Genomic DNA, 71,087 nt, shown 5'->3' on the forward strand with positions numbered 1-71,087 from the left:
GCAGCTAGAGAGTGCCGCGTCGACCACTGCGCATGAAGAAATAACCACCTGGAACGTTTGGTTTAGGTTTTGGGTGCATTTTTAATTTTATTGCTTAAATCGCATTGTCTGGACGAGCTGAGCACGTTTTCTGAAATGTGCTTCCCCCGTCACTCTGGTTGGGTGTGCATAGTAAAAAGTGCTCTTGGCAGCTAGAGAGTGCCGCGTTGACCACTGCGCATGAAGAAATGGCCATCTGCAACGTTTGGTTTAGGTTTTAGGTGCATTTTTAATTTTATTGCTTAAATCGCATTTTCTGGACGAGCTGAGCACGTTTTCTGAAATGTGCTCCTCCCGTCACTCTGGTTGGGTGCGCATTGTAAAAAGTGCTCTTGGCAGCTAGAGAGTGCCGCGTTGACCACTGCGCAAGAAGAAACGACCATCTGCAACGTTTGGTTTAGGTTTTAGGTGCATTTTTAATTTTATTGCTTAAATCGCATTTTCTGGACGAGCTGAGCACGTTTTCTGAAATGTGCTCCTCCCGTCACTCTGGTTGGGTGCGCATAGGAAAAAGTGCTCTTAGCAGCTAGAGAGTGCCGCGTTGACCACTGCGCATGAAGAAATGACCATCTGCAACGTTTGGTTTGGGTTCTGGGTGCATTTTTAATTTTATTGCTTAAATCGCATTTTCTCGACGAGCTGAGCACGTTTTCTGAAATGTGCTCCCCCGTCACTCTGGTTGGGTGCGCATAGTAAAAAGTGCTCTTGGCAGCTAGAGAGTGCCGCGTTGACCACTGCGCATGAAGAAATAACCACCTGCAACGTTTGGTTTAGGTTTTAGGTGCATTTTTAATTTTATTGCTTAAATCGCATTTTCTCGACGAGCTGAGAACGTTTTCTAAAATGTGCTCCTCCCGTCACTCTGGTTGGGTGCGCATAGTAAAAAGTGCTCTTGGCAGCTAGAGAGTGCCGCGTTGACCACTGCGCATGAAGAAATAACCACCTGCAACGTTTGGTTTGGGTTTTAGGTGCATTTTTAATTTTATTGCTTAAATCGCATTTTCTCGACGAGCTGAGCACGTTTTCTGAAATGTGCTCCTCCCGTCACTCTGGTTGGGTGCGCATAGTAAAAAGTGCTCTTGGCAGCTAGAGAGTGCCGCGTTGACCACTGCGCATGAAGAAATGACCATCTGCAACGTTTGGTTTAGGTTTTGGGTGCATTTTTAATTTTATTGCTTAAATCGCATTTTCTCGACGAGCTGAGCACGTTTTCTGAAATGTGCTCCTCCCGTCACTCTGGTTGGTTGCGCATAGTAAAAAGTGCTCTTGGCAGCTAGAGAGTGCCGCGTTGACCACTGCGCATGAAGAAATGACCATCTGCAACGTTTGGTTTAGGTTTTGGGTGCAGTTTTAATTTTATTGCTTAAATCGCATTTTCTCGACGAGCTGAGCACGTTTTCTGAAATGTGCTCCTCACGTCACTCTGGTTGGGTGCGCATAGTAAAAAGTGCTCTTGGCAGCTAGAGAGTGCCGCATTGACCACTGCGCATGAAGAAATGACGATCTGCAACGTTTGGTTTAGGTTTTAGGTGCATTTTTTATTTTATTGCTTAAATCGCATTTTCTGGACGAGCTGAGCACGTTTTCTGAAATGTGCTCCTCCCGTCACTCTGGTTGGGTGCGCATAGTAAAAAGTGCTCTTGGCAGCTAGAGAGTGCCGCGTTGAACACTGCCCATGAAGAAATAACCACCTGCAACGTTTGGTTTAGGTTTTGGGTGCATTTTTAATTTTATTGCTTAAATCGCATGTTCTCGTCGAGCTGAGCACGTTTTCTGAAATGTGCTCCTCCCGTTACTCTGGTTGGGTGCGCATAGTAAAAAGTGCTCTTGGCAGCTAGAGAGTGCTGCGTTGACTGCTGCGCATGAAGAAATAACCACCTGCAACGTTTGGTTTAGGTTTTGGGTGCATTTTTAATTTTATTGCTTAAATCGCATTTTCTCGACGAGCTGAGCACGTTTTCTGAAATGTGCTCCTCCCATCACTCTGGTTGGGTGCGCATAGTAAAAAGTGCTCTTGGCAGCTAGAGAGTGCCGCGTTGACTGCTGCGCACGAAGAAATAACCACCTGCAACGTTTGGTTTAGGTTTTAGGTGCATTTTTAATTTTATTGCTTAAAACGCATTTTCTCGACGAGCTGAGCACGTTTTCTGAAATGTGCTCCTCCCGTCACTCTGGTTGGGTGCGCATAGTAAAAAGTGCTCTTGGCAGCTAGAGAGTGCTGCGTTGACCACTGCGCATGAAGAAATGGCCATCTGCAACGTTTGGTTTAGGTTTTAGGTGCATTTTTAATTTTATTGCTTAAATCGCATTTTCTCGACGAGCTGAGCACGTTTTCTGAAATGTGCTCCTCCCTTCACTCTGGTTGGGTGCGCATAGTAAAAAATGCTCTTGGCAGCTAGAGAGTGCCGCGTTGTCCACTGCGCATGAAGAAATAACCACCTGCAACGTTTGGTTTAATGTTTTGGGTGCATTTTTAATTTTATTGCTTAAATCGCATTTTCTCGACGAGCTGAGCACGTTTTCTGAAATGTGCTCCTCCCGTCACTCTGGTTGGGTGTGCATAGTAAAAAGTGCTCTTGGTAGCTAGAGAGTGCCGCGTTGACCACTGCGCATAAAGAAATGACCATCTGCAACGTTTGGTTTCGGTTTTGGGTGCATTTTTAATTTTATTGCTTAAATCGCATTTTCTCGACGAGTTGAGCACGTTTTTTGAAATGTGCTCCTCACGTCACTCTGGTTGGGTGCACATAGTAAAAAGTGCTCTTGGCAGCTAGAGAGTGCCGCGTTGACCAATGCGCATGAAGAAATAACCACCTGCAACGTTTGGTTTAGGTTTTTAGGTGCATTTTTAATTTTATTGCTTAAATCGCATTTTCTCGACGAGCTGAGCACGTTTTCTGAAATGTGCTCCTCCCGTCACTCTGGTTGGGTGCGCATAGTAAAAAGTGCTCTTGGCAGCTAGAGAGTGCCGCGTTGACTGCTGCATATGAAGAAATAACCACCTGCAACGTTTGGTTTAGGTTTTAGGTGCATTTTTAATTTTATTGCTTAAATCGCATTTTCTCGACGAGCTGAGCACGTTTTCTGAAATGTGCTCCTCCCGTCACTCTGGTTGGGTGCGCATAGTAAAAAATGCTCTTGGCAGCTAGAGAGAGCCGCGTTGACCACTGCGCGTGAAGAAATAACCACCTGCAACGTTTGGTTTAGGTTTTGGGTGCATTTTTAATTTTATTGCTTAAATCGCATTTTCTCGACGAGCTGAGCACGTTTTCTGAAATGTGCTCCTCCCGTCACTCTGGTTGGGTGCGCATAGTAAAAAGTGCTCTTGGCAGCTAGAGAGTGCCGCGTTGACCACTGCGCATGAAGAAATGACCATCTGCAACGTTTGGTTTAGGTTTTGGGTGCATTTTTAATTTCATTGCTTAAATCGCATTTTCTCGAAGAGCTGAGCACGTTTTCTGAAATGTGCTCCTCCCGTCACTCTGGTTGGGTGCGCATAGTAAAAAGTGCTCTTCGCAGCTAGAGAGTGCCGCGTTGACCACTGCGCATGAAGAAATAACCACCTGCAACGTTTGGTTTAGGTTTTGGGTGCATTTTTAATTTTATTGCTTAAATCGTATTTTCTCGACGAGCTGAGCACGTTTTCTGAAATGTGCTCCTCCCGTCACTCTGGTTGGGTGCACATAGTAAAAAGTGCTCTTGGCAGCTAGAGAGTGCCGCGTTGAATGCTGCGCATGAAGAAATAACCGCCTGCAACGTTTGGTTTAGGTTTTGGGTGCATTTTCAATTTCACTGCTTAAATCGCATTTTCTCGACGAGCTGAGCACGTTTTCTGAAATGTGCTCCTCCCGTCACTCTGGTTGGGTGCACATAGTAAAAAGTGCTCTTGGCAGCTAGAGAGTGCCGCGTTGACTGCTGCGCATGAAGAAATAACCACCTGCAACGTTTGGTTTAGGTTTTGGGTGCATTTTTAATTTTATTTCTTGAATCGCATTTTCTCGACGAGCTGAGCACGTTTTCTGAAATGCGCTCCTCCCGTCACTCTGGTTGGGTGCGCATAGTAAAAATTGCTCTTGGCAGCTAGAGAGTGCCGCGTTGACCACTGCGCATGAAGAAATGACCATCTGCAGCGTTTGGTTTAGGTTTTGGGTGCATTTTTAATTTTATTGCTTAAATCGCATTTTCTCGACGAGCTGAGCACGTTTTCTGAAATGTGCTCCTCCCGTCACTCTGGTTGGGTGGGCATAGTAAAAAGTGCTCTTGGCAGCTAGAGAGTGCCGCGTTGACCACTGCGCATGAAGAAATAACCACCTGCAACGTTTGGTTTAGGTTTTGGGTGCATTTTTAATTTTATTGCTTAAATCGCATTTTCTCGACGAGCTGAGCACGTTTTCTGAAATGTGCTCCTCCCGTCACTCTGGTTGGGTGCGCATAGTAAAAAGTGCTCTTGGCAGCTAGGGAGTGCCGCGTTGACCACTGCGCATTAAGAAATGACCATCTGCAACGTTTGGTTTAGGTTTTGGGTGCATTTTTATATTTATTGCTTAAATCGCATTTTCTCGACGAGCTGAGCACGTTTTCTGGAATGTGCTCCTCCCGTCACTCTGGTTGGGTGCGCATAGTAAAAAGTGCTCTTGGCAGCTAGAGAGTGCCGCGTTGACCACTGCGCATGAAGAAATAACCACCTGCAACGTTTGGTTCAGGTTTTAGGTGCATTTTTAATTTTATTGCTTAAATCGCATTTTCTCGTTGAGCTGAGCACGTTTTCTGAAATGTGCTCCTCCCGTCACTCTGGTTGGGTGCGCATAGTAAAAAGTGCTCTTGGCAGCTACAGAGTGCCGCGTTGACCACTGCGCATGAAGAAATAACCAACTGCAACGTTTGGTTTAGGTTTTGGGTGAATTTTTAATTTTATTGTTTAAATCGCATTTTCTCGTCGAGCTGAGCACGTTTTCTGAAATGCGCTCCTCCCGTCACTCTTGTTGGGTGTGCATAGTAAAAATTGCTCTTGGCAGCTAGAGAGTGCCGCGTTGACCACTGCGCATGCAGAAATAACCACCTGCAACGTTTGGTTTAGGTTTTAGGTGCATTTTTAATTGTATTGCTTAAATCGCATTTTCTGGACGAGCTGAGCACGTTTTCTGAAATGTGCTCCTCCCGTCACTCTGGTTGGGTGCGCATAGTAAAAAGTGCTCTTGGCAGCTAGAGAGCTCCGCGTTGACCACTGCATATGAAGAAATAACCACCTGCAACGTTTGGTTTAGGTTTTGGGTGCATTTTTAATTTTATTGCTTAAATCGCATTTTCTGGACGAGCTGAGCACGTTTTCTGAAATGTGCTCCTCCAGTCACTCTGGTTGGGTGCGCATAGTAAAAAGTGCTCTTGGCAGCTAGAGAGTGCCGCGTTGACCTATGCGAATAAAGAAATAACCACCTGCAACGTTTGGTTTAGGTTTTAGGTGCATTTTTAATTTTATTGCTTAAATCGCATTTTCTGGACGAGCTGAGCACGTTTTATGAAATGTGCTCCTCCCGTCACTCTGGTTGGGTGCGCATAGTAAAAAGTGCTCTTGGCAGCTAGAGAGTGCCGCGTTGACCACTGCGCATGAAGAAATGACCTTCTGCAACGTTTGTTTTAGGTTTTAGGTGTATTTTTTTATTTTAATGCTTAAATAGCATTTTCTGGACGAGCTGAGCACGTTTTCTGAAATGTGCTCCCCCGTCACTCTGGTTGGGTGCGCATAGTAAAAAGTGCTCTTGGCAGCTAGAGAGTGCCGCGTTGACCACTGCACATGAAGAAATAACCACCTGCAACGTTTGGTTTAGGTTTTGGGTGCATTTTTTAATTTTATTGCTTAAATCGCATGTTCTCATCGAGCTGAGCACGTTTTCTGAAATGCGCTCCTCCCGTCACTCTTGTTGGGTGTGCATAGTAAAAAGTGCTCTTGGCAGCTAGAGAGTGCCGCGTTGACCACTGCGCATGAAGAAATGACCATCTGCAACGTTTGGTTTAGGTTTTGGGTGCATTTTTAATTTTATTGCTTAAATCGCATTTTCTCGACGAGCTGAGAACGTTTTCTGAAATGTGCTCCTCCCGTCACTCTGGTTTGGTGCGCATAGTAAAAAGTGCTCTTGGCAGCTAGAGAGTGCCGCATTGACCACTGCGCATGAAGAAATGACCATCTGCAACGTTTGGTTTAGGTTTTAGGTGCATTTTTTATTTTATTGCTTAAATAGCCTTTTCTGGACGAGCTGAGCACGTTTTCTGAAATGTGCTCCTCCCGTCACTCTGGTTGGGTGCGCATAGTAAAAAGTGCTCTTGGCAGCTAGAGAGTGCCGCGTTGACCACTGCGCATGAAGAAATAACCACCTGCAACGTTTGGTTTAGGTTTTGGGTGCATTTTTAATTTTATTGCTTAAATCGCATTTTCTCGACGAGCTGAGCACGTTTTCTGAAATGTGCTCCTCCCGTCACTCTGGTTAGGTGCGCATAGTAAAAAGTGCTCTTGGCAGCTAGAGAGTGCCGCGTTGACCACTGCGCATGAAGAAATAACCACCTGCAACGTTTGGTTTCGGTTTCTGGTGCATTTTTAATTTTATTGCTTAAATCGCATTTTCTCGACGAGCTGAGCACGTTTTCTGAAATGTGCTCCTCCCGTCACTCTGGTTGGGTGTGCATAGTAAAAAGTGCTCTTGGCAGCTAGAGAGTGCCGCGTTTACCACTGCGCATGAAGAAATAACCACCTGCAACGTTTGGTTTAGGTTTTGGGTGCATTTTTAATTTTATTGCTTAAATCGCATTTTCTCGACGAGCTGAGCACGTTTTCTGAAATGTGCTCCTCCCGTCACTCTGGTTGGGTGCGCATAGTAAAAAGTGCTCTTGGCAGCTAGAGAGTGCCGCGTTGACCACTGCGCATGAAGAAATAACCACCTGCAACGTTTGGTTTAGGTTTTGGGTGCATTTTTAATTTTATTGCTTAAATCGCATGTTCTCGTCGAGCTGAGCACGTTTTCTGAAATGCGCTCCTCCCGTCACTCTTGTTGGGTGTGCATATTAAAAAGTGCTCTTGGCAGCTAGAGAGTGCCGCGTTGACCACTGCGCATGAAGAAATGACCATCTGCAACGTTTGGTTTAGGTTTTGGGTGCATTTTTAATTTTATTGCTTAAATCGCATTTACTCGACGAGCTGAGCACGTTTTCTGAAATGTGCTCCTCCCGTCACTCTGGTTGGGTGTGCATAGTAAAAAGTGCTCTTGGCAGCTAGAGAGTGCCGCGTTGACCACTGCGCATGAAGAAATGGCCATCTGCAACGTTTGGTTTAGGTTTTAGGTGCATTTTTAATGTTATTGCTTAAATCGCATTTTCTGGACGAGCTGAGCACGTTTTCTGAAATGTGCTCCTCCCGTCACTCTGGTTGGGTGCGCATAGTAAAAAGTGCTCTTGGCAGCTAGAGAGTGCCGCGTTGACTGCTGCGCATGAAGAAATAACCACCTGCAACTTTTGGTTTAGGTTTTAGGTGCATTTTTAATTTTATTGCTTAAATCGCATTTTGTCGACGAGCTGAGCACGTTTTCTGAAATGCGCTCCTCCCGTCACTCTGGTTGGGTGCGCATAGTAAAAAGTGCTCTTGGCAGCTAGAGAGTGCGGCGTTGACCACTGCGCATGAAGAAATAACCAACTGCAACGTTTGGTTTAGGTTTTGGGTGCATTTTTAATTTTATTGCTTAAATCGCATTGTCTGGACGAGCTGAGCACGTTTTCTGAAATGTGCTCCTCCCGTCACTCTGGTTGGGTGTGCATAGTAAAAAGTGCTCTTGGCAGCTAGAGAGTGCCGCGTTGACCACTGCGCATGAAGAAACGACCATCTGCAACGTTTGGTTTAGGTTTTAGGTGCATTTTTAATTTTATTGCTTAAATCGCAATTTCTGGACGAGTTGAGCACGTTTTCTGAAATGTGCTCCTCCCGTCACTCTGGTTGGGTGCGCATAGGAAAAAGTGCTCTTGGCAGCTAGAGAGTGCCGCGTTGACCACTGCGCATGAAGAAATGACCATCTGCAACGTTTGGTTTGGGTTCTGGGTGCATTTTTAATTTTATTGCTTAAATCGCATTTTCTCGACGAGGTGAGCACGTTTTCTGAAATGTGCTCCTCCCGTCACTCTGGTTGCGTGCGCATAGTAAAAAGTGCTCTTGGCAGCTAGAAAGTGCCGCGTTGACCACTGCGCATGAAGAAATGACCATCTGCAACGTTTGGTTTAGGTTTTGGGTGCATTTTTAATTTTATTGCTTAATTCGCATTTTCTCGACGAGCTGAGCACGTTTTCTGAAAAGTGCTCCTCCCGTCACTCTGGTTGGGTGCGCATAGTAAAAAGTGCTCTTGGCAGCTAGAGAGTGCCGCGTTGACCACTGCGCATGAAGAAATAACCACCTGCAACTGTCAGGCAGGGGACAAGGCGAAGGACTCGGATGCAGAGTCGAATCTATCTTGGATTTATTCCAGCAAGCACTCAGAGCAAAAGTACAAAACAAAGCGCCTCTTGCGAGGGAAAACACGGGGCAAAAAGTACAAACAAAAGGCGTCGCACTGTGGCGAGTCAAAAGGCTAAAAGTACAAATCAAAACGCCTCTTTCGAGGGAAAACGTGTAGCAAAAAGTACCAACAAAAGGAGTCGCTCTGGAACGAGACAAAAAGGCGCTGGAGACCCAGGCACAACCAAAAGCGTCGCTCGGCGGCGAGACAAAGAGGAGAGTTCTTTCAGAGAGTTCGGACATCAAGGAATCGCTGGTGGTCGGGACGAGGCAAGACACACTGGCACAAGACAAGGGGAAGACACGGACTAAATACACACAAACGGGCGGGAACACAGGTGATGACAATTAGTATCGATTACGCGGGTGCACACAATCGGGATCAGGGAAGACAAGACAACCAACACCGAGGAAGGAAACACGAACTGAAACGGAAGGAATGACAAAATAAAACCGGAAGTAAAGTTACGACAATTGACGAGATAAAAAACTGAAAAAATAAACGCGACCGCATGACAGAACCCCCCCCCCCTAGGGCCGGATCCCAGACGGCCCAGGAGCCCCAGGGTGAGCCGCATAGAAGTCCTCAAAAAGTCCCGGGTCCAAAATATAACTAGGCGGCACCCATTGCCGCTCCTCCGGTCCATAACCCTCCCAGTCCACCAGGTACTGCCAGCCCCGGCCTCTTCTGCGCACATCCAATAGTTCTTTGACGGTGTAGGCCGTCCCACCGTCCACAGTCCGCGGAGGCGGAGGGGGCGCCGGATCCGGCACCAACGGGCTGTCCACCACCGGCTTGACCTTCCCAACGTGAAAGGTGGGGTGGACTGCAAGGGACCTGGGCAAGCGTAGACGCACCGCGGCCGGGTGCACGACCTTGGCGATGGGGAACGGACCCACGAAGCGAGGCGCCAGTTTCCTGGAGTCCCCTCGGTGGGGAAGATCCTTGGTGGATAGCCAGACACGTTGACCTCTCTGGTACACGGGCGCCGGACGTCTCCTCCGGTCAGCCATCCGCTTTACCCGGTCCCCCTGTCGGACCAGCGTGGCCCGAGCCGCCGACCAGACGCGATGACAGCGGCGTACCAAGGCGTGGGCCGAAGACACTGTCACCTCCGGCTCACTGTCAGGGAAGACAGGGGGCTGGTAGCCAAACACACACTTGAAGGGGGACATACCTGTAGCCGTGGTGGGCAGGGAGTTGTGGGCATACTCCACCCAGGAGAGGTTCTTGCTCCACGAGGAGGGGTTCTGGGAGACCAGGCAGCGGAGACTTGTCTCCAACTGTTGATTAATGCGTTCTGTCTGTCCGTTTGCCTCCGGGTGATAGCCTGACGTGAGACTCACGGTTGCCCCTATGAGCTTGCAAAACTCCCGCCAAAACCTGGATACGAATTGGGGCCCTCTATCGGAAACTATGTCTTTCGGGAACCCATGAACCCGGAATATGTGGTCCATCATCACGATGGCCGTTCGTTTAGCGGACGGGAGCTTGGGCAAGGCGATAAAATGAGCCATCTTTGAAAATCTATCCACCACTGTGAGTATGGTGGTTCGCCCATGCGAGGTCGGAAGCCCGGTGACGAAGTCCATAGATATCTCCGCCCACGGGCGCGAAGGAATGGGTAGGGGATGCAGCAACCCCATGCGGGCGCCGTGGGCGTTCTTATTCCGGGCGCAGACGGGACAGGCGGCAACGTATTCCTTGACGTCTGCCCTCATGGAGGGCCACCAGAATCGCTGCTGGATTACGAACAGCGTTCGGCGCATGCCCGGATGGCAGGAGAGTCTGGAGGTGTGAGCCCAATGGATGACTTGGGATCGTAATTGAGCTGGGACAAATAGTCGGTTCTCAGGGCAACCACTAGGGGGTGGTTCGTTACCATTGGCCTGCTGTACCCGGCCTTCGATAGGCCAGGTCACGGCTCTAACCAGGCAATGAGAAGGCAGGATAGTCTCAGGCTTCTTAATTTCTGGGTCCGAGTTGAAAACACGGGAGAGGGCGTCAGGCTTGGTGTTCTTGGTTCCCGGTCTGTAGGACAAAGTGAAGTTAAAACGATTGAAAAAAAGTGACCAGCGGGCTTGGCGTGAATTCAGTCTCTTAGCTGACTTAATGTATTCTAAATTTTTATGGTCTGTCCAGACCAAAAAAGGCTGCTGTGCTCCCTCTAACCAATGTCTCCATTCTTCTAATGCCAGCTTGACTGCCAACAGTTCGCGATCCCCCACGTCATAATTCTGCTCGGCGGGCGTCAGCCGTCGAGACAGGAACGCGCACGGATGGAGCTTGTTGTCGCTCTTGGCCCTCTGCGAAAGGATGGCACCTACTCCTTGATTGGAGGCGTCCACCTCCACCACAAACTGCCGCGACGGATCAGGGAGCGTGAGGATGGGGGCGGTGCTGAAACGGTTCTTTAGCTCCTGGAAGGCCGCCTCCGCCTCTGCTGACCAGCGGAAGGGGACTTTAGGAGACGTGAGCGCGTGCAAGGGAGCCGCTGTGGCACTGAAGCCCTTAATGAATCGCCGATAAAAATTGGCAAAGCCCAGGAACTGTTGCACCTTCTTGCGTGAGTCAGGGGTAGGCCATTCCGTTACCGCGCTTACTTTCGCCGGGTCCATCTCTACTTTGCCCGGGGCTACGATGAAGCCGAGAAAGGAAACGGTGCTCTTGTGAAATTCACTTTTCTCGGCCTTTACGTATAGTTGGTGTTCCAGGAGTCGTTGCAACACCGTCTCGACGTGAACCCTATGGGTCTTCAGATCTGGGGAGTAAATCAAAATATCGTCCAAATATACGTACACAAACCGGTCCAAACAGTCTCTCAAAACATCGTTTATCATGGCCTGAAACACAGCGGGAGCATTGGTGAGGCCAAATGGCATGACGCGGTATTCAAAATGTCCTCGATGCGTGTTGAACCCTGTCTTCCATTCGTCCCCTTCCCGGATGCGCACCAGATGGTAGGCGTTGCGCAGATCTAACTTGGTGAACACCCGGGCTTGCTGTAATTGGTCGAACACGGTCGACATCAGTGGGAGCGGATACCGATTCTTGATGGTGATCTGATTGAGGGGACTATAATCAATGCAGGGACGTAGGGTGCCGTCCTTCTTGCCCACGAAAAAGAACCCCGCCCCCGCAGGGGACGACGACGGTCGAATCAGCCCTGCTTGCAAGGAGGAGTCTATATATTCATTCAAGGCTTGCTTCTCAGGTCCCGAGAGAGAATACAGCCTCCCCTTGGGTATCGTTGATCCCGGCAGCAGGTCAATGGCGCAATCATACGGACGGTGGGGGGGCAGAGAGGTAGCCTTGGCCTTGCTGAATACCTCGGCCCATTGGTGGTAACACGCAGGGACCCCGGTTAAGTCTGGGGTTGGCGCGTCTGGGGCAGAAGGCACCGGGCGCGGGTTAGACTGGATACAGGAATCATGACAGTCGGACCCCCATCCCGTTATTTCCCCTGATCCCCAGTCTATAGCGGGGTTGTGGCGTTGAAGCCATGGATACCCGAGAACGAGAGGGTTCATTGGGGAGGTCACGACATGTAGACGTATGTTCTCCTGGTGGGGGCCAATTGACAACGAGACTGGTTCGGTTATGTGAGTTATCTCAAAGAGTGCCTGTCCATTGAGTGCCTTAGCTTTCACGGGAGTGTTCAGTAGCTCAGTCTTTACCCCGCACCGGCGAGCAAATGCCCAGTCTATCAAGCTTTCGTCTGCCCCTGAGTCTATTAATACTTCGAGTTCTATTTCTTTTCCCAACTGGGTGATCCTGCCCTTGGGGAGCACTCGCCCCGGGGACCGAGCCGCCGAGAAGGCGCTTACCTTCAGGGTCCTCCTCACTGGACAGGAGACAAGGAGGTGTCCGAGCTCGCCGCAGTAGTAGCATCTTCCCTCTCGGCGCCGCCGTAACTTCTCCTCCTCTGTTAACTTGGCTCGGCCCAACTGCATCGGTTCTGGCTCCTGGCGCTGCCGATCCCCGTACAGCCTGGAGTGGTGAGCGTCTGGACCGGCTACTGGGACGAAGGCGGGAGCGTTGCTGCGTCGGTGCTTTCTCCACTCTTGCAGCCGGTTGTCCGTGCGGATAGCCAGAGCGATGAGGGCGTCGAGGTCGGTGGGAAGGTCTAAGGGGATTAGCTGATCCTGGATGGGTCCGGACAGACCCCGGAGGAAGATGTCATATAGTGCCGCCGCGTTCCACCCGCTCGCCGCGGCCAGCGTGCGGAACCGGATGGCGTAGTCTCCGACGGTGTCTTGTCCCTGGACTATTTGACAGAGTTGGCGAGCCTTGTCTCGGTCAGCGGAAATGGGATCGAACACCGTTCGCAGGGCCTGGATGAAAGCGGGGAGAGAGTGACAGGAGATGGAATCCCTGGCCCATTCCGCGGTGGCCCACGTGCGGGCCCTTCCCGTCAGGTAGGATACCATGTAGGCCACCTTGGAGCGCTCGGTGGGGAATTCTGCTGGGGAACTCTCAAAGTTCATCTCGCATTCTGTAATAAAAGCCCGGCTAAGGCCGGGTTCTGCGGAGTAGCGCTCTGGAGGAGCCAGTCTGGCACTGCCAGTCATGGGAACTCTTGCATGGGAAGGAACGGGGGAAGCGACGGGTGTACTGGAGGTCGCTGCTGGTCCCGCGTTCAAGAGCGAGAGCACTTCCTGCATTTGCTGACCCAGCTTTGTTACTTGGGTGGCGACCGCTCCTCTGAAATTTTCTTGATTCCTAGCGAGTCCTCGGATCTCTTCTCCCAAGTCGCCCACCTCCCTCTGGTGCTGGGCGAGGAGTGAGGCATGGGAGCGCACTGCGGCGCACAGGTGCTCCGACTCTGCCGAGTCCATGTCTGGCCAGTGTGTACTGTCAGGCAGGGGACAAGGCGAAGGACTCGGATGCAGAGTCGAATCTATCTTGGATTTATTCCAGCAAGCACTCAGAGCAAAAGTACAAAACAAAGCGCCTCTTGCGAGGGAAAACACGGGGCAAAAAGTACAAACAAAAGGCGTCGCACTGTGGCGAGTCAAAAGGCTAAAAGTACAAATCAAAACGCCTCTTTCGAGGGAAAACGTGTAGCAAAAAGTACCAACAAAAGGAGTCGCTCTGGAACGAGACAAAAAGGCGCTGGAGACCCAGGCACAACCAAAAGCGTCGCTCGGCGGCGAGACAAAGAGGAGAGTTCTTTCAGAGAGTTCGGACATCAAGGAATCGCTGGTGGTCGGGACGAGGCAAGACACACTGGCACAAGACAAGGGGAAGACACGGACTAAATACACACAAACGGGCGGGGACACAGGTGATGACAATTAGTATCGATTACTCGGGTGCACACAATCGGGATCAGGGAAGACAAGACAACCAACACCGAGGAAGGAAACACGAACTGAAACGGAAGGAATGACAAAATAAAACCGGAAGTAAAGTTACGACAATTGACGAGACAAAAAACTGAAAAAATAAACGCGACCGCATGACAGCAACGTTTGGTTTAGGTTTTAGGTGCATTTTTAATTTTATTGCTTAAATCGCATTTTCTCGACGAGCTCAGCACGTTTTCTGAAATGTGCTCCTCCCGTCACTCTGGTTGGGTGGGCATAGTAAAAAGTGCTCTTGACAGCTAGAGAGTGCCGCGTTGACTGCTGCGCATGAAGAAATAACCACCTGCAACGTTTGGTTTAGGTTTTGGGTGCATTTTTAATTTTATTGCGTAAATCGCATTTTCTCGACGAGCTGAGCACGTTTTCTGAAATGTGCTCCTCCCGTCACTCTAGTTGGGTGTGCATAGTAAAAAGTGCTCTTGGCAGCTAGAGAGTGCCGCGTTGACCACTGCGCATGAAGAAATAACCACCTGCAACGTTTGGTTTAGGTTTTAGGTGCATTTTTAATTGTACGGCTTAAATCGCATTTTCTCGACGAGCTGAGCACGTTTCCTGAAATGCGCTCCTCCCGTCACTCTGGTTGGGTGTGCATAGTAAAAAGTGCTCTTGGCAGCTAGAGAGTGCCGCGTTGACCACTGCGCATGAAGAAATGACCATCTGCAACGTTTGCTTTAGGTTTTGGGTGCATTTTTAATTTTATTGCTTAAATCGCATTTTCTCGACGAGCTGAGCACGTTTTCTGGAATGTGCTCCTCCCGTCACTCTGGTTCGGTGTGTATAGTAAAAAGTGCTCTTGGCAGCTAGAGAGTGCCGCGTTGACCACTGCGCATGAACAAATGACCATCTGCAGCGTTTGGTTTAGGTTTTAGGTGCATTTTTAATTTTATTGCTTAAATCGCATTTTCTCGACGAGCTGAGCACGTTTTCTGAAATGTGCTCCTCCCGTCACTCTGGTTGGGTGCGGATAGTAAAAAGTGCTCTTGGCAGCTAGAGAGTGCCGCGTTGACCACTGCGCATGAAGAAATAACCACCTGCAACGTTTGGTTTAGGTTTTTAGGTGCATTTTTAATTTTATTGCTTAAATCGCATTTTCTCGACGAGCTGAGCACGTTTTCTGAAATGTGCTCCTCCCGTCACTCTGGTTGGGTGCGCATAGTAAAAAGTGCTCTTGGAAGCTAGAGAGTGCCGCGTTAACTGCTGCACATGAAGAAATGACCATCTGCAACGTTTGCTTTAGGTTTTGGGTGCATTTTTAATTTTATTGCTTAAATCGCATTTTCTCGACGAGCTGAGCACGTTTCCTGAAATGCGCTCCTCCCGTCACTCTGGTTGGGTGCGCATAGTAAAAAATGCTCTTGGCAGCTAGAGAGTGCCGCGTTGACCACTGCGCATGAAGAAATAACCACCTGCAACGTTTGGTTTAATGTTTTGGGTGCATTTTTAATTTTATTGCTTAAATCGCATTTTCTCGACGAGCTGAGCACGTTTTCTGAAATGTGCTCCTCCCGTCACTCTGGTTGGGTGTGCATAGTAAAAAGTGCTCTTGGCAGCTAGAGAGTGCCGCGTTGACCACTGCGCATGAAGAAATGACCATCTGCAACGTTTGGTTTCGGTTTTGGGTGCATTTTTAATTTTATTGCTTAAATCGCATTTTCTCGACGAGTTGAGCACGTTTTCTGAAATGTGCTCCTCACGTCACTCTGGTTGGGTGCACATAGTAAAAAGTGCTCTTGGCAGCTAGAGAGTGCCGCGTTGACCAATGCGCATGAAGAAATAACCACCTGCAACGTTTGGTTTAGGTTTTTAGGTGCATTTTTAATTTTATTGCTTAAATCGCATTTTCTCGACGAGCTGAGCACGTTTTCTGAAATGTGCTCCTCCCGTCACTCTGGTTGGGTGCGCATAGTAAAAAGTGCTCTTGGAAGCTAGAGAGTGCCGCGTTGACTGCTGCATATGAAGAAATAACCACCTGCAACGTTTGGTTTAGGTTTTAGGTGCATTTTTAATTTTATTGCTTAAATCGCATTTTCTCGACGAGCTGAGCACGTTTTCTGAAATGTGCTCCTCCCGTCACTCTGGTTGGGTGCGCATAGTAAAAAGTGCTCTTGGCAGCTAGAGAGTGCCGCGTTGACTGCTGCGCATGAAGAAATAACCACCTGCAACGTTTGGTTTAGGTTTTAGGTCCTTTTTTAATTTTATTGCTTAAATCGCATTTTCTCGACGAGCTGAGCACGTTTTCTGAAATGTGCTCCTCCCGTCACTCTGGTTGGGTGCGCATAGTAAAAAGTGCTCTTGGCAGCTAGAGAGTGCCGCGTTGACCACTGCGCATGAAGAAATAACCACCTGCAACGTTTGGTTTAGGTTTTGGGTGCATTTTTAATTTTATTGCTTAAATCGCATTTTCTCGTCGAGCTGAGCACGTTTTCTAAAATGCGCTCCTCCCGTCACTCTGGTTGGGTGTGCATAGTAAAAAGTGCTCTTGGCAGCTAGAGAGTGCCGCGTTGACCACTGCGCATGAAGAAATGACCATCTGCAACGTTTGGTTTAGGTTTTAGGTGCATTTTTAATTTTATTGCTTAAATCGCATTTTCTGGACGAGCTGAGCACGTTTTCTGAAATGTGCTCCTCCCGTCACTCTGGTTGGGTGCGCATAGTAAAAAGTGCTCTTGGCAGCTAGAGAGTGCCGCGTTGACCACTGCGCATGAAGAAATAACCACCTGCAACGTTTGGTTTAGGTTTTGGTTGCATTTTTAATTTTATTGCTTAAATCGCATTTTCTCGACGAGCTGAGCACGTTTTCTGAAATGTGCTCCTCCCGTCACTCTGGTTGGGTGCGCATAGTAAAAAGTGCTCTTGGCAGCTAGAGAGTGCCGCGTTGACCACTGCGCATGAAGAAATTACCACCTGCAACGTTTGGTTTAGGTTTTGGGTGCATTTTTAATTTTATTGCTTAAATCGCATTTTCTCGTCGAGCTGAGCACGTTTTCTGAAATGCGCTCCTCCCGTCTTTTGGTTGGGTGTGCATCGTAAAAAGTGCTCTTGGCAGCTAGAGAGTGCCGCGTTGACCACTGCGCATGAAGAAATAACCACCTGCAACGTTTGGTTTAGGTTTTGGGTGCATTTTTAATTTTATTGCTTAAATCGCATTTTCTCGTCGAGCTGAGCACGTTTTCTGAAATGCGCTCCTCCCGTCACTCTGGTTGGGTGTGCATAGTAAAAAGTGCTCTTGGCAGCTAGAGAGTGCCGCGTTGACCACTGCGCATGAAGAAATAACCACCTGCAACGTTTGGTTTAGGTTTTGGGTGCATTTTTAATTTTATTGCTTAAATCGCATTTTCTCAACGAGCTGAGCACGTTTTCTGAAATATGCTCCTCCCGTCACTCTGGTTGGGTGCGCATAGTAAAAAGTGCTCTTGGCAGCTAGAGAGTGCCGCGTTGACCACTGCGCATGAAGAAATGACCATCTGCAACGTTTGGTTTAGGTTTTGGGTGCATTTTTAATTTTATTGCTTAAATCGCATTTTCTCGACGAGCTGAGCACGTTTTCTGGAATGTGCTCCTCCCGTCACTCTGGTTGGGTGCGCATAGTAAAAAGTGCTCTTGGCAGCTAGAGAGTGCCGCGTTGACCACTGCGCATAAAGAAATAACCACCTGCAACGTTTGGTTTAGGTTTTGGGTGCATTTTTAATTTTATTGCTTAAATTGCATTTACTCGACGAGCTGAGCACGTTTTCTGAAATGTGCTCCTCCCGTCACTCTGGTTGGGTGCGCATAGTAAAAAGTGCTCTTGGCAGCTAGAGAGTGCCGCGTTGACTGCTGCGCACGAAGAAATAACCACCTGCAACGTTTGGTTTAGGTTTTAGGTGCATTTTTAATTTTATTGCTTAAATCGCATTTTCTGGACGAGCTGAGCACGTTTTCTGAAATGTGCTCCTCCCGTCACTCTGGTTGGGTGCGCATAGTAAAAAGTGTTCTTGGCAGCTAGAGAGTGGCGCGTTGACTGCTGCGCACGAAGAAATAACCACCTGCAACGTTTGGTTTAGGTTTTGGGTGCATTTTTAATTTTATTGCTTAAATTGCATTTTCTCGACGAGCAGAGCACGTTTTCTGAAATGTGCTCCTCCCGTCACTCTGGTTGGGTGCGCATAGTAAAAAGTGCTCTTGGCAGCTAGAGAGTGCCGCGTTGACCACTGCGCATGAAGAAATAACCACCTGCAACGTTTGGTTTAGGTTTTGGGTGCATTTTTAATTTTATTGCTTAAATCGCATTTTCTGGACGAGCTGAGCACGTTTTCTGAAATGTGCTCCTCCCGTCACTCTGGTTGGGTGTGCATAGTAAAAAGTGCTCTTGGCAGCTAGAGAGTGCCGCGTTGACCACTGCGCATGAAGAAATGACCATCTGCAACGTTTGGTTTACGTTTTAGGTGCATTTTTAATTTTATTGCTTAAATAGCATTTTCTGGACGAGCTGAGCACGTTTTATGAAATGTGCTCCTCCCGTCACTCTGGTTGGGTGCGCTTAGTAAAAAGTGCTCTTGGCAGCTAGAGAGTGCCGCGTTTACCACTGCGCATGAAGAAATAACCACCTGCAACGTTTGGTTTAGGTTTTGGGTGCATTTTTAATTTTATTGCTTAAATCGCATTTTCTCGACGAGCTGAGCACGTTTTCTGAAATGTGCTCCTCCCGTCACTCTGGTTGGGTGCGCATAGTAAAAAGTGCTCTTGGCAGCTAGAGAGTGCCGCGTTGACCACTGCGCATGAAGAAATAACCACTTGCAACGTTTGGTTTAGGTTTTAGGTGCATTTTTAATTGTACGGCTTAAATGGCATTTTCTCGACGAGCTGAGCACATTTTCTGAAATGTGCTCCTCCCGTCACTCTGGGTGGGTGCGCATAGTAAAAAGTGCTCTTGGCAGCTAGAGAGTGCCGCGTTGACCACTGCACATGAAGAAATAACCACCTGCAACGTTTGGTTTAGGTTTTAGGTGCATTTTTAATTGTATTGCTTAAATCGCATTTTCTCGACGAGCTGAGCACGTTTTCTGAAATGTGCTCCTCCCGTCACTCTGGTTGGGTGCGCATAGTAAAAAGTGCTCTTGGCAGCTAGAGAGTGCCGCGTTGACCACTGCGCATGAAGAAATAACCACCTGCAACGTTTGGTTTAGGTTTTGGGTGCATTTTTAATTTTATTGCTTAAATCGCATTTTCTCGACGAGCTGAGCACGTTTCCTGAAATGCGCTCCTCCCGTCACTCTGGTTGGGTGTGCATAGTAAAAAGTGCTCTTGGCAGCTAGAGAGTGCCGCGTTGACCACTGCACACGAAGAAATGACCATCTGCAACGTTTGCTTTAGGTTTTGGGTGCATTTTTAATTTTATTGCTTAAATCGCATTTTCTCGACGAGCTGAGCACGTTTTCTGGAATGTGCTCCTCCCGTCACTCTGGTTGGGTGTGTATAGTAAAAAGTGCTTTTGGCAGCTAGAGAGTGCCGCGTTGACCACTGCGCATGAAGAAATGACCATATGCAGCGTTTGGTTTAGGTTTTAGGTGCATTTTTAATTTTATTGCTTAAATCGCATTTTCTCGACGAGCTGAGCACGTTTTCTGAAATGTGCTCCTCCCGTCACTCTGGTTGGGTGCGCATAGTAAAAAGTGCTCTTGGCAGCTAGAGAGTGCCGCGTTGACCACTGCGCATGAAGAAATAACCACCTGCAACGTTTGGTTTAGGTTTTGGGTGCATTTTTAATTTTATTGCTTAAATCGCATTTTCTCGACGAGCTGAGCACGTTTTCTGGAATGTGCTCCTCCCGTCACTCTGGTTGGGTGCGCATAGTAAAAAGTGCTCTTGGCAGCTAGAGAGTGCCGCGTTGACCACTGCGCATAAAGAAATAACCACCTGCAACGTTTGGTTTAGGTTTTGGGTGCATTTTTAATTTTATTGCTTAAATTGCATTTACTCGACGAGCTGAGCACGTTTTCTGAAATGTGCTCCTCCCGTCACTCTGGTTGGGTGCGCATAGTAAAAAGTGCTCTTGGCAGCTAGAGAGTGCCGCGTTGACCACTGCGCATGAAGAAATGACCATCTGCAACGTTTGGTTTAGGTTTTAGGTGCATTTTTAATTTTATTGCTTAAATCGCATTTTCTGGACGAGCTGAGCACGTTTTCTGAAATGTGCTCCTCCCGTCACTCTGGTTGGGTGCGCATAGTAAAAAGTGTTCTTGGCAGCTAGAGAGTGGCGCGTTGACTGCTGCGCACGAAGAAATAACCACCTGCAACGTTTGGTTTAGGTTTTGGGTGCATTTTTAATTTTATTGCTTAAATCGCATTTTCTCGACGAGCAGAGCACGTTTTCTGAAATGTGCTCCTCCCGTCACTCTGGTTGGGTGCGCATAGTAAAAAGTGCTCTTGGCAGCTAGAGAGTGCCGCGTTGACCACTGCGCATGAAGAAATAACCACCTGCAACGTTTGGTTTACGTTTTAGGTGCATTTTTAATTTTATTGCTTAAATCGCATTTTCTGGACGAGCTGAGCACGTTTTCTGAAATGTGCTCCTCCCGTCACTCTGGTTGGGTGTGCATAGTAAAAAGTGCTCTTGGCAGCTAGAGAGTGCCGCGTTGACCACTGCGCATGAAGAAATGACCATCTGCAACGTTTGGTTTACGTTTTAGGTGCATTTTTAATTTTATTGCTTAAATAGCATTTTCTGGACGAGCTGAGCACGTTTTATGAAATGTGCTCCTCCCGTCACTCTGGTTGGGTGCGCTTAGTAAAAAGTGCTCTTGGCAGCTAGAGAGTGCCGCGTTTACCACTGCGCATGAACAAATAACCACCTGCAACGTTTGGTTTAGGTTTTGGGTGCATTTTTAATTTTATTGCTTAAATCGCATTTTCTCGACGAGCTGAGCACGTTTTCTGAAATGTGCTCCTCCCGTCACTCTGGTTGGGTGCGCATAGTAAAAAGTGCTCTTGGCAGCTAGAGAGTGCCGCGTTGACCACTGCGCATGAAGAAATAACCACTTGCAACGTTTGGTTTAGGTTTTAGGTGCATTTTTAATTGTACGGCTTAAATGGCATTTTCTCGACGAGCTGAGCACATTTTCTGAAATGTGCTCCTCCCGTCACTCTGGTTGGGTGCGCATAGTAAAAAGTGCTCTTGGCAGCTAGAGAGTGCCGCGTTGACCACTGCGCATGAAGAAATAACCACCTGCAACGTTTGGTTTAGGTTTTGGGTGCATTTTTAATTTTATTGCTTAAATCCCATTTTCTCGACGAGCTGAGCACGTTTTCTGGAATGCGCTCCTCCCGTCACTCTGGTTGGGTGCGCATAGTAAAAAGTGCTCTTGGCAGCTAGAGAGTGCCGCGTTGACCACTGCGCATGAAGAAACGACCATCTGCAACGTTTGGTTTAGGTTTTAGGTGCATTTTTAATTTTATTGCTTAACTCGCATTTTCTCGACGCGCTGAGCACGTTTTCTGAAATGTGCTCCTCCCGTCACTCTGGTTGGGTGTGCATAGTAAAAAGTGCTCTTGGCAGCTAGAGAGTGCCGTGTTGACTGCTGCGCATGAAGAAATAACCACCTGCAACGTTTGGTATAGATTTTAGGTGCATTTTTAATTTAATTGCTTAAATCGCATTTTCTCGACGAGCTGAGCACGTTTTCTTAAATGTGCTCCTCCCGTCACTCTGGGTGGGTGCGCATAGTAAAAAGTGCTCTTGGCAGCTAGAGAGTGCCGCGTTGACCACTGCACATGAAGAAATAACCACCTGCAACGTTTGGTTTAGGTTTTAGGTGCATTTTTAATTGTATTGCTTAAATCGCATTTTCTCGACGAGCTGAGCACGTTTTCTGAAATGTGCTCCTCCCGTCACTCTGGTTGGGTGCGCATAGTAAAAAGTGCTCTTGGCAGCTAGAGAGTGCCGCGTTGACCACTGCGCATGAAGAAATAACCACCTGCAACGTTTGGTTTAGGTTTTGGGTGCATTTTTAATTTTATTGCTTAAATCGCATTTTCTCGACGAGCTGAGCACGTTTCCTGAAATGCGCTCCTCCCGTCACTCTGGTTGGGTGTGCATAGTAAAAAGTGCTCTTGGCAGCTAGAGAGTGCCGCGTTGACCACTGCACACGAAGAAATGACCATCTGCAACGTTTGCTTTAGGTTTTGGGTGCATTTTTAATTTTATTGCTTAAATCGCATTTTCTCGACGAGCTGAGCACGTTTTCTGGAATGTGCTCCTCCCGTCACTCTGGTTGGGTGTGTATAGTAAAAAGTGCTTTTGGCAGCTAGAGAGTGCCGCGTTGACCACTGCGCATGAAGAAATGACCATATGCAGCGTTTGGTTTAGGTTTTAGGTGCATTTTTAATTTTATTGCTTAAATCGCATTTTCTCGACGAGCTGAGCACGTTTTCTGAAATGTGCTCCTCCCGTCACTCTGGTTGGGTGCGCATAGTAAAAAGTGCTCTTGGCAGCTAGAGAGTGCCGCGTTGACCACTGCGCATGAAGAAATAACCACCTGCAACGTTTGGTTTAGGTTTTGGGTGCATTTTTAATTTTATTGCTTAAATCGCATTTTCTCGACGAGCTGAGCACGTTTTCTGAAATGCGCTCCTCCCGTCACTCTGGTTGGGTGCGCATAGTAAAAAGTGCTCTTGGCAGCTAGAGAGTGCCGCGTTGACCACTGCACATTAAGAAATAACCACCTGCAACGTTTGGTTTAGGTTTTGGGTGCATTTTTAATTTTATTGCTTAAATCGCATTGTCTGGACGAGCTGAGCACGTTTTCTGAAATGTGCTCCTCCCGTCACTCTGGTTGGGTGTGCATAGTAAAAAGTGCTCTTGGCAGCTAGAGAGTGCCGCGTTGACCACTGCGCATGAAGAAATGACCATCTGCAACGTTTGGTTTAGGTTTTAGGTGCATTTTTAATTTTATTGCTTAAATCGCATTTTCTGGACGAGCTGCGCACGTTTTCTGAAATGTGCTCCTCCCGTCACTCTGGTTGGGTGCGCATAGTAAAAAGTGCTCTTGGCAGCTAGAGAGTGCCGCGTTGACCACTGCGCATGAAGAAATAACCACCTGCAACGTTTGGTTTAGGTTTTGGGTGCATTTTTAATTTTATTGCTTAAATCGCATTTACTCGACGAGCTGAGCACGTTTTCTGAAATGTGCTCCTCCCGTCACTCTGGTTGGGTGCGCATAGTAAAAAGTGGTCTTGGCAGCTAGAGAGTGCCGCGTTGACCACTGCGCATGAAGAAATAACCACCTGCAACGTTTGGTTTAGGTTTTGGGTGCATTTTTAATTTTATTGCTTAAATCGCATTTTCTCGACGAGCTGAGCACGTTTCCTAAAATGCGCTCCTCCCGTCACTCTGGTTGGGTGTGCATAGTAAAAAGTGCTCTTGGCAGCTAGAGAGTGCCGCGTTGACCACTGCACACGAAGAAATGACCATCTGCAACGTTTGCTTTAGGTTTTGGGTGCATTTTTAATTTTATTGCTTAAATCGCATTTTCTCGACGAGCTGAGCACGTTTTCTGAAATGTGCTCCTCCCGTCACTCTGGTTGGGTGTGCATAGTAAAAAGTGCTCTTGGCAGCTAGAGAGTGCCGCGTTGACCACTGCGCATGAAGAAATGACCATCTGCAACGTTTGGTTTCGGTTTTGGGTGCATTTTTTATTTTATTGCTTAAATCGCATTTTCTCGACGAGTTGAGCACGTTTTCTGAAATGTGCTCCTCACGTCACTCTGGTTGGGTGCGCATAGTAAAAAGTGCTCTTGGCAGCTAGAGAGTGCCGCGTTGACCACTGCGCATGAAGAAATAATCACCTGCAACGTTTGGTTTAGGTTTTGGGTGCATTTTTAATTTTATTGCTTAAATCGCATTTTCTCGACGAGCTGAGCACGTTTTCTGAAATGTGCTCCTCCCGTCACTCTGGTTGGGTGCGCATAGTAAAAAGTGCTCTTGGCAGCTAGAGAGTGCCGCGTTGACTGCTGCGCATGAAGAAATAACCACCTGCAACGTTTGGTTTAGGTTTTGGGTGCATTTTTAATTTTATTGCTTAAATCGCATTTTCTCGACGAGCTGAGCACGTTTTCTGAAATGTGCTCCTCCCGTCACTCTGGTTGGGTGCGCATAGTAAAAAGTGCTCTTGGCAGCTAGAGAGTGCCGCGTTGACCACTGCGCATGAAGAAATAACCACCTGCAACGTTTGGTTTAGGTTTTGGGTGCATTTTTAATTTTATTGCTTAAATCGCATGTTCTCGTCGAGCTGAGCACGTTTTCTGAAATGTGCTCCTCCCGTCACTCTGGTTGGGTGCGCATAGTAAAAAGTGCTCTTGGCAGCTAGAGAGTGCCGCGTTGACTGCTGCGCATGAAGAAATAACCACCTGCAACGTTTGGTTTAGGTTTTGGGTGCATTTTTAATTTTATTGCTTAAATCGCATTTTCTCGACGAGCTGAGCACCTTTTCTGAAATGTGCTCCTCCCGTCACTCTGGTTGGGTGTGCATAGTAAAAAGTGCTCTTGGCAGCTAGAGAGTGCCGCGTTGACCACTGCGCATGAAGAAATGACCATCTGCAACGTTTGGTTTAGGTTTTAGGTGCATTTTTAATTTTATTGCTTAAATCGCATTTTCTGGACGAGCTGAGCACGTTTTCTGAAATGTGCTCCTCCCGTCACTCTGGTTGGGTGCGCATAGTAAAAAGTGCTCTTGGCAGCTAGAGAGTGCCGCGTTGACCACTGCGCATGAAGAAATAACCACCTGCAACGTTTGGTTTAGGTTTTGGGTGCATTTTTAATTTTATTGCTTAAATCGCATTTTCTCGTCGAGCTGAGCACGTTTTCTGAAATGCGCTCCTCCCGTCACTCTGGTTGGGTGTGCATAGTAAAAAGTGCTCTTGGCAGCTAGAGAGTGCCGCGTTGACCACTGCGCATGAAGAAATGACCTTCTGCAACGTTTGTTTTAGGTTTTAGGTGTATTTTTTTATTTTAATGCTTAAATAGCATTTTCTGGACGAGCTGAGCACGTTTTCTGAAATGTGCTCCCCCGTCACTCTGGTTGGGTGCGCATAGTAAAAAGTGCTCTTGGCAGCTAGAGAGTGCCGCGTTGACTGCTGCGCATGAAGAAATAACCACCTGCAACGTTTGGTTTAGGTTTTGGGTGCATTTTTAATTTTATTGCTTAAATCGCATTTTCTCGACGAGCTGAGCACCTTTTCTGAAATGTGCTCCTCCCGTCACTCTGGTTGGGTGCGCATAGTAAAAAGTGCTCTTGGCAGCTAGAGAGTGCCGCGTTGACCACTGCGCATGAAGAAATTACCACCTGCAACGTTTGGTTTAGATTTTGGGTGCATTTTTAATTTTATTGCTTAAATCGCATTTTCTCGTCGAGCTGAGCACGTTTTCTGAAATGCGCTCCTCCCGTCTCTCTGGTTGGGTGCGCATCGTAAAAAGTGCTCTTGGCAGCTAGAGAGTGCCGCGTTGACCACTGCGCATGAAGAAATAACCACCTGCAACGTTTGGTTTAGGTTTTGGGTGCATTTTTAATTTTATTGCTTAAATCGCATTTTCTCGTCGAGCTGAGCACGTTTTCTGAAATGCGCTCCTCCCGTCACTCTGGTTGGGTGTGCATAGTAAAAAGTGCTCTTGGCAGCTAGAGAGTGCCGCGTTGACCACTGCGCATGAAGAAATAACCACCTGCAACGTTTGGTTTAGGTTTTGGGTGCATTTTTAATTTTATTGCTTAAATCGCATTTTCTCAACGAGCTGAGCACGTTTTCTGAAATATGCTCCTCCCGTCACTCTGGTCGGGTGCGCATAGTAAAAAGTGCTCTTGGCAGCTAGAGAGTGCCGCGTTGACTGCTGCGCATGAAGAAATAACCACCTGCAACGTTTGGTTTAGGTTTTGGGTGCATTTTTAATTTTATTGCTTAAATCGCATTTTCTCGACGAGCTGAGCACGTTTTCTGGAATGTGCTCCTCCCGTCACTCTAGTTGGGTGTGTATAGTATAAAGTGCTCTTGGCAGCTAGAGAGTGCCGCGTTGACCACTGCGCATGAAGAAATAACCACCTGCAACGTTTGGTTTAGGTTTTGGGTGCATTTTTAATTTTATTGCTTAAATCGCATTTTCTCGTCGAGCTGAGCACGTTTTCTGAAATGCGCTCCTCCAGTCACTCTGGTTGGGTGTGCATAGTAAAAAGTGCTCTTGGCAGCTAGAGAGTGCCGCGTTGACCACTGCGCATGAAGAAATGACCATCTGCAACGTTTGGTTTAGGTTTTGGGTGCATTTTTAATTTTATTGCTTAAATCGCATTTTCTCGACGAGCTGAGCACGTTTTCTGAAATGTGCTCCTCCCGTCACTCTGGTTGGGTGCGCATAGTAAAAAGTGCTCTTGGCAGCTAGAGAGTGCCGCGTTGACCACTGCGCATGAAGAAATAACCACCTGCAACGTTTGGTTTAGGTTTTGGGTGCATTTTTAATTTTATTGCTTAAATCGCATTTTCTCGACGAGCTGAGCACGTTTTCTGAAATGTGCTCCTCCCGTCACTCTGGTTGGGTGCGCATAGTAAAAAGTGCTCTTGGCAGCTAGAGAGTGCCGCGTTGACTGCTGCGCACGAAGAAATAACCACCTGCAACGTTTAGTTTAGGTTTTAGGTGCATTTTTAATTTTATTGCTTAAATCGCATTTTCTCGACGAGCTGAGCACGTTTTCTGAAATGTGCTCCTCCCGTCGCTCTGGTTGGGTGCGCATAGTAAAAAGTGCTCTTGGCAGCTAGAGAGTGCCGCGTTGACCACTGCGCATGAAGAAATAACCACCTGCAACGTTTGGTTTAGGTTTTAGGTGCATTTTTAATTTTATTGCTTAAATCGCATTTTCTCGACGAGCTGAGCACGTTTTCTGAAATGTGCTCCTCCCGTCACTCTGGTTGGGTGCGCATAGTAAAAAATGCTCTTGGCAGCTAGAGAGTGCCGCGTTGACCACTGCGCATGAAGAAATAACCACCTGCAACGTTTGGTTTAATGTTTTGGGTGCATTTTTAATTGTATTGCTTAAATCGCATTTTCTCGACGAGCTGAGAACGTTTTCTGAAATGTGCTCCTCCCGTCACTCTGGTTGGGTGTGCATAGTAAAAAGTGCTCTTGGCAGCTAGAGAGTGCCGTGTTGACTGCTGCGCATGAAGAAATAACCACCTGCAACGTTTGGTATAGATTTTAGGTGCATTTTTAATTTAATTGCTTAAATCGCATTTTCTCGACGAGCTGAGCACGTTTTCTTAAATGTGCTTCTCCCGTCACTCTGGGTGGGTGCGCATAGTAAAAAGTGCTCTTGGCAGCTAGAGAGTGCCGCGTTGACCACTGCACATGAAGAAATAACCACCTGCAACGTTTGGTTTAGGTTTTAGGTGCATTTTTAATTGTATTGCTTAAATCGCATTTTCTCGGCGAGCTGAGCACGTTTTCTGAAATGTGCTCCTCCCGTCACTCTGGTTGGGTGCGCATAGTAAAAAGTGCTCTTGGCAGCTAGAGAGTGCCGCGTTGACCACTGCGCATGAAGAAATAACCACCTGCAACGTTTGGTTTAGGTTTTGGGTGCATTTTTAATTTTATTGCTTAAATCGCATTTTCTCGACGAGCTGAGCACGTTTCCTGAAATGCGCTCCTCCCGTCACTCTGGTTGGGTGTGCATAGTAAAAAGTGCTCTTGGCAGCTAGAGAGTGCCGCGTTGACCACTGCACATGAAGAAATGACCATCTGCAACGTTTGCTTTAGGTTTTGGGTGCATTTTTAATTTTATTGCTTAAATCGCATTTTCTCGACGAGCTGAGCACGTTTTCTGGAATGTGCTCCTCCCGTCACTCTGGTTGGGTGTGTATAGTAAAAAGTGCTTTTGGCAGCTAGAGAGTGCCGCGTTGACCACTGCGCATGAAGAAATGACCATCTGCAGCGTTTGGTTTAGGTTTTAGGTGCATTTTTAATTTTATTGCTTAAATCGCATTTTCTCGACGAGCTGAGCACGTTTTCTGAAATGTGCTCCTCCCGTCACTCTGGTTGGGTGCGCATAGTAAAAAGTGCTCTTGGCAGCTAGAGAGTGCCGCGTTGACCACTGCGCATGAAGAAATAACCACCTGCAACGTTTGGTTTAGGTTTTGGGTGCATTTTTAATTTTATTGCTTAAATCGCATTTTCTGGACGAGCTGCGCACGTTTTCTGAAATGTGCTCCTCCCGTCACTCTGGTTGGGTGCGCATAGTAAAAAGTGCTCTTGGCAGCTAGAGAGTGCCGCGTTGACCACTGCGCATGAAGAAATAACCACCTGCAACGTTTGGTTTAGGTTTTGGGTGCATTTTTAATTGTATTGCTTAAATCGCATTTACTCGACGAGCTGAGCACGTTTTCTGAAATGTGCTCCTCCCGTCACTCTGGTTGGGTGCGCATAGTAAAAAGTGCTCTTGGCAGCTAGAGAGTGCCGCGTTGACCACTGCGCACGAAGAAATAACCACCTGCAACGTTTGGTTTAGGTTTTAGGTGCATTTTTAATTTTATTGCTTAAATCGCATTTTCTCGACGAGCTGAGCACGTTTTCTGAAATGTGCTCCTCCCGTCACTCTGGTTGGGTGCGCATAGTAAAAAGTGCTCTTGGAAGCTAGAGAGTGCCGCGTTGACTGCTGCGCATGAAGTAATGACCATCTGCAACGTTTGCTTTAGGTTTTAGGTGCATTTTTAATTTTATTGCTTAAATCGCATTTTCTCGATGAGCTGAGCACGTTTTCTGAAATGTGCTCCTCCCGTCACTCTGGTTGGGTGCGCATAGTAAAAAATGCTCTTGGCAGCGAGAGAGTGCCGCGTTGACCACTGCGCATGAAGAAATAACCACCTGCAACGTTTGGTTTAATGTTTTGGGTACATTTTTAATTTTATTGCTTAAATCGCATTTTCTCGACGAGCTGAGCACGTTTTCTGAAATGTGCTCCTCACGTCACTCTGGTTGGGTGCGCATAGTAAAAAGTGCTCTTGGCAGCTAGAGAGTGCCGCGTTGACCACTGCGCATGAAGAAATATCCACCTGCAACGTTTGGTTTAGGTTTTAGGTGCATTTTTTATTTTATTGCTTAAATCGCATTTTCTCGACGAGCTGAGCACGTTTTCTGAAATGTGCTCCTCCCGTCACTCTGGTTGGGTGTGCATAGTAAAAAGTGCTCTTGGCAGCTAGAGAGTGCCGCGTTGACTGCTGCATATGAAGAAATAACCACCTGCAACGTTTGGTTTAGGTTTTGAGTGCATTTTTAATTTTATTGCTTAAATCGCATTTTCTCGACGAGCAGAGCACGTTTTCTGAAATGTGCTCCTCCCGTCACTCTGGTTGGGTGCGCATAGTAAAAAGTGCTCTTGGCAGCTAGAGAGTGCCGCGTTGACCACTGCGCATGAAGAAATAACCACCTGCAACGTCTGGTTTAGGTTTTGGGTGCATTTTTAATTTTATTGCTTAAATCGCATTTTCTCGACGAGCTGAGCACGTTTTCTGAAATGTGCTCCTCCCGTCACTCTGGTTGGGTGCGCATAGTAAAAAGTGCTCTTGGCAGCTAGAGAGTGCCGCGTTGACTGCTGCGCATGAAGAAATAACCACCTGCAACGTTTGGTTTAGGTTTTAGGTGCATTTTTAATTTTATTGCTTAAATCGCATTTTCTCGACGAGCTGAGCACGTTTTCTGAAATGTGCTCCTCCCGTCACTCTGGTTGGGTGCGCATAGTAAAAAGTGCTCTTGGCAGCTAGAGAGTGCCGCGTTGACCACTGCGCATGAAGAAATGACCATCTGCAACGTTTGGTTTAGGTTTTGGGTGCATTTTTAATTTTATTGCTTAAATCGCATTTTCTCGACGAGCTGAGCACGTTTTCTGGAATGTGCTCCTCCCGTCACTCTGGTTGGGTGCGCATAGTAAAAAGTGCTCTTGGCAGCTAGAGAGTGCCGCGTTGACAACTGCGCATAAAGAAATAACCACCTGCAACGTTTGGTTTAGGTTTTGGGTGCATTTTTAATTTTATTGCTTAAATTGCATTTACTCGACGAGCTGAGCACGTTTTCTGAAATGTGCTCCTCCCGTCACTCTGGTTGGGTGCGCATAGTAAAAAGTGCTCTTGGCAGCTAGAGAGTGCCGCGTTGACTGCTGCGCACGAAGAAATAACCACCTGCAACGTTTGGTTTAGGTTTTAGGTGCATTTTTAATTTTATTGCTTAAATCGCATTTTCTCGACGAGCTGAGCACGTTTTCTGAAATGTGCTCCTCCCGTCACTCTGGTTGGGTGCGCATAGTAAAAAGTGCTCTTGGCAGCTAGAGAGTGCCGCGTTGACCACTGCGCATGAAGAAATAACCACCTGCAACGTTTGGTTTAGGTTTTGGGTGCATTTTTAATTTTATTGCTTAAATCGCATTTTCTCGACGAGCTGAGCACGTTTTCTGAAATGAGCTCCTCCCGTCACTCTGGTTGGGTGCGCATAGTAAAAAGTGCTCTTGGCAGCTAGAGAGTGCCGCGTTGACCACTGCGCATGAAGAAATTACCACCTGCAACGTTTGGTTTAGGTTTTGGGTGCATTTTTAATTTTATTGCTTAAATCGCATTTTCTTGTCGAGCTGAGCACGTTTTCTGAAATGCGCTCCTCCCGTCTCTCTGGTTGGGTGTGCATCGTAAAAAGTGCTCTTGGCAGCTAGAGAGTGCTGCGTTGACCACTGCGCATGAAGAAATAACCACCTGCAACGTTTGGTTTAGGTTTTGGGTGCATTTTTAATTTTATTGCTTAAATCGCATTTTCTCAACGAGCTGAGCACGTTTTCTGAAATGTGCTCCTCCCGTCACTCTGGTTGGGTGCGCATAGTAAAAAGTGCTCTTGGCAGCTAGAGAGTGCCGCGTTGACCACTGCGCATGAAGAAATAACCACCTGCAACGTTTGGTTTAGGTTTTGGGTGCATTTTTAATTTTATTGCTTAAATCGCATTTTCTCGACGAGCTGAGCACGTTTTCTGAAATGTGCTCCTCCCGTCACTCTGGTTGGGTGCGCATAGTAAAAAGTGCTCTTGGCAGCTAGAGAGTGCCGCGTTGACCACTGCGCATGAAGAAATAACCATCTGCAACGTTTGGTTTAGGTTTAAGGTGCATTTTTAATTTTATTGCTTAAATCGCATTTTCTCGACGAGCTGAGCACGTTTTCTGAAATGTGCTCCTCCCGTCACTCTGGTTGGGTGCGCATAGTAAAAAGTGCTCTTGGCAGCTAGAGAGTGCCGCGTTGACCACTGCGCATGAAGAAATAACCACCTGCAACGTTTGGTTTAGGTTTTGGGTGCATTTTTAATTTTATTGCTTAAATCGCATTTTCTCGTCGAGCTGAGCACGTTTTCTGAAATGCGCTCCTCCCGTCACTCTGGTTGGGTGCGCATAGTAAAAAGTGCTCTTGGCAGCTAGAGAGTGCCGCGTTGACCACTGCGCATGAAGAAATAACCACCTGCAACGTTTGGTTTAGGTTTTGGGTGCATTTTTAATTTTATTGCTTAAATCGCATTGTCTGGACGAGCTGAGAACGTTTTCTGAAATGTGCTCCTCCCGTCACTCTGGTTGGGTGCGCATAGTAAAAAGTGCTATTGGCAGCTAGAGAGTGCCGCGTTGACCACTGCGCATGAAGAAATGACCATCTGCAACGTTTGGTTTAGGTTTTAGGTGCATTTTTAATTTTATTGCTTAAATCGTATTTTCTGGACGAGCTGAGCACGTTTTCTGAAATGTGCTAATCCCGTCACTCTGGTTGGGTGCGCATAGTAAAAAGTGGTCTTGGCAGCTAGAGAGTGCCGCGTTGACCACTGCGCATGAAGAAATAACCACCTGCAACGTTTGGTTTAGGTTTTGGGTGCATTTTTAATTTTATTGCTTAAATTGCATTTACTCGACGAGCTGAGCACGTTTTCTGACATGTGCTCCTCCCGTCACTCTGGTTGGGTGCGCATAGTAAAAAGTGCTCTTGGCAGCTAGAGAGTGCCGCGTTGACTGCTGCGCACGAAGAAATAACCACCTGCAACGTTTAGTTTAGGTTTTAGGTGCATTTTTAATTTTATTGCTTAAATCGCATTTTCTCGACGAGCTGAGCACGTTTTCTGAAATGTGCTCCTCCCGTCGCTCTGGTTGGGTGCGCATAGTAAAAAGTGCTCTTGGCAGCTAGAGAGTGCCGCGTTGACCACTGCGCATGAAGAAATAACCACCTGCAACGTTTGGTTTAGGTTTTAGGTGCATTTTTAATTTTATTGCTTAAATCGCATTTTCTCGACGAGCTGAGCACGTTTTCTGAAATGTGCTCCTCCCGTCACTCTGGTTGGGTGCGCATAGTAAAAAATGCTCTTGGCAGCTAGAGAGTGCCGCGTTGACCACTGCGCATGAAGAAATAACCACCGGCAACGTTTGGTTTAATGTTTTGGGTGCATTTTTAATTGTATTGCTTAAATCGCATTTTCTCGACGAGCTGAGCACGTTTTCTGAAATGTGCTCCTCCCGTCACTCTGGTTTGGTGTGCATAGTAAAAAGTGCTCTTGGCAGCTAGAGAGTGCCGTGTTGACTGCTGCGCATGAAGAAATAACCACCTGCAACGTTTGGTATAGATTTTAGGTGCATTTTTAATTTAATTGCTTAAATCGCATTTTCTCGACGAGCTGAGCACGTTTTCTTAAATGTGCTCCTCCCGTCACTCTGGGTGGGTGCGCATAGTAAAAAGTGCTCTTGGCAGCTAGAGAGTGCCGCGTTGACCACTGCACATGAAGAAATAACCACCTGCAATGTTTGGTTTAGGTTTTAGGTGCATTTTTAATTGTATTGCTTAAATCGCATTTTCTCGGCGAGCTGAGCACGTTTTCTGAAATGTGCTCCTCTCGTCACTCTGGTTGGGTGCGCATAGTAAAAAGTGCTCTTGGCAGCTAGAGAGTGCCGCGTTGACCACTGCGCATGAAGAAATAACCACCTGCAACGTTTGGTTTAGGTTTTGGGTGCATTTTTAATTTTATTGCTTAAATCGCATTTTCTCGACGAGCTGAGCACGTTTCCTGAAATGCGCTCCTCCCGTCACTCTGGTTGGGTGTGCATAGTAAAAAGTGCTCTTGGCAGCTAGAGAGTGCCGCGTTGACCACTGCACATGAAGAAATGACCATCTGCAACGTTTGGTTTAGGTTTTGGGTGCATTTTTAATTTTATTGCTTAATTCGCATTTTCTCGACGAGCTGAGCACGTTTTCTGAAAAGTGCTCCTCCCGTCACTCTGGTTGGGTGCGCATAGTAAAAAGTGCTCTTGGCAGCTAGAGAGTGCCGCGTTCACCACTGCGCATGAAGAAATAACCACCTGCAACGTTTGGTTTAGGTTTTGGGTGCATTTTTAATTTTATTGCTTAAATCGCATTTTCTCGACGAGCTGAGCACGTTTTCTGAAATGTGCTCCTCCCGTCACTCTGGTTGGGTGCACATAGTAAAAAGTGCTCTTGGCAGCTAGAGACTGCCGCGTTGACTGCTGCGCATGAAGAAATAACCACCTGCAACGTTTGGTTTAGGTTTTGGGTGCATTTTTAATTTTATTGCTTAAATCGCATTTTCTCGACGAGCTGAGCACGTTTTCTGAAATGTGCTCCTCCCGTCACTCTGGTTGGGTGCGCATAGTAAAAAGTGCTCTTGGCAGCTAGAGAGTGCCGCGTTGACCACTGCGCATGAAGAAATAACCACCTGCAACGTTTGGTTTAGGTTTTGGGTGCATTTTTAATTTTATTGCTTAAATCGCATGTTCTCGTCGAGCTGAGCACGTTTTCTGAAATGTGCTCCTCCCGTCACTCTGGTTGGGTGCGCATAGTAAAAAGTGCTCTTGGCAGCTAGAGAGTGCCGCGTTGACTGCTGCGCATGAAGAAATAACCACCTGCAATGTTTGGTTTAGGTTTTGGGTGCATTTTTAATTTTATTGCTTAAATCGCATTTTCTCGACGAGCTGAGCACCTTTTCTGAAATGTGCTCCTCCCGTCACTCTGGTTGGGTGTGCATAGTAAAAAGTGCTCTTGGCAGCTAGAGAGTGCCGCGTTGACCACTGCGCATGAAGAAATGACCATCTGCAACGTTTGGTTTAGGTTTTAGGTGCATTTTTAATTTTATTGCTTAAATCGCATTTTCTGGACGAGCTAAGCACGTTTTCTGAAATGTGCTCCTCCCGTCACTCTGGTTGGGTGCGCATAGTAAAAAGTGCTCTTGGAAGCTAGAGAGTGCCGCGTTGACCACTGCGCATGAAGAAATAACCACCTGCAACATTTGGTTTAGGTTTTGGGTGCATTTTTAATTTTATTGCTTAAATCGCATTTTCTCGACGAGCTGAGCACGTTTTCTGAAATGTGCTCCTCCCGTCACTCTGGTTGGGTGCGCATAGTAAAAAGTGCTCTTGGCAGCTAGAGAGTGCCGCGTTGACCACTGCGCATGAAGAAATAACCACCTGCAACGTTTGGTTTAGGTTTTGGGTGCATTTTTAATTTTATTGCTTAAATCGCATTTTCTCGTCGAGCTGAGCACGTTTTCTGAAATGCGCTCCTCCCGTCACTCTGGTTGGGTGTGCATAGTAAAAAGTGCTCTTGGCAGCTAGAGAGTGCCGCGTTGACCACTGCGCATGAAGAAATGACCATCTGCAACGTTTGGTTTAGGTTTTTAGGTGCATTTTTAATTTTATTGCTTAAATCGCATTTTCTCGACGAGCTGAGCACGTTTTCTGAAATGTGCTCCTCCCGTCACTCTGGTTGGGTGCGCATAGTAAAAAGTGCTCTTGGCAGCTAGAGAGTGCCGCGTTGACCACTGCGCATGAAAAAATAACCACCTGCAACGTTTGGTTTAGGTTTTAGGTGCATTTTTAATTTTATTGCTTAAATCGCATTTTCTCGACGAGCTGAGCACGTTTTCTGAAATGTGCTCCTCCCGTCACTCTGGTTGGGTGCGCATAGTAAAAAGTGCTCTTGGCAGCTAGAGAGTGCCGCGTTGACCACTGCGCATGAAGAAATAACCACCTGCAACGTTTGGTTTAGGTTTTGGGTGCATTTTTAATTTTATTGCTTAAATCGCATGTTCTCGTCGAGCTGAGCACGTTTTCTGAAATGCGCTCCTCCCGTCACTCTTGTTGGGTGTGCATATTAAAAAGTGCTCTTGGCAGCTAGAGAGTGCCGCGTTGACCACTGCGCATGAAGAAATGACCATCTGCAACGTTTGGTTTAGGTTTTGGGTGCATTTTTAATTTTATTGCTTAAATCGCATTTTCTCGACGAGCTGAGCACGTTTTCTGAAATGTGCTCCTCCCGTCACTCTTGTTGGGTGCGCATAGTAAAAAGTGCTCTTGGCAGCTGGAGAGTGCCGCGTTGACCACTGCGCATGAAGAAATAACCACCTGCAACGTTTGGTTTAGGTTTTAGGTGCATTTTTAATTTTATTGCTTAAATCGCATTTTCTCGACGAGCTGAGCACGTTTTCTGAAATGTGCTCCTCCCGTCACTCTGGTTGGGTGCGCATAGTAAAAAGTGCTCTTGGCAGCTAGAGAGTGCCGCGTTGACCACTGCGCATGTAGAAATAACCACCTGCAACGTTTGGTTTAGGTTTTAGGTGCATTTTTAATTTTATTGCTTAAATCGCATTTTCTCGACGAGCTGAGCACGTTTTCTGAAATGTGCTCCTCCCGTCACTCTGGTTGGGTGCGCATAATAAAAAGTGTTCTTGGCAGCTAGAGAGTGCCGCGTTGACTGCTGCGCACGAAGAAATAACCACCTGCAACGTTTGGTTTAGGTTTTGGGTGCATTTTTAATTTTATTGCTTAAATCGCATTTTCTCGACGAGCTGAGCACGTTTTCTGAAATGCGCTCCTCCCGTCACTCTGGTTGGGTGCGCATAGTAAAAAGTGCTCTTGGCAGCTAGAGAGTGCCGCGTTGACCACTGCGCATGAAGAAATAACCACCTGCAACGTTTGGTTTAGGTTTTGGGTGCATTTTTAATTTTATTGCTTAAATCGCATTTTCTGGACGAGCTGAGCCCGTTTTCTGAAATGTGCTCCTCCCGTCACTCTGGTTGGGTGTGCATAGTAAAAAGTGCTCTTGGCCGCTAGAGAGTGCCGCGTTGACTGCTGCGCACGAAGAAATAACCACCTGCAACGTTTGGTTTAGGTTTTAGTTGCATTTTTAATTTTATTGCTTAAATCGCATTTTCTCGACGAGCTGAGCACTTTTTCTGAAATGTGCTCCTCCCGTCACTCTGGTTGGGTGCGCATAGTAAAAAGTGCTCTTGGCAGCTAGAGAGTGCCGCGTTGACCACTGCGCATGAAGAAATAACCACCTGCAACGTTTGGTTTAGGTTTTGGGTGCATTTTTAATTTTATTGCTTAAATCGCATGTTCTCGTCGAGCTGAGCACGTTTTCTGAAATGCGCTCCTCCCGTCACTCTTGTTGGGTGTGCATATTAAAAAGTGCTCTTCGCAGCTAGAGAGTGCCGCGTTGACTGCTGCGCATGAAGAAATAACCACCTGCAACTTTTGGTTTAGGTTTTAGGTGCATTTTTAATTTTATTGCTTAAATCGCATTTTCTCGACGAGCTGAGCACGTTTTCTGAAATGCGCTCCTCCCGTCACTCTGGTTGGGTGCGCATAGTAAAAAGTGCTCTTGGCAGCTAGAGAGTGCCGCGTTGACCACTGCGCATGAAGAAATAACCACCTGCAACGTTTGGTTTAGGTTTTGGGTGCATTTTTAATTTTATTGCTTAAATCGCATTGTCTGGACGAGCTGAACACGTTTTCTGAAATGTGCTCCTCCCGTCACTCTGGTTGGGTGCGCATAGTAAAAAGTGCTCTTGGCAGCTAGAGAGTGCCGCGTTGACCACTGCGCATGAAGAAATAACCACCTGCAACGTTTGGTTTAGGTTTTGGGTGCATTTTTAATTTTATTGCTTAAATCGCATTTTCTCGTCGAGCTGAGCACGTTTTCTGAAATGCGCTCCTCCCGTCTCTCTGGTTGGGTGTGCATCGTAAAAAGTGCTCTTGGCAGCGAGAGAGTGCCGCGTTGACCACTGCGCATGAAGAAATAACCACCTGCAACGTTTGGTTTAGGTTTTAGGTGCATTTTTAATTTTATTGCTTAAATCGCATTTTCTCGACGAGCTGAGCACGTTTTCTGAAATGTGCTCCTCCTGTCACTCTGGTTGGGTGCGCATAGTAAAAAGTGCTCTTGGCAGCTAGAGAGTGCCGCGTTGACCACTGCGCATGAAGAAATAACCACCTGCAACGTTTGGTTTAGGTTTTGGGTGCATTTTTAATTTTATTGCTTAAATCGCATTTTCTCGACGAGCTGAGCACGTTTTCTGAAATGCGCTCCTCCCGTCACTCTGGTTGGGTGTGCATAGTAAAAAGTGCTCTTGGCAGCTAGAGTGTGCCTCGTTGACCACTGCGCATGAAGAAATGACCATCTGCAACGTTTGGTTTAGGTTTAAGGTGCATTTTTAATTTTATTGCTTAAATCGCATTTTCTCGACGAGCTGAGCACGTTTTCTGAAATGTGCTCCTCCAGTCACTCTGGTTGGGTGCGCATAGTAAAAAGTGCTCTTGGCAGCTAGAGAGTGCCACGTTGACCACTGCGCATGAAGAAATAACCACCTGCAACGTTTGATTTAGGTTTTGGGTGCATTTTTAATTTGATTGCTTAAATCGCATTTTCTCGTCGAGCTGAGCACGTTTTCTGAAATGCGCTCCTCCCGTCACTCTGGTTGGGTGTGCATAGTAAAAAGTGCTCTTGGCAGCTAGAGAGTGCCGCGTTGACCACTGCGCATGAAGAAATGACCATCTGCAACGTTTGGTTTAGGTTTTGGGTGCATTTTTAATTTTATTGCTTAAATCGCATTTTCTAGACGAGCTGAGCACGTTTTCTGAAATGTGCTCCTCCCGTCACTCTGGTTGGGTGCGCATAGTAAAAAGTGCTCTTGGCAGCTAGAGAGTGCCGCGTTGACCACTGCATATGAAGAAATAACCACCTGCAACGTTTGGTATAGGTTTTAGGTGCATTTTTAATTTTATTGCTTAAATCGCATTTTCTCGACGAGCTGAGCACGTTTTCTGAAATGTGCTCCTCCCGTCACTCTGGTTGGGTGCGCATAGTAAAAAGTGCTCTTGGCAGCTAAAGAGTGCCGCATTGACCACTGCGCATGAAGAAATAACCACCTGCAACGTTTGGTTTAGGTTTTAGGTGCATTTTTAATTTTATTGCTTAAATCGCATTTTCTCGACGAGCTGAGCACGTTTTCTGAAATGTGCTCCTCCCGTCACTCTGGTTGGGTGTGCATAGTAAAAAATGCTCTTGGCAGCTAGAGAGTGCCGCGTTGACCACTGCGCATGAAGAAATAACCACCTGCAACGTTTGGTTTAATGTTTTGGGTGCATTTTTAATTTTATTGCTTAAATCGCATTTTCTCGACGAGCTGAGCACGTTTTCTGAAATGTGCTCCTCCCGTGACTCTGGTTGGGTGTGCATAGTAAAAAGTGCTCTTGGCAGCTAGAGAGTGCCGCGTTGACCACTGCGCATGAAGAAATGACCATCTGCAACGTTTGGTTTCGGTTTTTGGTGCATTTTTAATTTTATTGCTTAAATCGCATTTTCTCGACGAGCTGAGCACGTTTTCTGAAATGTGCTCCTCCCGTCACTCTGGTTGGGTGTGCATAGTAAAAAGTGCTCTTGGCAGCTAGAGAGTGCCGCGTTGACCACTGCGCATGAAGAAATGACCATCTGCAACGTTTGGTTTAGGTTTTGGGTGCATTTTTAATTTTATTGCTTAAATCGCATTTTCTCGACGAGCTGAGCACGTTTTCTGAAATGTGCTCCTCCCGTCACTCTGGTTGGGTGCGCATAGTAAAAAGTGCTCTTGGCAGCTAGAGAGTGCCACGTTGACCACTGCGCATGAAGAAATAACCACCTGCAACGTTTGATTTAGGTTTTGGGTGCATTTTTAATTTGATTGCTTAAATCGCATTTTCTCGTCGAGCTGAGCACGTTTTCTGAAATGCGCTCCTCCCGTCACTCTGGTTGGGTGTGCATAGTAAAAAGTGCTCTTGGCAGCTAGAGAGTGCCGCGTTGACCACTGCGCATGAAGAAATGACCATCTGCAACGTTTGGTTTAGGTTTTGGGTGCATTTTTAATTTTATTGCTTAAATCGCATTTTCTAGACGAGCTGAGCACGTTTTCTGAAATGTGCTCCTCCCGTCACTCTGGTTGGGTGCGCATAGTAAAAAGTGCTCTTGGCAGCTAGAGAGTGCCGCGTTGACCACTGCATATGAAGAAATAACCACCTGCAACGTTTGGTATAGGTTTTAGGTGCATTTTTAATTTTATTGCTTAAATCGCATTTTCTCGACGAGCTGAGCACGTTTTCTGAAATGTGCTCCTCCCGTCACTCTGGTTGGGTGCGCATAGTAAAAAGTGCTCTTGGCAGCTAAAGAGTGCCGCGTTGACCACTGCGCATGAAGAAATAACCACCTGCAACGTTTGGTTTAGGTTTTAGGTGCATTTTTAATTTTATTGCTTAAATCGCATTTTCTCGACGAGCTGAGCACGTTTTCTGAAATGTGCTCCTCCCGTCACTCTGGTTGGGTGTGCATAGTAAAAAATGCTCTTGGCAGCTAGAGAGTGCCGCGTTGACCACTGCGCATGAAGAAATAACCACCTGCAACGTTTGGTTTAATGTTTTGGGTGCATTTTTAATTTTATTGCTTAAATCGCATTTTCTCGACGAGCTGAGCACGTTTTCTGAAATGTGCTCCTCCCGTCACTCTGGTTGGGTGTGCATAGTAAAAAGTGCTCTTGGCAGCTAGAGAGTGCCGCGTTGACCACTGCGCATGAAGAAATGACCATCTGCAACGTTTGGTTTCGGTTTTTGGTGCATTTTTAATTTTATTGCTTAAATCGCATTTTCTCGACGAGCTGAGCACGTTTTCTGAAATGTGCTCCTCCCGTCACTCTGGTTGGGTGTGCATAGTAAAAAGTGCTCTTGGCAGCTAGAGAGTGCCGCGTTGACCACTGCGCATGAAGAAATGACCATCTGCAACGTTTGGTTTAGGTTTTAGGTGCATTTTTAATTTTATTGCTTAAATAGCATTTTCTGGACGAGCTGAGCACGTTTTATGAAATGTGCTCCTCCTGTCACTCTGGTTGGGTGCGCATAGTAAAAAGTGCTCTTGGCAGCTAGAGAGTGCCGCGTTTACCACTGCGCATGAAGAAATAACCACCTGCAACGTTTGGTTTAGGTTTTGGGTGCATTTTTAATTTTATTGCTTAAATCGCATTTTCTCGACGAGCTGAGCACGTTTTCTGAAATGCGCTCCTCCCGTCACTCTGGTTGGGTGCGCATAGTAAAAAGTGCTCTTGGCAGCTAGAGAGTGCCGCGTTGACCACTGCACATTAAGAAATAACCACCTGCAACGTTTGGTTTAGGTTTTGGGTGCAATTTTAATTTTATTGCTTAAATCGCATTGTCTGGACGAGCTGAGCACGTTTTCTGAAATGTGCTCCTCCCGTCACTCTGGTTGGGTGTGCATAGTAAAAAGTGCTCTTGGCAGCTAGAGAGTGCCGCGTTGACCACTGCGCATGAAGAAATATCCACCTGCAACGTTTGGTTTAGGTTTTAGGTGCATTTTTTATTTTATTGCTTAAATCGCATTTTCTCGACGAGCTGAGCACGTTTTCTGAAATGTGCTCCTCCCGTCACTCTGGTTGGTTGCGCATAGTAAAAAGTGCTCTTGGCAGCTAGAGAGTGCCGCGTTGACTGCTGCATATGAAGAAATAACCACCTGCAACGTTTGGTTTAAGTTTTGGGTGCATTATTAATTTTATTGCTTAAATCGCATTTTCTCGACGAGCTGAGCACCTTTTCTGAAATGTGCTCCTCCCGTCACTCTGGTTGGGTGCGCATAGTAAAAAGTGCTCTTGGCAGCTAGAGAGTGCCGCGTTGACCACTGCGCATGAAGAAATAACCACCTGCAACGTTTGGTTTAGGTTTTGGGTGCATTTTTAATTTTATTGCTTAAATCGCATTTTCTCGACGAGCTGAGCACGTTTTCTGAAATGTGCTCCTCCCGTCACTCTGGTTGGGTGCGCATAGTAAAAAGTGCTCTTGGCAGCTAGAGAGTGCCGCGTTGACCACTGCGCATGAAGAAATAACCACCTGCAACGTTTGGTTTAGGTTTTAGGTGCATTTTTAATTTTATTGCTTAAATCGCATTTTCTCGACGAGCTGAGCACGTTTTCTGAAATGTGCTCCTCCCGTCACTCTGGTTGGGTGCGCATAGTAAAAAGTGTTCTTGGCAGCTATAGAGTGGCGCGTTGACTGCTGCGCACGAAGAAATAACCACCTGCAACGTTTGGTTTAGGTTTTGGGTGCATTTTTAATTTTATTGCTTAAATTGCATTTTCTCGACGAGCTGAGCACGTTTTCTGAAATGTGCTCCTCCCGTCACTCTGGTTGGGTGCGCATAGTAAAAAGTGCTCTTGGCAGCTAGAGAGTGCCGCGTTGACCACTGCGCATGAAGAAATAACCACCTGCAACGTTTGGTTTAGGTTTTGGGTGCATTTTTAATTTTATTGCTTAAATCGCATTTTCTGGACGAGCTGAGCACGTTTTCTGAAATGTGCTCCTCCCGTCACTCTGGTTGGGTGTGCATAGTAAAAAGTTCTCTTGGCAGCGAGAGAGTGCCGCGTTGACCACTGCGCATCAAGAAATAACCACCTGCAACGTTTGGTTTAGGTTTTAGATGCATTTTTAATGTTATTGCTTAAATCGCATTTTCTCGACGAGCTGAGCACGTTTTCTTAAATGTGCTCCTCACGTCACTCTGGTTGGATGCGCATAGTAAAAAGTGCTCTTGGCAGCTAGAGAGTGCCGCGTTGACCACTGCGCATGAAGAAATATCCACCTGCAACGTTTGGTTTAGGTTTTAGGTGCATTTTTTATTTTATTGCTTAAATCGCATTTTCTCGACGAGCTGAGCACGTTTTCTGAAATGTGCTCCTCCCGTCACTCTGGTTGGGTGCGCATAGTAAAAAGTGCTCTTGGCAGCTAGAGAGTGCCGCGTTGACTGCTGCATATGAAGAAATAACCACCTGCAACGTTTGGTTTAGGTTTTGGGTGCATTTTTAATTTTATTGCTTAAATCGCATTTTCTCGACGAGCTTAGCACGTTTCTGAAATGTGCTCCTCCCGTCACTCTGGTTGGGTGTGCATAGTAAAAAGTGCTCTTGGCAGCTAGAGAGTGCCGCGTTGACCACTGCGCATGAAGAAATAACCACCTGCAACGTTTGGTTTAGGTTTTGGGTGCATTTTTAATTTTATTGCTTAAATCGCATTTTCTCGACGAGCTGAGCACGTTTTCTGAAATGCGCTCCTCCCGTCAGTCTGGTTGGGTGTGCATAGTAAAAAGTGCTCTTGGCAGCTAGAGAGTGCCGCGTTGACCATTGCACATGAAGAAATGACCATCTGCAACGTTTGGTTTAGGTTTTGGGTGCATTTTTAATTTTATTGCTTAAATCGCATTTTCCCGACGAGCTGAGCACGTTTTCTGGAATGTGCTCCTCCCGTCACTCTGGTTGGGTGTGTATAGTAAAAAGTGCTCTTGGCAGCTAGAGATTGCCGCGTTGACCACTGCGCATGAAGAAATGACCATCTGCAGCGTTTGGTTTAGGTTTTAGGTGCATTTTTAATTTTATTGCTTAAATCGCATTTTCTCGACGAGCTGAGCACGTTTTCTGAAATGTGCTCCTCCCGTCACTCTGGTTGGGTGCCCATAGTAAAAAGTGCTCTTGGCAGCTAGAGAGTGCCGCGTTGACCACTGCGCATGAAGAAATAACCACCTGCAACGTTTGGTTTAGGTTTTAGGTGCATTTTTAATTTTATTGCTTAAATCGCATTTTCTCGACGAGCTGAGCAGGTTTTCTGAAATGTGCTCCTCCCGTCACTCTGGTTGGGTGCGCATAGTAAAAAGTGCTCTTGGCAGCTAGAGAGTGCCGCGTTGACCACTGCGCATGAAGAAATAACCACCTGCAACGTTTGGTTTAGGTTTTAGGTGCATTTTTAATTGGATTGCTTAAATCGCATTTTCTCGACGAGCTGAGCACGTTTTCTGAAATGTGCTCCTCCCGTCACTCTGGTTGGGTGCGCATAGTAAAAAGTGCTCTTGGCAGCTAGAGAGTGCCGCGTTGACCACTGCGCATGAAGAAATAACCACCTGCAACGTTTGGTTTAGGTTTTGGGTGCATTTTTAATTTTATTGCTTAAATCGCATTTTCTCGACGAGCTGAGCACATTTTCTGAAATGCGCTCCTCCCGTCACTCTGGTTGGGTGTGCATAGTAAAAAGTGCTCTTGGCAGCTAGAGAGTGCCGCGTTGACCACTGCACATGAAGAAATGACCATCTGCAACGTTTGGTTTAGGTTTTGGGTGCATTTTTTAATTTTATTGCTTAAATCGCATTTTATCGACGAGCTGAGCACGTTTTCTGGAATGTGCTCCTCCCGTCACTCTGGTTGGGTGTGTATAGTAAAAAGTGCTCTTGGCAGCTAGAGAGTGCCGCGTTGACCACTGCGCATGAAGAAATAACCACCTGCAACTTTTGGTTTAGGTTTTAGGTGCATTTTTAATTTTATTGCTTAAATCGCATTTTCTCGACGAGCTGAGCACGTTTTCTGAAATGCGCTCCTCCCGTCACTCTGGTTGGGTGCGCATAGTAAAAAGTGCTCTTGGCAGCTAGAGAGTGCCGCGTTGACCACTGCGCATGAAGAAATGACCATCTGCAACGTTTGGTTTAGGTTTTGGGTGCATTTTTAATTTTATTGCTTAAATCGCATTTTCTCGACGAGCTGAGCACGTTTTCTGAAATGTGCTCCTCCCGTCACTCTGGTTGGGTGCGCATAGTAAAAAATGCTCTTGGCAGCTAGAGAGTGCCGCGTTGACCACTGCGCATGAATAAATAACCACCTGCAACGTTTGGTTTAGGTTTTGGGTGCATTTTTAATTTTATTGCTTAAATCGCATTTTCTCAACGAGCTGAGCACGTATTCTGAAATGTGCTCCTCCCGTCACTCTGGCTGGGTGCGCATAGTAAAAAGTGCTCTTGGCAGCTAGAGAGTGCCGCGTTCACTGCTGCGCACGAAGAAATAACCACCTGCAACGTTTAGTTTAGGTTTTAGGTGCATTTTTAATTTTATTGCTTAAATCGCATTTTCTCGACGAGCTGAGCACGTTTTCTGAAATGTGCGCCTCCCGTCACTCTGGTTGGGTGCGCATAGTAAAAAGTGCTCTTGGCAGCTAGAGAGTGCCGCGTTGACCACTGCGCATGAAGAAATAACCACCTGCAACATTTGGTTTAGGTTTTAGGTGCATTTTTAATTTTATTGCTTAAATCGCATTTTCTCGACGAGCTGAGCACGTTTTCTGAAATGTGCTCCTCCCGTCACTCTGGTTGGGTGCGCATAGTAAAAAATGCTCTTGGCAGCTAGAGAGTGCCGCGTTGAAGACTGCGCATGAAGAAATAACCACCTGCAACGTTTGGTTTAATGTTTTTGGTGCATTTTTAATTGTATTGCTTAAATCGCATTTTCTCGACGAGCTGAGCACGTTTTCTGAAATGTGCTCCTCCCGTCACTCTGGTTGGGTGTTCATAGTAAAAAGTGCTCTTGGCAGCTAGAGAGTGCCGCGTTGACCACTGCGCATGAAGAAATGACCATCTGCAACGTTTGATTTCGGTTTTGGGTGCATTTTTAATTTTATTGCTTAAATCGCATTTTCTCGACGAGTTGAGCACGTTTTCTGAAATGTGCTCCTCCCGTCACTCTGGTTGGGTGCGCATAGTAAAAAATGCTCTTGGCAGCTAGAGAGTGCCGCGTTGACCACTGCGCATGAAGAAATAACCACCTGCAACGTTTGGTTTAGGTTTTGGGTGCATTTTTAATTTTATTGCTTAAATCGCATTTTCTCGACGAGCTGAGCACGTTTTCTGAAATGTGCTCCTCCCGTCACTCTGGTTGGGTTTGCATAGTAAAAAGTGCTCTTGGCAGCTAGAGAGTGCCGCGTTGACCACTGCGCATGAAGAAATGACCATCTGCAACGTTTGGTTTCGGTTTTGGGTGCATTTTTAATTTTATTGCTTAAATCGCATTTTCTCGACGAGCTGAGCACGTTTTCTGGAATGTGCTCCTCCCGTCACTCTGGTTGGGTGTGCATAGTAAAAAGTGCTCTTGGCAGCTAGAGAGTGCCGCGTTTACCACTGCGCATGAAGAAATAACCACCTGCAACGTTTGGTTTAGGTTTTGGGTGCATTTTTAATTTTATTGCTTAAATCGCATTTTCTCGACGAGCTGAGCACGTTTTCTGAAATGTGCTCCTCCCGTCACTCTGGTTGGGTGTGCATAGTAAAAAGTGCTCTTGGCAGCTAGAGAGTGCCGCGTTGACCACTGCGCATGAAGAAATGACCATCTGCAACGTTTGGTTTCGGTTTTGGGTGCATTTTTAATTTTATTGCTTAAATCGCATTTTCTCGACGAGCTGAGCACGTTTTCTGGAATGTGCTCCTCCCGTCACTCTGGTTGGGTGTGCATAGTAAAAAGTGCTCTTGGCAGCTAGAGAGTGCCGCGTTTACCACTGCGCATGAAGAAATAACCACCTGCAACGTTTGGTTTAGGTTTTGGGTGCATTTTTAATTTTATTGCTTAAATCGCATTTTCTCGACGAGCTGAGCACGTTTTCTGAAATGTGCTCCTCCCGTCACTCTGGTTGGGTGCGCATAGTAAAAAGTGCTCTTGGAAGCTAGAGAGTGCCGCGTTGACCACTGCGCATGAAGAAATAACCACCTGCAACGTTTGGTTTAGGTTTTGGGTGCATTTTTAATTTTATTGCTTAAATCGCATGTTCTCGTCGAGCTGAGCACGTTTTCTGAAATGCGCTCCTCCCGTCACTCTTGTTGGGTGTGCATATTAAAAAGTGCTCTTGGCAGCTAGAGAGTGCCGCGTTGACCACTGCGCATGAAGAAATGACCATCTGCAACGTTTGGTTTAGGTTTTGGGTGCATTTTTAATTTTATTGCTTAACTCGCATTTTCTCGACGCGCTGAGCACGTTTTCTGAAATGTGCTCCTCCCGTCACTCTGGTTGGGTGTGCATAGTAAAAAGTGCTCTTGGCAGTTGGAGAGTGCCGCGTTGACCACTGCGCATGAAGAAATAACCACCTGCAACGTTTGGTTTAGGTTTTAGGTGCATTTTTAATTTTATTGCTTAAATCGCATTTTCTCGACGAGCTGAGCACGTTTTCTGAAATGTGCTCCTCCCGTCACTCTGGTTGGGTGCGCATAGTAAAAAGTGCTCTTGGCAGCTAGAGAGTGCCGCGTTGACTGCTGCGCATGAAGAAACAACCACCTGCAACATTTGGTTTAGGTTTTAGGTGCATTTTTAATTTTATTGCTTAAATCGCATTTTCTCGACGAGCTGAGCACGTTTTCTGAAATGCGCTCCTCCCGTCACTCTGGTTGGGTGCGCATAGTAAAAAGTGCTCTTGGCAGCTAGAGAGTGCCGCGTTGACCACTGCGCATGAAGAAATAACCACCTGGAACGTTTGGTTTAGGTTTTGGGTGCATTTTTAATTTTATTGCTTAAATCGCATTGTCTGGACGAGCTGAGCACGTTTTCTGAAATGTGCTCCCCCCGTCACTCTGGTTGGGTGTGCATAGTAAAAAGTGCTCTTGGCAGCTAGAGAGTGCCGCGTTGACCACTGCGCATGAAGAAATTGCCATCTGCAACGTTTGGTTTAGGTTTTAGGTGCATTTTTAATTTTATTGCTTAAATCGCATTTTCTGGACGAGCTAAGCACGTTTTCTGAAATGTGCTCCTCCCGTCACTCTGGTTGGGTGCGCATAGTAAAAAGTGCTCTTGGCAGCTAGAGAGTGCCGCGTTGACCACTGCGCATGAAGAAATAACCACCTGCAACGTTTGGTTTAGGTTTTGGGTGCATTTTTAATTTTATTGCTTAAATCGCATTTACTCGACGAGCTGAGCACGTTTTCTGAAATGTGCTCCTCCCGTCACTCTGGTTGGATGCGCATAGTAAAAAGTGCTCTTGGCAGCTAGAGAGTGCCGCGTTGACTGCTGCGCACGAAGAAATAACCACCTGCAACGTTTGGTTTCGGTTTTGGGTGCATTTTTATATTTATTGCTTAAATCGCATTTTCTCGACGAGCTGAGCACGTTTTCTGGAATGTGCTCCTCCCGTCACTCTGGTTGGGTACGCATAGTAAAAAGTGTTCTTGGCAGCTAGAGAGTGCCGCGTTGACCACTGCGCATGAAGAAATAACCACCTGCAACGTTTGGTTTAGGTTTTAGGTGCATTTTTAATTTTATTGCTTAAATCGCATTTTCTCGTTGAGCTGAGCACGTTTTCTGAAATGTGCTCCTCCCGTCACTCTGGTTGGGTGCGCATAGTAAAAAGTGCTCTTGGCAGCTAGAGAGTGCCGCGTTGACCACTGCGCATGAAGAAATAACCACCTGCAACGTTTGGTTTAGGTTTTGGGTGCATTTTTAATTTTATTGCTTAAATCGCATGTTCTCATCGAGCTGAGCACGTTTTCTGAAATGCGCTCCTCCCGTCACTCTTGTTGGGTGTGCATAGTAAAAAGTGCTCTTGGCAGCTAGAGAGTGCCGCGTTGACCACTGCGCATGAAGAAATTACCATCTGCAACGTTTGGTTTAGGTTTTGGGTGCATTTTTAATTTTATTGCTTAAATCGCATTTTCTCGACGAGCTGAGCACGTTTTCTGAAATGTGCTCCTCCCGTTACTCTGGCTGGGTGCGCGTAGTAAAAATTGCTCTTGGCAGCTAGAGAGTGCCGCGTTGACCACTGCGCATGAAGAAATAACCACCTGCAACGTTTGGTTTAGGTTTTAGGTGCATTTTTAATTTTATTGCTTAAATCGCATTTTCTGGACGAGCTGAGCACGTTTTCTGAAATGTGCTCCTCCCGTCACTCTGGTTGGGTGCGCATAGTAAAAAGTGCTCTTGGCAGCTAGAGAGCTCCGCGTTGACCACTGCATATGAAGAAATAACCACTTGCAACGTTTGGTTTAGGTTTTAGGTGCATTTTTAATTTTATTGCTTAAATCGCATTTTCTGGACGAGCTGAGCACGTTTTCTGAAATGTGCTCCTCCCGTCACTCTGGTTGGGTGTGCATAGTAAAAAGTGCTCTTGGCAGTTGGAGAGTGCCGCGTTGACCACTGCGCATGAAGAAATAACCACCTGCAACGTTTGGTTTAGGTTTTAGGTGCATTTTTAATTTTATTGCTTAAATCGCATTTTCTCGACGAGCTGAGCACGTTTTCTGAAATGTGCTCCTCCCGTCACTCTGGTTGGGTGCGCATAGTAAAAAGTGCTCTTGGCAGCTAGAGAGTGCCGCGTTGACCACTGCGCATGAAGAAATAACCACCTGCAACGTTTGGTTTAGGTTTTAGGTGCATTTTTAATTTTATTGCTTAAATCGCATTTTCTCGACGAGCTGAGCACGTTTTCTGAAATGTGCTCCTCCCGTCACTCTGGTTGGGTGCGCATAGTTAAAAGTGCTCTTGGCAGCTAGAGAGTGCCGCGTTGACCACTGCGCATGAAGAAATAACCACCTGCAACGTTTGGTTTAGGTTTTAGGTGCATTTTTAATTTTATTGCTTAAATCGCATTTTCTCGACGAGGTGAGCACGTTTTCTGAAATGTGCTCCTCCCGTCACTCTGGGTGGGTGCGCATAGTAAAAAGTGCTCTTGGCAGCTACAGAGTGCCGCGTTGACCACTGCGCATGAAGAAATAACCACCTGCAACGTTTGGTTTAGGTTTTAGGTGCATTTTTAATTTTATTGCTTAAATCGCATTTTCTCGACGAGCTGAGCACGTTTTCTGAAATGTGCTCCTCCCGTCACTCTGGTTGGGTGCGCATAGTAAAAAGTGCTCTTGGCAGCTAGAGAGTGCCACGTTGACCACTGCGCATGAAGAAACAACCACCTGCAACGTTTGGTTTAGGTTGTAGGTGCATTTTTAATTGTACGGCTTAAATGGCATTTTCTCGACGAGCTGAGCACATTTTCTGAAATGTGCTCCTCCCGTCACTCTGGTTGGGTGCGCATAGTAAAAAGTGCTCTTGGCAGCTAGAGAGTGCCGCGTTGACCACTGCGCATGAAGAAATAACCACCTGCAACGTTTGGTTTGGGTTTTAGGTGCATTTTTAATTTTATTGCTTAAATCGCATTTTCTCGACGAGCTGAGCACGTTTTCTGAAATGTGCTCCTCCCGTCACTCTGGTTGGGTGCGCATAGTAAAAAGTGCTCTTGGCAGCTAGAGAGTGCCGCGTTGACCACTGCGCATGAAGAAATGACCATCTGCAACGTTTGGTTTAGGTTTTGGGTGCATTTTTAATTTTATTGCTTAATTCGCAATTTCTCGACGAGCTGAGCACGTTTTCTGAAAAGTGCTCCTCCCGTCACTCTGGTTGGGTGCGCATAGTAAAAAGTGCTCTTGGCAGCTAGAGAGTGCCGCGTTGACCACTGCGCATGAAGAAATAACCACCTGCAACGTTTGGTTTAGGTTTTGGGTGCATTTTTAATTTTATTGCTTAAATCGCATTTTCTCGACGAGCTGAGCACGTTTTCTGAAATGTGCTCCTCCCGTCACTCTGGTTGGGTGCGCATAGTAAAAAGTGCTCTTGGCAGCTAGAGAGTGCCGCATTGACCACTGCGCATGAAGAAATGACCATCTGCAACGTTTGGTTTAGGTTTTATGTGCATTTTTTATTTTATTGCTTAAATAGCCTTTTCTGGACGAGCTGAGCACGTTTTCTGAAATGTGCTCCTCCCGTCACTCTGGTTGGGTGCGCATAGTAAAAAGTGCTCTTGGCAGCTAGAGAGTGCCGCGTTGACCACTGCGCATGAATAAATAACCACCTGCAACGTTTGGTTTAGGTTTTGGGTGCATTTTTAATTTTATTGCTTAAATCGCATTTTCTCGACGAGCTGAGCACGTTTTCTGAAATGTGCTCCTCCCGTTACTCTGGTTGGGTGCGCATAGTAAAAAGTGCTCTTGGCAGCTAGAGAGTGCCGCGTTGACCAATGCGCATGAAGAAATAACCACCTGCAACGTTTGGTTTAGGTTTTGGGTGCATTTTTAATTTTATTGCTTAAATCGCATTTTCTCGACGAGCTGAGCACGTTTTCTGAAATGTGCTCCTCCCGTCACTCTGGTTGGGTGCGCAAAGTAAAAAGTGCTCTTGGCAGCTAGAGAGTGCCGCGTTGACCAATGCGCATGAAGAAATAACCACCTGCAACGTTTGGTTTAGGTTTTAGGTGCATTTCAAATTGTATTGCTTGAATCGCATTTTCTCGACGAGCTGAGCACGTTTTCTGAAATGTGCTCCTCCCGTCACTCTGGTTGGGTGCACATAGTAAAAAGTGCTCTTGGCAGCCAGAGAGTGCCGCTTTGACTGCTGCGCATGAAGAAATAACCACCTGCAACGTTTGGTTTAGGTTTTGGGTGCATTTTTAATTTTATTGCTTAAATCGCATTTTCTCGACGAGCTGAGCACGTTTTCTGAAATGTGCTCCTCCCGTCACTCTGGTTGGGTGCGCATAGTAAAAAGTGCTCTTGGCAGCTAGAGAGTGCCGCGTTAACCACTGCGCATGAAGAAATAACCACCTGCAACGTTTTGTTTAGGTTTTAGGTGCATTTTTAATTTTATTGCGTAAATCGCATTTTCTCGACGAGCTGAGCACGTTTTCTGAAATGTGCTCCTCCCGTCACTCTGGTTGGGTGTGCATAGTAAAAAGTGCTCTTGGCAGCTAGAGAGTGCCGCGTTGACCACTGCGCATGAAGAAATAACCACCTGCAACGTTTGGTTTAGGTTTTAGGTGCATTTTTAATTTTATTGCTTAAATCGCATTTTCTCGACGAGCTGACCACGTTTTCTGAAATGTGCTCCTCCCGTCACTCTGGTTGGGTGCGCATAGTAAAAAGTGCTCTTGGCAGCTAGAGAGTGCCGCGTTGACCGCTGTGCATGAAGAAATAACCACCTGCAACGTTTGGTTTAGGTTTTGGGTGCATTTTTAATTTTATTGCTTAAATCGCATTTTCTCGACGAGCTGAGCACGTTTTCTGAAATGTGCTCCTCCCGTCACTCTGGTTGGGTGCGCATAGTAAAAAGTGCTCTTGGCAGCTAGAGAGTGCCGCGTTGACCACTGCGCATGAAGAAATAACCACCTGCAACGTTTGGTTTAGGTTTTAGGTGCATTTTTAATTTCATTGCTTAAATCGCATTTTCTCGACGAGCTGAGCACGTTTTCTGAAATGTGCTCCTCCCGTCACTCTGGTTGGGTGCGCATAGTAAAAAGTGTTCTTGGCAGCTAGAGAGTGCCACGTTGACTGCTGCGCATGAAGAAATAACCACCTGCAACGTTTGGTTTAGGTTTTGGGTGCATTTTTAATTTTATTGCTTAAATCGCATTTTCTCGACGAGCTGAGCACGTTTTCTGAAATGTGGTCCTCCCGTCACTCTGGTTGGGTGCGCATAGTAAAAAGTGCTCTTGGGAGCTAGAGAGTGCCACGTTGACCACTGCGCATGAAGAAACAACCACCTGCAACGTTTGGTTTAGGTTTTAGGTGCATTTTTAATTGTACGGCTTAAATGGCATTTTCTCGACGAGCTGAGCACGTTTTCTGAAATGTGCTCCTCCCGTCACTCTGGTTGGGTGCGCATAGTAAAAAGTGCTCTTGGCAGCTAGAGAGTGCCGCGTTGACCACTGCGCATGAAGAAATAACAACCTGCAACGTTTGGTTTGGGTTTTAGGTGCATTTTTAATTTTATTGCTTAAATCGCATTTTCTCGACGAGCTGAGCACGTTTTCTGAAATGTGCTCCTCCCGTCACTCTGGTTGGGTGTGCATAGTAAAAAGTGCTCTTGGCAGCTAGAGAGTGCCGCGTTGACCACTGCGCATGAAGAAATGACCATCTGCAACGTTTGGTTTAGGTTTTGGGTGCATTTTTAATTTTATTGCTTAATTCGCATTTTCTCGACGAGCTGAGCACGTTTTCTGAAAAGTGCTCCTCCCGTCACTCTGGTTGGGTGCGCATAGTAAAAAGTGCTCTTGGTAGCTAGAGAGTGCCGCGTTGACCACTGCGCATGAAGAAATAACCACCTGCAACGTTTGGTTTAGGTTTTGGGTGCATTTTTAATTTCATTGCTTAAATCGCATTTTCTCGACGAGCTGAGCACGTTTTCTGAAATGTGCTCCTCCCGTCACTCTGGTTGGGTGCGCATAGTAAAAAGTGCTCTTGGCAGCTAGAGAGTGCCGCGTTGACTGCTGCGCATGAAGAAATAACCACCTGCAACGTTTGGTTTAGGTTTTGGGTGCATTTTTAATTTTATTGCTTAAATCGCATTTTCTCGACGAGCTGAGCACGTTTTCTGAAATGTGCTCCTCCCGTCACTCTGGTTGGGTGCGCATAGTAAAAAGTGCTCTTGGCAGCTAGAGAGTGCCGCGTTGACCACTGCGCATGAAGAAATGACCATCTGCAACGTTTGGTTTAGGTTTTGGGTGCATTTTTAATTTTATTGCTTAAATCGCATTTTCTCGACGAGCTGAGCACGTTTTCTGAAATGTGCTCCTCCCGTCACTCTGGTTGGGTGCGCATAGTAAAAAGTGCTCTTGGCAGCTAGAGAGTGCCGCGTTGACTGCTGCGCATGAAGAAATAACCACCTGCAACGTTTGGTTTAGGTTTTGGGTGCATTTTTAATTTTATTGCTTAAATCGCATTTTCTCGACGAGCTGAGCACGTTTTCTGAAATGTGCTCCTCCCGTCACTCTGGTTGGGTGTGCATAGTAAAAAGTGCTCTTGGCAGCTAGAGAGTGCCGCGTTGACCACTGCGCATGAAGAAATGACCATCTGCAACGTTTGGTTTAGGTTTTGGGTGCAGTTTTAATTTTATTGCTTAAATCGCATTTTCTCGACGAGCTGAGCACGTTTTCTGAAATGTGGTCCTCCCGTCACTCTGGTTTGGTGCGCATAGTAAAAAGTGCTCTTGGCAGCTAGAGAGTGCCGCATTGACCACTGCGCATGAAGAAATGACCATCTGCAACGTTTGGTTTAGGTTTTATGTGCATTTTTTATTTTATTGCTTAAATAGCCTTTTCTGGACGAGCTGAGCACGTTTTCTGAAATGTGCTCCTCCCGTCACTCTGGTTGGGTGCGCATAGTAAAAAGTGCTCTTGGCAGCTAGAGAGTTCCGCGTTTACCACTGCGCATGAAGAAATAACCACCTGCAACGTTTGGTTTAGGTTTTGGGTGCATTTTTAATTTTATTGCTTAAATCGCATTTTCTCGACGAGCTGAGCACGTTTTCTGAAATGTGCTCCTCCCGTCACTCTGGTTGGGTGCGCAAAGTAAAAAGTGCTCTTGGCAGCTAGAGAGTGCCGCGTTGACCAATGCGCATGAAGAAATAACCACCTGCAACGTTTGGTTTAGGTTTTGGGTGCATTTTTAATTTTATTGCTTAAATCGCATTTTCTCGACGAGCTGAGCACGTTTTCTGAAATGTGCTCCTCCCGTCACTCTGGTTGGGTGCGCAAAGGAAAAAGTGCTCTTGGCAGCTAGAGAGTGCCGCGTTGACCAATGCGCATGAAGAAATAAGCACCTGCAACGTTTGGTTTAGGTTTTAGGTGCATTTTAAATTTTATTGCTTGAATCGCATTTTCTCGACGAGCTGAGCACGTTTTCTGAAATGTGCTCCTCCCGTCACTCTGGTTGGGTGCGCATAGTAAAAAGTGCTCTTGGCAGCTAGAGAGTGCCACGTTGACCACTGCGCATGAAGAAACAACCACCTGCAACGTTTGGTTTAGGTTTTAGGTGCATTTTTAATTGTACGGCTTAAATGGCATTTTCTCGACGAGCTGAGCACATTTTCTGAAATGTGCTCCTCCCGTCACTCTGGTTGGGTGCGCATAGTAAAAAGTGCTCTTGGCAGCTAGAGAGTGCCGCGTTGACCACTGCGCATGAAGAAATAACCACCTGCAACGTTTGGTTTGGGTTTTAGGTGCATTTTTAATTTTATTGCTTAAATCGCATTTTCTCGACGAGCTGAGCACGTTTTCTGAAATGTGCTCCTCCCGTCACTCTGGTTGGGTGCGCATAGTAAAAAGTGCTCTTGGCAGCTAGAGAGTGCCGCGTTGACCACTGCGCATGAAGAAATGACCATCTGCAACGTTTGGTTTAGGTTTTGGGTGCATTTTTAATTTTATTGCTTAATTCGCATTTTCTCGACGAGCTGAGCACGTTTTCTGAAAAGTGCTCCTCCCGTCACTCTGGTTCAGTGCGCATAGTAAAAAGTGCTCTTGGCAGCTAGAGAGTGCCGCGTTGACCACTGCGCATGAAGAAATAACCACCTGCAACGTTTGGTTTAGGTTTTGGGTGCAGTTTTAATTTTATTGCTTAAATCGCATTTTCTCGACGAGCTGAGCACGTTTTCTGAAATGTGCTCCTCCCGTCACTCTGGTTTGGTGCGCATAGTAAAAAGTGCTCTTGGCAGCTAGAGAGTGCCGCGTTGACCACTGCGCATGAAGAAATAACCACCTGCAACGTTTGGTTTAGGTTTTAGGTGCATTTTTAATTTTATTGCTTAAATCGCATTTTCTCGACGAGCTGAGCACGTTTTCTGAAATGTGCTCCTCCCGTCACTCTGGTTGGGTGCGCATAGTAAAAAGTGTTCTTGGCAGCTAGAGAGTGCCGCGTTGACTGCTGCGCACGAAGAAATAACCACCTGCAACGTTTGGTTTAGGTTTTGGGTGCATTTTTAATTTTATTGCTTAAATCGCATTTTCTCGACGAGCTGTGCACGTTTTCTGAAATGTGCTCCTCCCGTCACTCTGGTTGGGTGCGCATAGTAAAAAGTGCTCTTGGCAGCTAGAGAGTGCCGCGTTGACCACTGCGCATGAAGAAATAACCACCTGCAACGTTTGGTTTAGGTTTTGGGTGCATTTTTAATTTTATTGCTTAAATCGCATTTTCTGGACGAGCTGAGCACGTTTTCTGAAATGTGCTCCTCCCGTCACTCTGGTTGGGTGTGCATAGTAAAAAGTGCTCTTGGCAGCTAGAGAGTGCCGCGTTGACCACTGCGCATGAAGAAATGACCATCTGCAACGTTTGGTTTAGGTTTTAGGTGCATTTTTAATTTTATTGCTTAAATAGCATTTTCTGGACGAGCTGAGAACGTTTTATGAAATGTGCTCCTCCCGTCACTCTGGTTGGGTGCGCATAGTAAAAAGTGCTCTTGGCAGCTAGAGAGTGCCGCGTTTACCACTGCGCATGAAGAAATAACCACCTGCAACGTTTGGTTTAGGTTTTGGGTGCATTTTTAATTTTATTGCTTAAATCGCATTTTCTCGACGAGCAGAGCACGTTTTCTGAAATGTGCTCCTCCCGTCACTCTGGTTGGGTGCGCATAGTAAAAAGTGCTCTTGGCAGCTAGAGAGTGCCGCCTTGACCACTGCGCATGAAGAAATAACCACCTGCAACGTTTGGTTTAGGTTTTGGGTGCATTTTTAATTTTATTGCTTAAATCGCATGTTCTCGTCGAGCTGAGCACGTTTTCTGAAATGCACTCCTCCCGTCACTCTTGTTGGGTGTGCATATTAAAAAGTGCTCTTGGCAGCTAGAGAGTGCCGCGTTGACTGCTGCGCATGAAGAAATAACCACCTGCAACGTTTGGTTTAGGTTTTGGGTGCATTTTTAATTTTGTTGCTTAAATCGCATTTTCTCGACGAACTGAGCACGTTTTCTGAAATGTGCTCCTCCCGTCAGTCTGGTTGGGTGCGCATAGTAAAAAGTGCTCTTGGCAGCTAGAGAGTGCCGCGTTGACCACTGCACATGAAGAAATGACCATCTGCAGCGTTTGGTTTAGGTTTTAGGTGCATTTTCTATTTTATTGCTTAAATCGCATTTTCTCGACGAGCTGAGCACGTTTTCTGAAATGTGCTCCTCCCGTCACTCTGGTTGGGTCCGCATAGTAAAAAGTGCTCTTGGCAGCTAGAGAGTGCCGCGTTGACTGCTGCGCATGAAGAAATAACCACCTGCAACGTTTGGTTTAGGTTTTAGGTGCATTTTTAATTTTATTGCTTAAATCGCATTTTCTCGACGAGCTGAGCACGTTTTCTGAAATGCACTCCTCCCGTATCTCTGGTTGGGTGCGCATAGTAAAAAGTGCTCTTGGCAGCTAGAGAGTGCCGCGTTGACCACTGCGCATTAAGAAATAACCACCTGCAACGTTTGGTTTAGGTTTTGGATGCATTTTTAATTTTATTGCTTAAATCGCATTGTCTGGACGAGCTGAGCACGTTTTCTGAAATGTGCTCCTCCCGTCACTCTGGTTGGGTGTGCATAGTAAAAAGTGCTCTTGGCAGCTAGAGAGTGCCGCGTTGACCACTGCGCATGAAGAAATGACCATCTGCAACGTTTGGTTTAGGTTTTAGGTGCATTTTTAATTTTATTGCTTAAATCGCATTTTCTGGACGAGCTGAGCACGTTTTCTGAAATGTGCTCCTCCCGTCACTCTGGTTGGGTGCGCATAGTAAAAAGTGCTCTTGGCAGCTAGAGAGTGCCGCGTTGACCACTGCGCATGAAGAAATAACCACCTGCAACGTTTGGTTTAGGTTTTGGGTGCATTTTTAATTTTATTGCTTAAATCACATTTACTCGACGAGCTGAGCACGTTTTCTGAAATGTGCTCCTCCCGTCACTCTGGTTGGGTGCGCATAGTAAAAAGTGCTCTTGGCAGCTAGAGAGTGCCGCGTTGACTGCTGCGCACGAATAAATAACCACCTGCAACGTTTGGTTTAGGTTTTAGGTGCATTTTTAATTTTATTGCTTAAATTGCATTTTCTCGACGAGCTGAGCACGTTTTCTGAAATGTGCTCCTCCCGTCACTCTGGTTGGGTGCGCATAGTAAAAAGTGCTCTTGGCAGCTAGAGAGTGCCGCGTTGACCACTGCGCATGAAGAAATAACCACCTGCAACGTTTGGTTTAGGTTTTAGGTGCATTTTTAATTTTATTGCTTAAATCGCATTTTCTCGATGAGCTGAGCACGTTTTCTGAAATGTGCTCCTCCCGTCACTCTGGTTGGGTGCGCATAGTAAAAAGTGCTCTTTGCAGCGAGAGAGTGCCGCGTTGACCACTGCGCATGAAGAAATAACCACCTGCAACGTTTGGTTTAGGTTTTAGGTGCATTTTTAATTTTATTGCTTAAATCGCATTTTCTCGACGAGCTGAGCACGTTTTCTGAAATGTGCTCCTCCCGTCACTCTGGTTGGGTGCGCATAGTAAAAAGTGCTCTTGGCAGCTAGAGAGTGCCGCGTTGACCACTGCGCATGAAGAAATAACCACCTGCAACGTTTGGTTTAGGTTTTGGGTGCATTTTTAATTTTATTGCTTAAATCGCATTTTCTGGACGAGCTGAGCACGTTTTCTGAAATGTGCTCCTCCCGTCACTCTGGTTGGGTGCGCATAGTAAAAAGTGCTCTTGGCAGCTAGAGAGTGCTGCGTTGACCACTGCGCATGAAGAAATAACCACCTGCAACGTTTGGTTTAGGTTTTAGGTGCAATTTTAATTTTATTGCTTAAATCGCATTTTCTCGATGAGCTGAGCACGTTTTCTGAAATGTGCTCCTCCCGTCACTCTGGTTGGGTGCGCATAGTAAAAAGTGCTCTTGGCAGCGAGAGAGTGCCGCGTTGACCACTGCGCATGAAGAAATAACCACCTGCAACGTTTGGTATAGGTTTTAGGTGCATTTTTAATTTTATTGCTTAAATCGCATTTTCTCGACGAGCTGAGCACGTTTTCTGAAATGTGCTCCTCCCGTCACTCTGGTTGGGTGCGCATAGTAAAAAGTTCTCTTGGCAGCTAGAGAGTGCCGCGTTGACCACTGCGCATGAAGAAATAACCACCTGCAACGTTTGGTTTAGGTTTTAGGTGCATTTTTTATTTTATTGCTTAAATCGCATTTTCTCGACGAGCTGAGCACTTTTCTGAAATGTGCTCCTCCCGTCACTCTGGTTGGGTGCGCATAGTAAAAAGTGCTCTTGGCAGCTAGAGAGTGCCGCGTTGACCACTGCGCATGAAGAAATAACCACCTGCAACGTTTGGTTTAGGTTTTAGGTGCATTTTTAATTTTATTGCTTAAATCGCATTTTCTCGACGAGGTGAGCACGTTTTCTGAAATGTGCTCCTCCCGTCACTCTGGGTGGGTGCGCATAGTAAAAAGTGCTCTTGGCAGCTACAGAGTGCCGCGTTGACCACTGCGCATGAAGAAATAACCACCTGCAACGTTTGGTTTAGGTTTTAGGTGCATTTTTAATTGTATTGCTTAAATCGCATTTTCTCGACGAGCTGAGCACGTTTTCTGAAATGTGCTCCTCCCGTCACTCTGGTTGGGTGCGCATAGTAAAAAGTGCTCTTGGCAGCTAGAGAGTGCCACGTTGACCACTGCGCATGAAGAAACAACCACCTGCAACGTTTGGTTTAGGTTTTAGGTGCATTTTTAATTGTACGGCTTAAATGGCATTTTCTCGACGAGCTGAGCACATTTTCTGAAATGTGCTCCTCCCGTCACTCTGGTTGGGTGCGCATAGTAAAAAGTGCTCTTGGCAGCTAGAGAGTGCCGCGTTGACCACTGCGCATGAAGAAATAACCACCTGCAACGTTTGGTTTGGGTTTTAGGTGCATTTTTAATTTTATTGCTTAAATCGCATTTTCTCGACGAGCTGAGCACGTTTTCTGAAATGTGCTCCTCCCGTCACTCTGGTTGGGTGCGCATAGTAAAAAGTGCTCTTGGCAGCTAGAGAGTGCCGCGTTGACCACTGCGCATGAAGAAATGACCATCTGCAACGTTTGGTTTAGGTTTTGGGTGCATTTTTAATTTTATTGCTTAATTCGCATTTTCTCGACGAGCTGAGCACGTTTTCTGAAAAGTGCTCCTCCCGTCACTCTGGTTGGGTGCGCATAGTAAAAAGTGCTCTTGGCAGCTAGAGAGTGCCGCGTTGACCACTGCGCATGAAGAAATAACCACCTGCAACGTTTGGTTTAGGTTTTGGGTGCATTTTTAATTTTATTGCTTAAATCGCATTGTCTGGACGAGCTGAGCACGTTTTCTGAAATGTGCTCCTCCCGTCACTCTGGTTGGGTGTGCATAGTAAAAAGTGCTCTTGGCAGCTAGAGAGTGCCGCGTTGACCACTGCGCATGAAGAAATGACCATCTGCAACGTTTGGTTTAGGTTTTAGGTGCATTTTTAATTTTATTGCTTAAATCACATTTACTCGACGAGCTGAGCACGTTTTCTGAAATGTGCTCCTCCCGTCACTCTGGTTGGGTGCGCATAGTAAAAAGTGCTCTTGGCAGCTAGAGAGTGCCGCGTTGACTGCTGCGCACGAAGAAATAACCACCTGCAACGTTTGGTTTAGGTTTTAGGTGCATTTTTAATTTTATTGCTTAAATCGCATTTTCTCGACGAGCTGAGCACGTTTTCTGAAATGTGCTCCTCCCGTCACTCTGGTTGGGTGCGCATAGTAAAAAGTGCTCTTGGCAGCTAGAGAGTGCTGCGTTGACCACTGCGCATGAAGAAATAACCACCTGCAACGTTTGGTTTAGGTTTTAGGTGCAATTTTAATTTTATTGCTTAAATCGCATTTTCTCGATGAGCTGAGCACGTTTTCTGAAATGTGCTCCTCCCGTCACTCTGGTTGGGTGCGCATAGTAAAAAGTGCTCTTGGCAGCGAGAGAGTGCCGCGTTGACCACTGCGCATGAAGAAATAACCACCTGCAACGTTTGGTTTAGGTTTTAGGTGCATTTTTAATTTTATTGCTTAAATCGCATTTTCTCGACGAGCTGAGCACGTTTTCTGAAATGTGCTCCTCCCGTCACTCTGGTTGGGTGCGCATAGTAAAAAGTTCTCTTGGCAGCTAGAGAGTGCCGCGTTGACCACTGCGCATGAAGAAATAACCACCTGCAACGTTTGGTTTAGGTTTTAGGTGCATTTTTAATTTTATTGCTTAAATCGCATTTTCTCGACGAGGTGAGCACGTTTTCTGAAATGTGCTCCTCCCGTCACTCTGGGTGGGTGCGCATAGTAAAAAGTGCTCTTGGCAGCTACAGAGTGCCGCGTTGACCACTGCGCATGAAGAAATAACCACCTGCAACGTTTGGTTTAGGTTTTAGGTGCATTTTTAATTTTATTGCTTAAATCGCATTTTCTCGACGAGCTGAGCACGTTTTCTGAAATGTGCTCCTCCCGTCACTCTGGTTGGGTGCGCATAGTAAAAAGTGCTCTTGGCAGCTAGAGAGTGCCACGTTGACCACTGCGCATGAAGAAACAACCACCTGCAACGTTTGGTTTAGGTTTTAGGTGCATTTTTAATTGTACGGCTTAAATGGCATTTTCTCGACGAGCTGAGCACATTTTCTGAAATGTGCTCCTCCCGTCACTCTGGTTGGGTGCGCATAGTAAAAAGTGCTCTTGGCAGCTAGAGAGTGCCGCGTTGACCACTGCGCATGAAGAAATAACCACCTGCAACGTTTGGTTTGGGTTTTAGGTGCATTTTTAATTTTATTGCTTAAATCGCATTTTCTCGACGAGCTGAGCACGTTTTCTGAAATGTGCTCCTCCCGTCACTCTGGTTGGGTGCGCATAGTAAAAAGTGCTCTTGGCAGCTAGAGAGTGCCGCGTTGACCACTGCGCATGAAGAAATGACCATCTGCAACGTTTGGTTTAGGTTTTGGGTGCATTTTTAATTTTATTGCTTAATTCGCATTTTCTCGACGAGCTGAGCACGTTTTCTGAAAAGTGCTCCTCCCGTCACTCTGGTTGGGTGCGCATAGTAAAAAGTGCTCTTGGCAGCTAGAGAGTGCCGCGTTGACCACTGCGCATGAAGAAATAACCACCTGCAACGTTTGGTTTAGGTTTTGGGTGCATTTTTAATTTCATTGCTTAAATCGCATTTTCTCGACGAGCTGAGCACGTTTTCTGAAATGTGCTCCTCCCGTCACTCTGGTTGGGTGCGCATAGTAAAAAGTGCTCTTGGCAGCTAGAGAGTGCCGCGTTGACTGCTGCGCATGAAGAAATAACCACCTGCAACGTTTGGTTTAGGTTTTGGGTGCATTTTTAATTTTATTGCTTAAATCGCATTTTCTCGACGAGCTGAGCACGTTTTCTGAAATGTGGTCCTCCCGTCACTCTGGTTGGGTGCGCATAGTAAAAAGTGCTCTTGGCAGCTACGTAGAGAGTGCCGCGTTGACCACTGCGCATGAAGAAATGACCATCTGCAACGTTTGGTTTAGGTTTTGGGTGCAGTTTTAATTTTATTGCTTAAATCGCATTTTCTCGACGAGCTGAGCACGTTTTCTGAAATGTGCTCCTCCCGTCACTCTGGTTTGGTGCACATAGTAAAAAGTGCTCTTTGCAGCTAGAGAGTGCCGCGTTGACCACTGCGCATGAAGAAATAACCACCTGCAACGTTTGGTTTAGGTTTTAGGTGCATTTTTAATTTTATTGCTTAAATCGCATTTTCTCGACGAGCTGAGCACGTTTTCTGAAATGTGCTCCTCCCGTCACTCTGGTTGGGTGCGCATAGTAAAAAGTGCTCTTGGCAGCTAGAGAGTGCCGCGTTGACTGCTGCGCATGAAGAAATAACCACCTGCAACGTTTGGTTTAGGTTTTGGGTGCATTTTTAATTTTATTGCTTAAATCGCATTTTCTCGACGAGCTGAGCACGTTTTCTGAAATGTGGTCCTCCCGTCACTCTGGTTGGGTGCGCATAGTAAAAAGTGCTCTTGGCAGCTAGAGAGTGCCGCGTTGACCACTGCGCATGAAGAAATGACCATCTGCAACGTTTGGTTTAGGTTTTGGGTGCAGTTTTAATTTTATTGCTTAAATAGCATTTTCTCGACGAGCTGAGCACGTTTTCTGAAATGTGCTCCTCCCGTCACTCTGGTTTGGTGCGCATAGTAAAAAGTGCTCTTGGCAGCTAGAGAGTGCCGCGTTGACCACTGCGCATGAAGAAATAACCACCTGCAACGTTTGGTTTAGGTTTTGGGTGCATTTTTAATTTTATTGCTTAAATCGCATTTTCTCGACGAGCTGAGCACGTTTTCTGAAATGTGCTCCTCCCGTCACTCTGGGTGGGTGCGCATAGTAAAAAGTGCTCTTGGCAGCTACAGAGTGCCGCGTTGACCACTGCGCATGAAGAAATAACCACCTGCAACGTTTGGTTTAGGTTTTAGGTGCATTTTTAATTTTATTGCTTAAATCGCATTTTCTCGACGAGCTGAGCACGTTTTCTGAAATGTGCTCCTCCCGTCACTCTGGTTGGGTGCGCATAGTAAAAAGTGCTCTTGGCAGCTAGAGAGTGCCACGTTGACCACTGCGCATGAAGAAACAACCACCTGCAACGTTTGGTTTAGGTTTTAGGTGCATTTTTAATTGTACGGCTTAAATGGCATTTTCTCGACGAGCTGAGCACATTTTCTGAAATGTGCTCCTCCCGTCACTCTGGTTGGGTGCGCATAGTAAAAAGTGCTCTTGGCAGCTAGAGAGTGCCGCGTTGACCACTGCGCATGAAGAAATAACCACCTGCAACGTTTGGTTTGGGTTTTAGGTGCATTTTTAATTTTATTGCTTAAATCGCATTTTCTCGACGAGCTGAGCACGTTTTCTGAAATGTGCTCCTCCCGTCACTCTGGTTGGGTGCGCATAGTAAAAAGTGCTCTTGGCAGCTAGAGAGTGCCGCGTTGACCACTGCGCATGAAGAAATGACCATCTGCAACGTTTGGTTTAGATTTTAGGTGCATTTTTAATTTTATTGCTTAAATCGCATTTTCTCGACGAGGTGAGCACGTTTTCTGAAATGTGCTCCTCCCGTCACTCTGGGTGGGTGCGCATAGTAAAAAGTGCTCTTGGCAGCTACAGAGTGCCGCGTTGACCACTGCGCATGAAGAAATAACCACCTGCAACGTTTGGTTTAGGTTTTAGGTGCATTTTTAATTTTATTGCTTAAATCGCATTTTCTCGACGAGCTGAGCACGTTTTCTGAAATGTGCTCCTCCCGTCACTCTGGTTGGGTGCGCATAGTAAAAAGTGCTCTTGGCAGCTAGAGAGTGCCACGTTGACCACTGCGCATGAAGACACAACCACCTGCAACGTTTGGTTTAGGTTTTAGGTGCATTTTTAATTGTACGGCTTAAATGGCATTTTCTCGACGAGCTGAGCACATTTTCTGAAATGTGCTCCTCCCGTCACTCTGGTTGGGTGCGCATAGTAAAAAGTGCACTTGGCAGCTAGAGAGTGCCGCGTTGACCACTGCGCATGAAGAAATAACCACCTGCAACGTTTGGTTTGGGTTTTAGGTGCATTTTTAATTTTATTGCTTAAATCGCATTTTCTCGACGAGCTGAGCACGTTTTCTGAAATGTGCTCCTCCCGTCACTCTGGTTGGGTGCGCATAGTAAAAAGTGCTCTTGGCAGCTAGAGAGTGCCGCGTTGACCACTGCGCATGAAGAAATGACCATCTGCAACGTTTGGTTTAGGTTTTGGGTGCATTTTTAATTTTATTGCTTAATTCGCATTTTCTCGACGAGCTGAGCACGTTTTCTGAAAAGTGCTCCTCCCGTCACTCTGGTTGGGTGCGCATAGTAAAAAGTGCTCTTGGCAGCTAGAGAGTGCCGCGTTGACCACTGCGCATGAAGAAATAACCACCTGCAACGTTTGGTTTAGGTTTTGGGTGCATTTTTAATTTCATTGCTTAAATCGCATTTTCTCGACGAGCTGAGCACGTTTTCTGAAATGTGCTCCTCCCGTCACTCTGGTTGGGTGCGCATAGTAAAAAGTGCTCTTGGCAGCTAGAGAGTGCCGCGTTGACCACTGCGCATGAAGAAATGACCATCTGCAACGTTTGGTTTAGGTTTTGGGTGCAGTTTTAATTTTATTGCTTAAATAGCATTTTCTCGACGAGCTGAGCACGTTTTCTGAAATGTGCTCCTCCCGTCACTCTGGTTTGGTGCGCATAGTAAAAAGTGCTCTTGGCAGCTAGAGAGTGCCGCGTTGACCACTGCGCATGAAGAAATAACCACCTGCAACGTTTGGTTTAGGTTTTGGGTGCATTTTTAATTTTATTGCTTAAATCGCATTTTCTCGACGAGCTGAGCACGTTTTCTGAAATGTGCTCCTCCCGTCACTCTGGGTGGGTGCGCATAGTAAAAAGTGCTCTTGGCAGCTACAGAGTGCCGCGTTGACCACTGCGCATGAAGAAATAACCACCTGCAACGTTTGGTTTAGGTTTTAGGTGCATTTTTAATTTTATTGCTTAAATCGCATTTTCTCGACGAGCTGAGCACGTTTTCTGAAATGTGCTCCTCCCGTCACTCTGGTTGGGTGCGCATAGTAAAAAGTGCTCTTGGCAGCTAGAGAGTGCCACGTTGACCACTGCGCATGAAGAAACAACCACCTGCAACGTTTGGTTTAGGTTTTAGGTGCATTTTTAATTGTACGGCTTAAATGGCATTTTCTCGACGAGCTGAGCACATTTTCTGAAATGTGCTCCTCCCGTCACTCTGGTTGGGTGCGCATAGTAAAAAGTGCTCTTGGCAGCTAGAGAGTGCCGCGTTGACCACTGCGCATGAAGAAATAACCACCTGCAACGTTTGGTTTGGGTTTTAGGTGCATTTTTAATTTTATTGCTTAAATCGCATTTTCTCGACGAGCTGAGCACGTTTTCTGAAATGTGCTCCTCCCGTCACTCTGGTTGGGTGCGCATAGTAAAAAGTGCTCTTGGCAGCTAGAGAGTGCCGCGTTGACCACTGCGCATGAAGAAATGACCATCTGCAACGTTTGGTTTAGATTTTAGGTGCATTTTTAATTTTATTGCTTAAATCGCATTTTCTCGACGAGGTGAGCACGTTTTCTGAAATGTGCTCCTCCCGTCACTCTGGGTGGGTGCGCATAGTAAAAAGTGCTCTTGGCAGCTACAGAGTGCCGCGTTGACCACTGCGCATGAAGAAATAACCACCTGCAACGTTTGGTTTAGGTTTTAGGTGCATTTTTAATTTTATTGCTTAAATCGCATTTTCTCGACGAGCTGAGCACGTTTTCTGAAATGTGCTCCTCCCGTCACTCTGGTTGGGTGCGCATAGTAAAAAGTGCTCTTGGCAGCTAGAGAGTGCCACGTTGACCACTGCGCATGAAGACACAACCACCTGCAACGTTTGGTTTAGGTTTTAGGTGCATTTTTAATTGTACGGCTTAAATGGCATTTTCTCGACGAGCTGAGCACATTTTCTGAAATGTGCTCCTCCCGTCACTCTGGTTGGGTGCGCATAGTAAAAAGTGCACTTGGCAGCTAGAGAGTGCCGCGTTGACCACTGCGCATGAAGAAATAACCACCTGCAACGTTTGGTTTGGGTTTTAGGTGCATTTTTAATTTTATTGCTTAAATCGCATTTTCTCGACGAGCTGAGCACGTTTTCTGAAATGTGCTCCTCCCGTCACTCTGGTTGGGTGCGCATAGTAAAAAGTGCTCTTGGCAGCTAGAGAGTGCCGCGTTGACCACTGCGCATGAAGAAATGACCATCTGCAACGTTTGGTTTAGGTTTTGGGTGCATTTTTAATTTTATTGCTTAATTCGCATTTTCTCGACGAGCTGAGCACGTTTTCTGAAAAGTGCTCCTCCCGTCACTCTGGTTGGGTGCGCATAGTAAAAAGTGCTCTTGGCAGCTAGAGAGTGCCGCGTTGACCACTGCGCATGAAGAAATAACCACCTGCAACGTTTGGTTTAGGTTTTGGGTGCATTTTTAATTTCATTGCTTAAATCGCATTTTCTCGACGAGCTGAGCACGTTTTCTGAAATGTGCTCCTCCCGTCACTCTGGTTGGGTGCGCATAGTAAAAAGTGCTCTTGGCAGCTAGAGAGTGCCGCGTTGACTGCTGCGCATGAAGAAATAACCACCTGCAACGTTTGGTTTAGGTTTTGGGTGCATTTTTAATTTTATTGCTTAAATCGCATTTTCTCGACGAGCTGAGCACGTTTTCTGAAATGTGGTCCTCCCGTCACTCTGGTTGGGTGCGCATAGTAAAAAGTGCTCTTGGCAGCTAGAGAGTGCCGCGTTGACCACTGCGCATGAAGAAATGACCATCTGCAACGTTTGGTTTAGGTTTTGGGTGCAGTTTTAATTTTATTGCTTAAATCGCATTTTCTCGACGAGCTGAGCACGTTTTCTGAAATGTGCTCCTCCCGTCACTCTGGTTGGGTGCGCATAGTAAAAAGTGCTCTTGGCAGCTAGAGAGTGCCGCGTTGACCACTGCGCATGAAGAAATAACCACATGCAACGTTTGGTTTAGGTTTTGGGTGCATTTTTAATTTTATTGCTTAAATTGCATTTACTCGACGAGCTGAGCACGTTTTCTGAAATGTGCTCCTCCCGTCACTCTGGTTGGGTGCGCATAGTAAAAAGTGCTCTTGGCAGCTAGAGAGTGCCGCGTTGACTGCTGCGCACGAAGAAATAACCACCTGCAACGTTTGGTTTAGGTTTTAGGTGCATTTTTAATTTTATTGCTTAAATCGCATTTTGTCGACGAGCTGAGCACGTTTTCTGAAATGTGCTCCTCCCGTCACTCTGGTTGGGTGCGCATAGTAAAAAGTGCTCTTGGCAGCTAGAGAGTGCCGCGTTGACCACTGCGCATGAAGAAATAACCACCTGCAACGTTTGGTTTAGGTTTTAGGTGCATTTTTAATTTTATTGCTTAAATCGCATTTTCTCGACGAGCTGAGCACGTTTTCTGAAATGTGCTCCTCCCGTCACTCTGGTTGGGTGCGCATAGTAAAAAATGCTCTTGGCAGCTAGAGAGTGCCGCGTTGATCACTGCGCATGAAGAAATAACCACATGCAACGTTTGGTTTAATGTTTTGCGTCCATTTTTACTTTTATTGCTTAAATCGCATTTTCTCGACGAGCTGAGCACGTTTTCTGAAATGTGCTCCTCCCGTCACTCTGGTTGGGTGCGCATAGTAAAAAGTGCTCTTGGCAGCTAGAGAGTGCCGCGTTGACCACTGCGCATGAAGAAATGACCATCTGCAACGTTTGGTTTAGGTTTTGGGTGCATTTTTAATTTTATTGCTTAAATCGCATTTTCTCGACGAGCTGAGCACGTTTTCTGGAATGTGCTCCTCCCGTCACTCTGGTTGGGTGCGCATAGTAAAAAGTGCTCTTGGCAGCTAGAGAGTGCCGCGTTGACCACTGCGCATGAAGAAATAACCACCTGCAACGTTTGGTTTAGGTTTTGGGTGCATTTTTAATTTTATTGCTTAAATCGCATTTTCTCGACGAGCTGAGCACGTTTTCTGAAATGCGCTTCTCCCGTCACTCTGGTTGGGTGTGCATAGTAAAAAGTGCTCTTGGCAGCTAGAGAGTGCCGCGTTGACTGCTGCGCATGAAGAAATAACCACCTGCAACTTTTGGTTTAGGTTTTAGGTGCATTTTTAATTTTATTGCTTAAATCGCATTTTCTCGACGAGCTGAGCACGTTTTCTGAAATGCGCTCCTCCCGTCACTCTGGTTGGGTGCGCATAGTAAAAAGTGCTCTTGGCAGCTAGAGAGTGCCGCGTTGACCACTGCGCATGAAGAAATAACCACCTGCAACGTTTGGTTTAGGTTTTGGGTGCATTTTTAATTTTATTGCTTAAATCGCATTTTCTCGACGAGCTGAGCACGTTTTCTGAAATGTGCTCCTCCCGTCACTCTGGTTGGGTGCGAATAGTAAAAAGTGCTCTTGGCAGCTAGAGAGTGCCGCGTTGACCACTGCGCATTAAGAAATAACCACCTGCAACGTTTGGTTTAGGTTTTGGGTGCATTTTTAATTTTATTGCTTAAATCGCATTTTCTCGTCGAGCTGAGCACGTTTTCTGAAATGCGCTCCTCCCGTCTCTCTGGTTGGGTGTGCATCGTAAAAAGTGCTCTTGGCAGCTAGAGAGTGCCCCGTTGACCACTGCGCATGAAGAAATAACCACCTGCAACGTTTGGTTTAGGTTTTGGGTGCATTTTTAATTTTATTGCTTAAATCGCATTTTCTCGTCGAGCTGAGCACGTTTTCTGAAATGCGCTCCTCCCGTCACTCTGGTTGGGTGTGCATAGTAAAAAGTGCTCTTGGCAGCTAGAGAGTGCCGCGTTGACCACTGCGCATGAAGAAATAACCACCTGCAACGTTTGGTTTAGGTTTTGGGTGCATTTTTAATTTTATTGCTTAAATCGCATTTTCTCAACGAGCTGAGCACGTTTTCTGAAATGTGCTCCTCCCGTCACTCTGGTTGGGTGCGCATAGTAAAAAGTGCTCTTGGCAGCTAGAGAGTGCCGCGTTGACCTCTGCGCATGAAGAAATGACTATCTGCAACGTTTGGTTTAGGTTTTGGGTGCATTTTTAATTTTATTGCTTAAATCGCATTTTCTCGACGAGCTGAGCACGTTTTCTGGAATGTGCTCCTCCCGTCACTCTGGTTGGGTGCGCATAGTAAAAAGTGCTCTTGGCAGCTAGAGAGTGCCGCGTTGACCACTGCGCATGAAGAAATAACCACCTGCAACGTTTGGTTTAGGTTTTGGGTGCATTTTTAATTTTATTGCTTAAATCGCATTTTCTCGACGAGCTGAGCACGTTTTCTGAAATGCGCTCCTCCCGTCACTCTGGTTGGGTGTGCATAGTAAAAAGTGCTCTTGGCAGCTAGAGAGTGCCGCGTTGACCACTGCACATGAAGAAATGACCATCTGCAACGTTTGGTTTAGGTTTTGGGTGCATTTTTAATTTTATTGCTTAAATCGCATTTTCTCGACGAGCTGAGCACGTTTTCTGAAATGTGCTCCTCCCGTCACTCTGGTTGGGTGCGCATAGTAAAAAGTGCTCTTGGCAGCTAGAGAGTGCCTTGTTGACTGCTGCGCATGAAGAAATAACCACCTGCAACGTTTGGTTTAGGTTTTAGGTGCATTTTTAAATTTATTGCTTAAATCGCATTTTCTCGACGAGCTGAGCACGTTTTCTAAAATGTGCTCCTCCCGTCACTCTGGTTGGGTGTGCATAGTAAAAAGTGCTCTTGGCAGCTAGAGAGTGCCGCGTTGACCACTGCGCATGAAGAAATGACCATCTGCAATGTTATGTTTAGGTTTTGGGTGCATTTTTAATTTTATTGCTTAAATCGCATTTTCTCGTCGAGCTGAGCACGTTTTCTGAAATGCGCTCCTCCCGTCTCTCTGGTTGGGTGTGCATCGTAAAAAGTGCTCTTGGCAGCTAGAGAGTGCCGCGTTGACCACTGCACATGAAGAAATGACCATCTGCAACGTTTGGTTTAGGTTTTGGGTGCATTTTTGATTTTATTGCTTAAATCGCATTTTCTCGACGAGCTGAGCACGTTTTCTGATATGTGCTCCTCCCGTCACTCTGGTTGGGTGCGCATAGTAAAAAGTGCTCTTGGCAGCTAGAGAGTGCCGTGTTGACTGCTGCGCGTGAAGAAATAACCACCTGCAACTTTTGGTTTAGGTTTTAGGTGCATTTTTAATTTTATTGCTTAAATCGCATTTTCTCGACGAGCTGAGCACGTTTTCTGAAATGTGCTCCTCCCGTCACTCTGGTTGGGTGCGCATAGTAAAAAGTGCTCTTGGCAGCTAGAGAGTGCCGCGTTGACCACTGCGCATGAAGAAATAACCACCTGCAACGTTTTGTTTAGGTTTTGGGTGCATTTTTAATTTTATTGCTTAAATCGCATTTTTTCGACGAGCTGAGCACGTTTTCTGAAATGCGCTCCTCCCGTCACTCTGGTTGGGTGTGCATAGTAAAAAGTGCTCTTGGCAGCTAGAGAGTGCCGCGTTCACCACTGCACATGAAGAAATGACCATCTGCAATGTTATGTTTAGGTTTTGGGTGCATTTTTAATTTTATTGCTTAAATCGCATTTTCTCGACGAGCTGAGCACGTTTTCTGAAATGTGCTCCTCCCGTCACTCTGGTTGGGTGCGCAAAGTAAAAAGTGCTCTTGGCAGCTAGAGAGTGCCGCGTTGACCACTGCGCATGAAGAAATAACCACCTGCAACGTTTGGTTTAGGTTTTGGGTGCATTTTTAATTTTATTGCTTAAATCGCATTTTCTCGACGAGCTGAGCACGTTTTCTGAAATGCGCTCCTCCCGTCACTCTGGTTGGGTGTGCATAGTAAAAAGTGCTCTTGGCAGCTAGAGAGTGCCGCGTTGACCACTGCACATGAAGAAATGACCATCTGCAACGTTTGGTTTAGGTTTTGGGTGCATTTTGAATTTTATTGCTTAAATCGCATTTTCCCGACGAGCTGAGCACGTTTTCTGGAATGTGCTCCTCCCGTCACTCTGGTTGGGTGTGTATAGTAAAAAGTGCTCTTGGCAGCTAGAGAGTGCCGCGTTGACCACTGCGCATGAAGAAATGACCATCTGCAGCGTTTGGTTTAGGTTTTAGGTGCATTTTTAATTTTATTGCTTAAATCGCATTTTCTCGACGAGCTGAGCACGTTTTCTGAAATGTGCTCCTCCCGTCACTCTGGTTGGGTGCGCATAGTAAAAAGTGCTCTTGGCAGCTAGAGAGTGCCGCGTTGACCACTGCGCATGAAGAAATAACCACCTGCAACGTTTTGTTTAGGTTTTGGGTGCATTTTTAATTTTATTGCTTAAATCGCATTTTTTCGACGAGCTGAGCACGTTTTCTGAAATGCGCTCCTCCCGTCACTCTGGTTGGGTGTGCATAGTAAAAAGTGCTCTTGGCAGCTAGAGAGTGCCGCGTTGACCACTGCACATGAAGAAATGACCATCTGCAACGTTTGGTTTAGGTTTTGGGTGCATTTTTGATTTTATTGCTTAAATCGCATTTTCTCGACGAGCTGAGCACGTTTTCTGATATGTGCTCCTCCCGTCACTCTGGTTGGGTGCGCATAGTAAAAAGTGCTCTTGGCAGCTACAGAGTGCCGTGTTGACTGCTGCGCATGAAGAAATAACCACCTGCAAC

This window comes from Syngnathus scovelli, chromosome 8, assembly GCF_024217435.2.
Source record: "Syngnathus scovelli strain Florida chromosome 8, RoL_Ssco_1.2, whole genome shotgun sequence".
Lineage (NCBI taxonomy): Eukaryota > Metazoa > Chordata > Actinopteri > Syngnathiformes > Syngnathidae > Syngnathus > Syngnathus scovelli.